Source organism: Nothobranchius furzeri, chromosome 1 (genome assembly GCF_043380555.1).
Source record: "Nothobranchius furzeri strain GRZ-AD chromosome 1, NfurGRZ-RIMD1, whole genome shotgun sequence".
NCBI lineage: Eukaryota > Metazoa > Chordata > Actinopteri > Cyprinodontiformes > Nothobranchiidae > Nothobranchius > Nothobranchius furzeri.
The window spans coordinates 107,982,690-108,054,778 of NC_091741.1; the positions used below are offsets into that span (position 1 = coordinate 107,982,690).

The window sequence follows — 72,089 nt, forward strand, 5'->3', positions numbered from 1 at the left end:
ATGTTTCTACCCCAACAATCAGGAACAGACTTCATGAAGATGGCCTGAGGGCCCGACCTCCTGTAGTGGGCCCTGTGCTCACTGCCCAGCACCGTAGAGCTCGACTGGCATTTGCTCAAGAACACCAGAATTGGCAAGTCCGCCACTGGCGCCCTGTACTTTTTATAGACGAGAGCAGGTTCACCCTGAGCACCTGCGACAGACGTGAAAGAGTCTGGAGAAGACAAGGAGAACGTTATGCTGCCTGCAACGTCGTTCTACATGACAGGTTTGGTGGTGGGTCAGTGATGGTCTGGGGAGGCATATCCATGGAGGGACGCACAGACCTCTATGGTGCTCTGACTGCCATAAGGTATCAAGATGAAATCCTTGAACCCTTTGTTAGACCCTACGCTGATGCAGTAGGTCCTGGTTTTCTCCTAATGCACGACAACGCCCGGCCTCATGTGGTAAAAGTATGCAGGCAGTACCTGGAGGATGAAGGAACTGAAACAACTGAATGGCCTTTACGATCCCCTGACTTAAACCCAATAGAACATCTGTGGGGCATTATGTTTCGGTCCATTAGGCGGCACCAGGTTGCTCCTCAGACTGTACAAGAGCTCAGGGATGCCCTCACACAGATCTGGGAGGAAATGCCACAAGACACCATCCGTTGCCCCGACATTGTTAAGCATGTACACAAGCTCGTGGGGGCCACACAAGATGCTGAAAAGCAATTTGAGTTGCAGAAATGAAGTGTTTGAAATAATGGACTAGCCTGCCACATCTTCATTTCACTCCGATTTTAGGGTGTCTACATAACTGAGCCCTCTGTAGGCTGATAACTTTTATTTCCAGTAAAAGACTTGGCATCCTTTTGTTCCTAAGACATTGCCCTGTCGTTATTTGTATAGATATCCAACTTCATATTGAGATCTGATGTGCCTAATATGTTTCTTTAAAGTGTTGCTTTAATTTTTGTGAGCAGTGTATGTTGTGTGTGTGTGTGTGTGTGTGTGTGTGTGTGTGTGTGTGTGTGTGTGTGTGTGTGTGTGTGTGTGTGTGTGTGTGTGTGTGTGTGCGTGCGTGTGGGTGTGTGTGGGCGGGTGTGTGTGTTTGTGTGTGGGTGTGTGTGGGCGGGTGTGTGTGTGTGTGTGTGTGTGTGTGCGTGCGTGTGGGTGTGTGTGTGTGTGTGTGTGTGTGTGTGTGTGTGTGTGTGTGTGTGTGTGTGTGTGTGTGTGTGCGTGCGTGTGTGCGTGTGTCTGCTCTGTCTTCTCAATCCCCAGTGAGTTGTGGTGGATAGCTGCTTACAGAGCTCCGGACCTCCACGTAACTCTCAGTTAGTAGACGCCATATTGGCAGGAAAAAAGGTAAACAAACACGGATCGTAAACATGAACATGAACGGGATCCGCTTGGATTTTACTTTGTTGGAGTTTACTTCACACTTTAAAACCAAAGAAATCGTTTTATATAGTCAGAAATTAAATAGACTAAACATCTCCGCCAGAAGCTGTCGGAGCGGACTTCTTACCGGACCTAGCCGGGGAACCCCTTGGGATTTCCCCGGAGGAGCTGACCCAAGTGGCTGGGGAGAGGGAAGTCTGGGCCTCTCGACGCTACTGCCCCCGTAACCCGACTCCGGATAAGCGGATGAAAATGGATGGATGGATGGACAAATAACAGATTTACACGTAAGTAGTTTAAATAGAGTGCTGTGCTGTTTGAATGTATAAACTGAACACCAAGAGAAATCACTAGTCTGTTTTTTTCCGTGAATAAAATAAATATGCCAGGCAGGATCTGTCTGAGATCTGTCTTGGTGAGACAGATAATAGCAATCCAAAGTGCTTTTTATGTGTGATCTGACAATTGATCAACCATTGCTTAAAAATTAAATACAGCTTAGCCGGTTAACTGCTGTGATCATAAAACACGTAAACGGCAGCACGCAGAACTCACGAGGCAACGTTTTACGTGATGTTTACTTGCTGCTGTGAGTAATAAGACAGAAAAAGCCACGCCAAAATAAGTTTAGGAAGCCCACTAAGAATCTTAATAAAAGCATTTAAAATAAATACCATACACAGTTGAGGAAACGTTGGTTTAAGTACCTGAAATGAAGTGGTCGCTGCATAAGTGAAAACCTTTACTCTCGGGATCCCACAGCTTCATTTTAGCCCGGTCACTAGCTCGTTTTATTACAATGATCCAACGTTTGCGGTGCTCCGGATCTTGGGGAATCCTGTAGATGGCTCATTCCTTATGTCGTCCGTGTCTGTTCTGCATCCTGGGGCACAACAGGAATCTACCATATTTCCTGTCTGATTGAGTTTTCTGACAATAACAAATAGCCCAGCTGCGGGCGATTTGAACTGTTGCATGCCGGGAGAAGTGACGTCAACTCCCGGAGCTCTATACTGAGTCAGGATCCTCTAGAGGTTTCTTCCTGCTAGAAGGGAGTTTTCCTCTCCACTGTCGCTGCATGCTTGATTAGTATGAGGATTGCTGTAAAGACTCTGACTCTAGTCGGTGACTCGATGCAACCTGGCGTAAGTACTTTATTTTTTTTTTGCTGAGCTCAAGTACGGTTTTAGTAAGGATTCTACTCAATGTTTGATAAATGAGACCCCTGCTGACTGAAGTCAGGTTTGTTGAAGCAGAGTTAAAATGTGCTGGATTATGGCCTTCCAGGCCCAGAATTGCATGACCTTGGTCTAGATGGTACCTTAGAGTCCTAGAAGCCCCTAAAGTGCTTTACAACACAAGTCAGTAAATTGACACTTGTTGCTTGTCTTATCCCTTCAGATGATGTGGGAACAGTCAGTTTTCAGAGAAAATGTGAAACTCAGTCAGACTTGACCAAAACACAAAGACAGAGTTCTCTGGATATCCAGGAAGTGTGAACACCACGCTGAATGTTCAAAGAGTTGTTTTTCACTTCTAAAACTTCTTCCTGCATTGATTCCCTTTAAGGACGTCAGTTTACTGGTAATAAACTCAATGAAGTGACCTTTAAAGGACAGACTCCCATGAATACACCCTAGCAGTAATGCTGCTTCTGCAGGATCCTCACAACAACACAGCTGCTGTTGGCTGCATCCACATGAATGATGTGCTTCACACTCTGTGTGTGTGTGTGTGTGTGTGTGTGTGTGTGTGTGTGTGTGTGTGTGTGTGTGTGTGTGTGTGTGTGTGTGTGTGTGTGTGTGTGTAACGCCTCACACTCCTTGCCAAGACTCCCCCTTTAGGAAGATGGAGTAAGTTGGCGCACTGAAGTGCTGCGCCGTGGTAGAACGTCTCCATGCAGAACTGCATCACCAGCATCTGATATAAATCACCGACACAAACATCTGCTTCTGCCGGAGAGTCCATGACTTCTGCTGATCAACAAATCCCAACACAGGCTTCACCAACGTGTGACACGTATGTTTGTTTTCCAGGGCGTGTGCGCACCCCCATCATGCAGTTGTATATTAAAGAGAGTAATTTGCATATTTTTCCCACCACTGTGTGTGTGTGTGTGTGTGTGTGTGTGTGTGTGTGTGTGTGTGTGTGTGTGTGTGTGTGTGTGTGTGTGTGTGTGTGTGTGTGTGTGTGTGTGTGTGTGTGTGTGTGTGTTAGTCTGCTCCCCACCACTTGGTGGAGCTGTTTCCTTGTCTTAGGCAGTTCTGCTCTGCTCCTTGTGGATGCAGCTGCCAGCTCCCTGATTAAAGCAGCAAATGGATCAGCAGCAGAATAACAAAAGGATGAATATGATCCCTCGATATCCCCTCTTTCTCCAACTCTGGCCGTCTTTCCAGCTGGCAGCGGCATGTGTCTCATATCTGGCGCTCTGGTTTAGCAGGATTACACTTACACCTGGTGTTAAAATGCATCTCGGATTTCTCTCCTACCAAAGCTTCAGCAGACGGTTGCACACATCTGTGTCATTTTGCCTCTTGACACTGATGACGATCCAGGAATAATAGGTAGTAAACGTGTGCGTCAGTTGAAATGTTTTGTGTGTTTCAGATGGAGTCGGGGCCCTGGGGGGCCCTGTGGGGGGGCGGGGCTGGTGGCTACTACAGAACAACTGTGTTGCTGTAATTATCCACATAATGTGTTCCAGTCCAGATACAGAACAAACCATCAATCTGGGGTTGGTTCACATAAGTGCCGTTGCTACATAACATTCAGTTTTAGAGCGACTCTCTGATTCTGACTGAGGGTCAGAAGCGGTTCGCTCTCATTAAAAACAGACATTTTCAAATGCATGTAAATTTTCTGTTGTTTTTTTTCTCAAACAGCAAATGTAAAGGTCAGAAAAAGAGGTTTATTAGAATATTTAGCCTGATAAAAGTAAATAATTAGTTTTGCGTGTTTATCAGCCAGCTCTACATTCCAAATCAGAGCCAGATGAGCACAGCTCTCGGGCTCAGCCGACCTTCACGTTTCATGTTTGTTTGGGTTTGCATTTGTTTTGCTGATCAGTATGCATCACATACACTTAAATAAAATAGAATAATGAAGGTCTTAAGGCCTCAGAACAAAGTCGTCATTTTAATTTAATCATTAAGGAAAACAATTGTTATAGTCAAGTTAAAGCAGCAGATGACATTTTGGCAGCAGAATATGAATTATTCTGTGCTGAAGTCTAAATAGGTCAAATTTGCAAAAATAAGAATCCATCACTGCCTTTAGTGGAACATGAGTCACATCAGGATCTTCATTTCTGGTGATGTAGGAGACACGGCTGTATGAGAACGAGCCTCAGTCAGGATGAAGCTGATCCAAACCGCCGCAAATACCTTCTTATCTAAATCACCTGGTTAAATGTTTCAGTGAGCTGTGAGACAGCAGTGAGCTGAGACAGTAGTGGGCTGTGAGACAGCAGTTAACTGTGAGACAGCTGTGAGGTGTGAGACAGCAGTGAGGAGTGAGACAGCAATGGGCTGTGAGACGGCAGTGGGGTGTGAGACAGCGGTGGGCTGTGAGACAGCAGTGAGGTGTGAGACAGCAGTGAGGTGTGAGACAGCAGTGAGCTGAGACAGTAGTGGGCTGTGAGACAGCAGTTAACTGTGAGACAGCTGTGAGGTGTGAGACAGCAATGGGCTGTGAGACAGCAGTTAACTGTGAGACAGCTGTGAGGTGTGAGACAGCAGTGAGGAGTGAGACAGCAATGGGCTGTGAGACGGCAGTGGGGTGTGAGACAGCGGTGGGCTGTGAGACAGCAGTGAGGTGTGAGACAGCAGTGGGCTGTGAGACAGCAGTGAGGTGTGAGACAGCAGTGGGCTTTAGTGGGCTTTGGGATAAATGAATGCCTTGTGAGTCAATCTGTGGAGAAAAAAAGTTCTGGCACTGCTGTTCTAGGAAGTAGAAGTTAGCTAGAATAGTTAGAAGCAGGAACCAGCCGGATTTGGAGTCTTCATCAGTATCAATGATGATATTCTAACATCTCAGCATCTCAACAATGCTGGTGGGTGGAGACTTGACAGGTGAGGGGGTTCTATGCTAACTCGGGCTTGTTTTAGGCAGATTTCTAAACGAAACACGGACAGAAAAGTGATGTTTGGGGTGCTTGTAGAGGCAGTAGAGACCCACATAGCTGCACAAAAAGATGCATAACAGCTCCACCTTTAAATTCCTTGTGTCCTTTCATATTAGACCTAATCCTAAATCCCTTTGGCCTCATTTTGGATGCATTATAAATAGCACGTACTGCAGGTTCACACACCACAGACACACGTAAACACCTGCAGCAACAGTTGTTGGTTGTTTGACTGACAGCAGCTGATTGGAGCATAAACCAAAATCTTACTTGTTGGAATCGTGTCCACTAAGACCACCCCTCCAGAGCCATAAAGAACCCATCAGTACAGAGGCACACCAAGGTGGAACGTAACTATCAGTGGCCCTGCCTCTAGTAACAGGTGAGTTCTCAGAGGCTTCCCCACCTTCGCCGTTTTAATGAGAAATCTGTCTGGTGAGGAGAACCTAAAACGTCTCATTCACTCATTCTGTTGTTCAGTAAATGTGCCGTGGTCTCTAGTAGGAACCCTCACCGCGTGACTCTGGGGAAGAAAGATCTCCTGTTTCAGGAGGTAGGAGATTTCAGGAGGAGGTGACGTGAATGTTAACTCATTTGCTGGCAGCGAAGGGCTTTACCGATCAGGAAACAGCTTGCACAGGTTTTATTGTTTTTTAAGAGTCACAGAACGTTGCGCGCTAGGATGATGTCGACACCAAAACAACCAAAACAAAGCGGAGACTCACCTCTTACATCAGGAAGAATCTGCGTGTTTCGGGCGTTATGCGTTCTTTCATAATCCGTTGTTGAATTGTGATCGGCTGAAGCTTTTACGGTTCACGTCTCACTTTTTTTTACAGCAGCGGCCCAAAATGATCTCCTAACACGTGGATTTTCTGCTTCCTGATCACGCGACGTGTGACGTGTGCGAATGAAGATTGGCTTTAGAGCTGAAATGTTTTTCCTCACGGTGCGGGGGCAGGGGCGGATTTAGCAATTTGGGGGCCCAAGGCAAGCAAAGACATGAGGCCCTCCACAGCTGTTGTTCTGATTATTATTTTTTTAATTCTTACTACAAAAAGGTTGTAAAACTTCTTCACTGGTCCAGTCTTGGATGGCACTGATGTCAAGAATCTCTGGAACTGCATCTGAATGGAAGAATGTATTTAACAAATATATTTAGCATGAAATCATTTGATTTGTACAAAAATAATGATATTCATGTTTGTATTGATTTATTGCCCACCCACTCATTTTTTCTGGTGAAACACCTCTATCTCGTGCCTTAGTTGGTCTGCTTTCACTAAAGGAAGCAATAAAACATAAGACAAAATGGTTAAATATGGAGATACAGAAAAGAAATTGCATAACCATGTCAAAGTTACCATTTTCTACCATTGCTTTTATTTTCCTTCTCTCTCTCTTCTAAGTCTTGCCCTTGAATGCTTTGTTTCTTTCTCTCCTCCACCTCTGCTCCTTTAATCATCTTGTTTCTCTCCTTTCCCTGTTTCTTGAGCTTTGTGAATTGTTTCTTCTCTTCTCCTCCTCCTCCTCCTCTGCTCCTCTCCTCCTGCATCACCGCAACTTGAGCTTCCAGCAACAGACTCCTCCACTTCGCTAAACGCGGTAGCATTGCTAGCTCTAATGTTAGCGGCAACTTCTTGTTCATTTGCCGCATTAAATTTGCGACTTTCATTGGTGTTACTCTGCTGTAGCACCGTAAAAAAATCTGTGACCTTTGGCAGGGTTGACACAAACTTTTTGCTTTCTTCCTGCTTCTTAAGTTTTTCAGACCCACTTGGATAACATTTTCTTCTCAGACAACAAACGTCCTCTTCGCTTCCGCAGCTCCGCTGATACGTAACACGTTGTGGATGGAATAGTCCATGGTAGCTGGGCAACGGGGGACATTGAAACACTTTCACAGAAAGCAGTCTCATGCCAATTCATTACAATGCTTTTTACAATGACAGGGTTCACTCGTTTTTTTTTTTTGGCCCAAGGCAATCGCCTACCTTTGCCTAATGGTAACGCCGCCTCTGTGCGGGGGCTCGTTCCGATGCCCACACAGTAAAAAATGCAAATGACGACTTTAGTCGCCAGTGGCAGTGAAATCTTGATCCTGATTGGCTAACAGCAACATCACCCTTCCTCTTATTTTGTTTGCTCCTCATCATTACAACATTGATGTTTTATTTGCACTGATAACACACCTCTGAACGTGTTCTGCCATGTTTTAGGGTTACTGTTTCTAATGGTTAGCTTCTACTATCCGAGACATGCAAAACCAATAGACTGGCTTATTCTGACCCACTCGGTTTCCAGTCCACCTCCTCTCTGCTTCTGATGCAGGTGACGGGGCTTGAAGAAAATGCTCCCATTCATCATGCCTATGAAACTCAGAGTGACCGAAAATGTTAAACGTTCCTTCGTGAACGAGACTTTTAAAATATTCCTGATGTGACGTTGAATCAGAATCCTTGTTCCTCAGTTTGGATGACTACAAACCTTCACCAGCACTCACACACTGTCACATAGAAGCCTCTTTCACAAGACAAACCACAGCAGCTTATTGGGGTAATAATGCTGTGTCCTCTTTAGGATGGCGAAGCGAGACTGTTGGGGTGTTCAAGTTGCCAAACATGATAGTAATATTACAGCACAGCAAGACTTTTGAATGAAGGTCACACAACAGATGGGGAAGTCATGATCACCGGTGAAATGTCCGCCGAGCACAGCCTGGCAACAATATTTAAACACGGGGATTCTCTTTCACATATAAATCAGGATAAAAAACAATCTATAAGCTAAAAGTATCTGTGACAGTGCAGAGACGGTCCCCACATCCCTCTTATCTCACCTACTCAGTGACCTAGTGGTAGAGTGTCCGCCCTTGGACTGGGACATCGGGGTTCAATTCCCGGTCGCATTATTCCAAAGACTTTAACAATGGAACCCAGTGCATCCCTGCTTAACACGCAGCTTTAAGGGGTTGATCATTGGGCGAGACACTTGCTAAAACACACATTTTCAGTTGTTGCACCTAGCTTTTACGGAACCATTTGTTCCCAGTTTATGCTGCTGTTGTGTCCTTGGGCAAGACACTTAACCCACCTTGCCTGCTGGAGGTGGCAGGGACTGATAGTGCATGTGCTCAGCAGCCTCGCCTCTGCGCCACAGGGCAGCTATGGCTACACTGTAGCTCATCCAAGGGCGTCTCCAGAAAATGTTGATGGGGTGGCCAGACGGGGCTAAAGAAATGTTTGGGGTGGCACACCAAATAGTTCCTTGTGGTAATTCTGGAAGAGTTTAGCCTGCGGCGATGTATTGCATTGCTTTTTTATTCATTTCTGTTAAAAACAAAAAACAGTACGCATTCAAAACATTTAACTTAAATTTTACAACCACAGACATTTCAGGAAAATACATGTCAGCTATTTAAAATGTTATTTCAAATTTTATTCAGAAACCTATTTTTTAGGTTCATTCACCTTTTGCTGTGTCCAAAAAAACATTTTTTTAAAACTTTTTTAAAATAGTGAGCAGCAAAAACATATATATTGTTTTTATTGTCATTACTTCTTTACTCCTTAACTGTATTATTTTTATTTTGTCTTACATTTATGTGCAGGTCATCATTTAAACCACCAAATAGTTCCCGAGCACAGCCACAGCTGCAGCTCGCCGCTCCCCACGGGGCAAATGCAGAGATGAAGTCCACCAGTGTGATGATGTCTTTATCACACCATTGCTTTATTCTTGTGAAAACTACATGATTACGCCACATTCCCGCCGCAGTCTGACTACTTTCTAATAACCAAAGGCTCCAGGATGCAAAGCGGCGTTGTGTTTATTGAAACAGGCCACAGATACACAGGGACCAGAAGCATTTAACTATATAACAAATGAGGCTCTAAACGGGTCAATAAGACTAAACCATGTTCCATTTTGCTCTTCTAGTCACTCATTAACAGTCACCAAGTAGAATGAGTGTGAATGAGTTTGGATCACTGCATCGACATGTTGACTGAAGACTCTAGGGATACGAGTATGAAATAGAGTGGAAAAAGAAATCGCTCATCCCTGTTGTCAAACTTTTATTGTTTTGGCCTGAGGCTGGTCTCAGTCAGGAAAAAGTGTAACACGGAGCTCTGCTCTACATCATACAGCTATGGAAAGTAATCTGGCCCAAATGGATGGTTTCACCAGCTCTTTAGCTTGCACACACACACACACACACACACACACACACACACACACACACACACACACACACACACACACACACACAGTAAAGTCAAGATTCTCGTTGAGCCTGGAGAACGGAACGGTGGCAACAGTCTCAAAATCCAAGATTTACCTACGCACTTTGAGTAAAAGCGCTCGAATATTCTACCCAGAAAGGACTCTTCTGTCCAAGAACTAATGAGGTGCTGCTGTGATTCCCCAGCAGGCTCAGGGGAGTAGAGCTAAATCTAGATGAAAAGCTTTTCTAGATTACAGTCATGAGCAGCTGCAGCTCTCTCACTCTAAAACAGACACATTTGTTCTCTCCATCCAGGCATGTACACTGTAAAAATGGTTTTTGATATCACAACAAATAAATTAAGACGTGTTTGGTTGTATCAAACTTCAGACAGTGAGAAAAAACGTCTCTTTGTCTCTTCATTTGGCGTCTGTGATTGTCTGGTTTCAACTGTACAGATAAAGTGCACCTACCATTATCACACATGAAACCATGCTCGCACAACAGATCCATCTACCGGTGATGGTTGTACCCCATGTGCAGCAGTACCAGGACCAGAGTGAATAAGGTGTGTATGGGGAGCATGAGTGGATGTCTGGCGTGCATTTTTGTGTCTTGGGTTGTATGTGCATGTGTGAGCATGAGGGAGGGAGCGTTTGACTGTGTTTGTGTATGACTGTATATGTCAGGTGGGGCCTTTGACTCCTCCCCTCTCCTGGGACTTCTTTTGATGATATAGATCTTTGTCCCCCCTCCCCCTGCCACACCTGGTGTGGGGGCTTGTGCCTTGGTCTGCCTGAGTGTTCGTGGCAACCGGGTCTGGGGGTTTAAGATTTTGGCATCTGCCTGATAGATCCCGGTGGCTGCCTGGTGGGGTCTGGGTCCCTGGGCTCTGCTGGGTCCCCGGCGGGGGTGGTCGCCCCTGGGTCCCGGGTCGCTGGGTCCCGGGCTCGGCCGGCTAGGGGGTGGGAGGCTGCGGGCGGGCCTGTGGGCTTGCCGCTGATGTCTCCCGGGACTCTGCCGGCTGCTGGTTGTGGCCTCCCGGGGTGATCCTCTGTGCCTCTCGAGGGGGGCGGGGGCCTTTCTGGTTGCAGTCTCCTTGGGGTTCCTGCATTCTGGGGCAGCTCCTGGATCTCTGGGACTTGGAGCTCCCCCCGTCTCCTGCGCATCTTTGGGGGGCAGATCTGTGGTCCCGCACAATCTCTGTTGGGCGCTCCTATAGAGAAACCTTACATAAACAAGCGCGTGTACACACACAGGTGCTCACATGGTACTCTCAAAAGTATGGGCTTGGGCACGTTAAACACAGGTCTTAAGACTATGGTGGGCACTTAATGCTCTGTGATTTATTATCGTGATTCTTCAGTTAAGCAATGTTGATTTTATATTTCTTCATCAAGTTGATGCAGTGATAGCTTGATCTTGTGGTATTGTTGTTGTGTCCCTTTTCTTTTTTTTGCCCTTTTGCTTTTTGTGTCTCTTTCTGCAGGTCTAGAAGCAGACTCTTGTTCATTATTGTTTATTTTTGTGGACCCCCCCACCCCCCACCCCCTCCTCTCTCCCCACCTTTTCTTTTCCTTTCTCTTTCACCTCTGTCTCCGTGTCTGGTCGGAATTACAAAGCATTCAAAAACAATAACAATAAAATTTTAAGTATCAGGCGTGACATTAAAAGCAGACGCTTTAATGATCCACCTGACAGTAAATCTGTAAGGCTTGTTACCAGCATTCAGACATCGATTCTGCTTGCTTCACAGCCAGACAGGACACGGTTAAAAAAAAAAACAGATCCATCTAATCCTGCCTTTAACAATCTACTCACATCTCTCATGTGCAACGAGGCATCTCAGAGTTACAAATCACCTCCTCGTGTCAGATCAGAACCCAGAGAATCAGTTCTAACTGTGGCCTGTGCTCATGCACCGAACTGCAGCTCAGACTACCCACCCTTTTTGGAGACCTGGAGGCGGTGCTGGAGAGCACTCCTTCCGGTGACTCCCTCGTTCTGCTGGGGGACTTTAACCATCATGTGGGCAACGACAGTGAGACCTGGAGAGGTGTGGCTGGGAGGAACAGCCCCCCTGATCTGAATCCGAGCAGTGTTTTGTTGATGGACTTTTGTGCTCGTCATGGATTGTTTATAATGAGCATTGTGTTCAGGCATAAAGGTGTCCATAATTGCTCTTGGCAAGGATCCACGTTCCTACCCTCGTATGGTCACGAGCTTTGGGTAGTGACTGAAAGAACAAGATCACAGATTAAAGCAGCTGAAATTAGTTTTTTCTTCAAGGAGGCCGGGCTCTCCCTTAGAGATAGGGTGAGAAGCTCAGTCAAGCCGGGAGGGGCTCAGAGTAGACCCGCTGCTCCTCCACATCGAGAGGAGCCAGTTGAGGTGGTTCGGGCATCTGGTCAGGATGCCTCCCTGATGATGTTTTCTAGGCATGTCCGCTTAATTTTTTTTTCTTACCAATTAAGCAACTGGAAATTTGCATGTGACTTTATTTTGAAATTAAGTTTCACGCTGCTTTTGTTTTTGAATTCCTGTCTGGCCCGACCTGAACTGACATGTTCTGGAAGCTTAGCATGTAAAAGTAGACTTGGCTTCTGGGACATGTCCAAAACGGGAAGCTTCATGGTCGGTGGAAACACACCCATCCACTATAACAGTGGCTTAAGCCTGATTTATGCTTCTCGGTCTGCGTCAGTGCGGAGACACGCAACGCCATTATCCGTCCTTGCGTAGGGCTCCGGTAGGCACGCAAGTACGTACCGAGTCGAGCCCCCTTTTTTAAACATCCGTCGAACGAGACAGATTGCGGAAGCTTGTGACTGGTCAGGACGCCGCTGTTTACAGCGCCGCCATTGCAAAGAGAGCCGACGATAACTAGCGGCAGACACGGAGAAGCTTGAATACCTCGTGAAAAAACTCTTAAAATATGAACGTTTAATCCTCCCGTGACTGGAGGAGTGAAAAGATGCGCAGCAAGCGTTTTATTTGTGGACGGAAATGACAGGAAACGTGGGTTTAGAGGTGGTGAGCGCATGAAGCGGTGGGAGAATGAGAGACAAATATGTCCGTGTTAAAAGTCTCTTATATACACAAAAAACACAATATAAACACACTATCTTGGACCGATACATGACAGGATACCACAGAACAGCGCTACGCCCTCTGTGGTCCTGCCGGGCAATTGCTTTGCAACACTCTCCAGGAGACGGAGAAGTATGAGAGCAAAACGCTTCCGTCAATCCGTGCGTGTCTGTCCCTTGCGGAGCTGACGGAGAAGCATAAACGAGGCTTTACTGCTGCATACTACGTTTCAAGACTATTCATGGGAGTTACGTAATGCCCATGCCTGATTTCTACTTCTCTGTCTGTGTCGGTACGGAGACGTGCAACGCCATAATGCATTGGCGTAAGGACTCTCTGACAGACTCGCAGTGGGTGACGGAGACATGCCCAACTTTTTTACTGTCAGTTGAAATTGACGGAGACCACAAGCTTGTGATTGGTCAAGATGCCGCTTCCTTTAAACTCATCAGCAGCCCCGCCACTGCCCCTTCAAAAAAGATCTTTAGCAGCGGACATGGCACAGATTGAAAAATGCCTTGCGTAAAAAGTCTGAAAATATGGACGTTTCTTCACCCGTGACTAAAGGAGTAAAAAGATATGCAGCAAGTGTTCTTTTTGTTGGTGTAAATGATCAGAAACACAGTGGCGGCTGGCCAGTAGAGGGCGATAGGGCGCCGCCCTCCCAGTTTCCCCAGTGTTTTTAATTTTTATTTAAAAAAATAAATTAATACAATTAACAATAATCACATATTCTAAGTTAATTGTGTGTTTTGTAACAAAAATAAATCATATATATATATATATATATATATATATATTGGTCTCTGCCGGTCTCTGCCGATCTCTGCCGAGCGGTGGAGGCTGTGTGCTGTTTTTCAATCGCCCAAACAAGACGGGACCAGGTGTCCAATTGCTGACAAGAAAATCAAAGGGTAGGAATGGGAATGTATCCAATCAGCGTCAACGTTGTTTCAGAAGCATGATTGGCGAAAGAGCTACCGCCAAGGCTTTCGTTGGTGTTCGGTAGAACTCGGAGAGTCTCGACTACTCCAGCACGTTTTTGGTCGTGATGCAGAGCCTACAACCAGGATACCGGATCTCAGCAGCCACTGAATTCAGTTCGGTCTCTTCTCCAGTATCCGTGCGAGAGGAGAACTATGGTGGAAAAACTTAATATCAAAGAGCTTGGACCAGATCAGCCCGACGTAAAGATAAGCCAGCAGGACAAGGAGAAGGGTAAACTGTACACACGACACTTCTCCCAAAATTGGTACACCAGGAAGCAGTGGCTAGCTGGATGCAATCACGCTAATGTGTTATTTTGCTTTCTGTGTTTGTTATTCAAAACGGCTGGGATCCACAGAAGGTGGATGTGGAACTTGTGTCTCATTGGGGACTCCATTCATTCTCTGACTGAGGAATGCAGCGCGTCAGTGCAGCAGCCAACAAAGAAACGGAGGACGTTTGGACAGGGAGAACAGCAGCTGGGTGCAGAGGTAAGCTGTACATTACATTTCTGTAAACAAGACAATCAGAATCAGAAATCCTTGGTTGTCCCACAAACCAGGACATTTGTTTAATAACATGTTTAATGTGCAATAACTGTAAAAACTAATTCCAACACACATACTTATTATACATATTTAATCATGTAAATGTGTATTTCAAGTAAATTTGTACATACATCAATCTGATTCCATTTTACTTGTTACACTTCTGCTGCAGCAAACACATTTCCCAGCTTTTGGGACAATAAAACATTTCTGATTCTCAATGAGATGTTTTTACATTTGAAGTAAAAACATCTCATTGAGAACCAGAAATGTTTTATTGTCCCAAAAAGTGGGAAATATGACATTTGTAAGAGGATACTGATGACATTGTTTCCTATGAAAGTGTTTCCACTTTCCATAAGTCCTAACAGTGTAAATTTCTGGCATTTTGTCTAAGTAGTGTTTACTACCATTACTGTAACAGTGACCTGCTCATAATTTTTCGTGTTCACTCAAATGTTGAAATTAAACAAAATGTTTTGTTACTTGCCTCTTGCATTGCCTATTTACCATTTATGGTCGTGTTATTTTATGTGCAATTTAATGCAGTATTTTTCAACCTTGGTCCGCAAGGCTGTGTGCCAATAGTCAGACACACCTGGATTAATCAGTTTGTCCAATGATGTAAGACAGGAAATATAAGAGCTGTGCTTAATTCAGGAAATAGTGAAGTTGTGCACAAAGCTCAGAAAGCACAAGTTTGTTTAAAAAAGAATAGCACAGCCCCACCAAAAATATTTTTCACCAGCCGCCACTGCGGAAACGTGATATTAGACGTGCCGATTGGCTGAAAGGTGGAGGATAACGAGGGACAAATTAGTTCCTGTTAAAGGGTCTCTGAGACACATTAAAACAACGTAAACGCAAACGTGGACTGGATGTTTGACTGTAACGATGGACGGATACCTCAGAACAGCGCTACGCCCTCTGTTGTCCTGGTGGAGAACTGCTTTGCATCAGTCCCCAGATGACAGAGATGTCTGAAAGTAAAACGTCCGTCAAACAGCGTGTGTCTCTCCCTCGCAGAGCTGAAGGTGACGTATAAATTAGGCTTTACGCTTCCAGTGGAAAGGCCCAGTTACACTTAAATGCTTTAGCTACAGGCCAGCTAGCAGCCTGATGAGTGCAGTGTGTTAAGACCATCGACATATAAATATTGGACAATGGGTTTCCACAGACCCCAATAACACTTTGAAGAAAAATGGGAGGTGGCCACCACCGCCATTTTGACCGTGTCACAGGTTCTGTCAAGCCCAGACAATTCCACAAAAGGGAAGAGAGGAGGAGTTGAGGGTGGGACTGTAAGGCTGGGATCAACTGACAACACCCGGTCGAACTAGCTACAAGCTAACCTGAAGCTAACCCAAAGCTAACGCAGAGGTGGGAGCTAAGCTAACGGAGGCCTATTTTTAAATTTAATTTGATTTCTTCTCACCATATTCTAATTTTGTTATTTTCTTTGGTTTTAGTACTGGCCTATTTTTAAATTTGAGTGGATTTCTTCACAACATATTCAATTTTATTATTTTCTTTGGGGTTGTTACTAGAATTCTACACAAAGAAGTACAATCCTGGTTTCTGTCAACAAGCAATTAACAGCCTCAACCATCATCTTGTTATTAGTTCTGCTTCGTGAAGTTTTGTTTTAGTACTGCTAAAGTAAGGGTGAACTGCCGTTTTCTTTTAACCTTTTGCTTGTTTTGAATAAGCCATGCAGCTAGGGTTAGATGCATGCTTTTAGGTTTCTATTACATAATGCTTTAGGGTTTAGTCAGTCTTCTGGGGTTGTAAGTAGCTAGATTTTTGTTTGTTATTTTTGGCCTTGGTTCACCCTGAAGCAAACGCAGTGGTTTCAGCCTGTTATAAATAGATTTCTTACCCTAATCAGGGTAAATTGTTAAATCTCTGTTCTTTTCTTTTGCTAAGACAGTCTTTTCCTATCTAATGGTTTTGTGGTGTGATTAGTTACTGTTGTTTGAGTTTATTCAGTTAGGTTTTCTAACTCCTGGGTTGAAAAATTACCTAACAGAAACCTAGCTACAACCGGAGTTAACTGTGCACAACACCAGAGCTTCTGAGTCAGAGATACGCCGGGCTGACCGCTGGGTAAAACCGGGTGGAACACAGAGGTCTCCCGAGAGCTCCACAAGCCGGAAGCCGCACAGCAGACAAGCGTCGCTGCGATCTGAGATGTGCAGAGCTGCCGGTGGGCGAGAACCGGGTGGAAAGGTTTCCATCTCAGAGCTCCACAAGCCGGCAGCCCGCACAGCAGTCAGAAGCCGCGATCAGACAGAGATGCGCCGAGCTGCGGGGAGGGGAGAACCGGGTGGAAAACATCGGTCTCCCGAGAGCTCCACAAGCCGATAGTCGGAATCGAGCTCCACCAACATGTTATATTTCAACCCATTTTCTATAGAGCAGCATTATGTTAAATGCACTAGGTTTTACCCTATTACATTTACATTTCATGGTTAAACAGAACATGTTAAAATCTAAGCTCAGCTCGGCAGTGACCTAAAATACATAAATATAATTTTACTTACAGAAAAAAATGAAGTGGAGACTCCTTGGACGCTCTATTAGTGCAATTAATGCTACAGCAAGTCATTTTGTCCAACAATTGCACAAAAAATATCCAAAAAAGAACGCACAAACGTTACAACTATGGTCTAAGTCGAGAGACTGAAAATCCTGGAGCAGTTTCCAGGCCAGACTGAGGCTCTACTGAGGCCTTTCCACGGAGCTAGCTCACGTGGGTCTGATGCTCATTAAGTATACAGAATTTTAGGCTTTTAATACACTTAAACAGAAGAGTGAGAAAAAAATTCACCCCCCTCAGAGTTGTCATGAGTGTAAACTAGATCATTTAAACCAAAAACATGTTTTGGTACCAGGCTGTAAACATGTTTATTTCTGCTGTGAAATTAGTATTTTTAACATGGGAGTCAATGAGGATTTGCTCGCTTCTGACACCAGCCCCCAGTGGATGAGGGTGGAACTGCAATTTATTTCATTTCCGTGTTGGCCTCATATTTTCACCCGCATTGTGGGGGCTTGGTTAAGACCGACTCATATTATCATGACCGAGTGGTGGAGGCGTCATGCTTGACAGATAACTAAATATCTCTAGTCCTGAATTAATTCCATCCTCTGCTATTCCGCTCTGATTTGTTACCACCATCGCTCCCCCTGAGTTATATTATTTACTCATCATTGTTTCAGTTTTCTTTAGGCCTCTCTTTTCATTTTCACCTCACACTTGATGAATGAACAATGTGAAAAAAATTCCTGAAGTAATAAAGAAACGCATCTATTAAAAAAACAAACTGCTTCTGTAGAACGTTCTGCACAGTTCTTGTCATTGTTTTAGTTTACTGTAATAACAAACATGCATTTGCATAGAGGAAGTATATTTGTCTGCTCCAATAAGCATGAATAATACCACAGTACTCTACGTTAATAATCTGCACTGAATTTGTAATCAGTCATGACTTAACTATGGAAGTTTGTGATTAATAGCAAATGAACTTTTTGGCTGAGGGACAGCCCTAGTTGAAAATTGAACATGGACTGCACCCCAGGAGCAGTAAATGATAAATGACCTGCACTTGTAGAGTGACTCCAAAGCACGTTACACTACAGTGAATCATCCGTTTATTCACACTATGGTGGTGATGAGCTACATTGAAGCCACAGCTACCCTAGGGCACTCTGACTGAGGTGAGGTCTGCTGTGGTTTCTGCCAGCAACACAACAGCACTGGACTGGGAGATGGGTGTGTACTGGAACTCTAACTTCCCTCTGGGATTAATAAAGTATCTTTGAATTGAATTGAATTGAATAAATACTGCATCAAGAGGAGCCAGTTGAGGTGGCTCGGGCATCTGGTCAGGATGCCTCCTGAACACCTCCCTGGTGAGGTTTTCCGGGCACGTCCAACCGGTAGGGGACCTAAAGGTAGACCCAGGACACGGTGGAGGGACTATGTCTCTCACCTGGCCAGTGAACACCTTGGGATTCCCCCGGAGGAGCTGGCCCAAGTGGCTGGGGAGAGGGAAGTCTGGGCCTCTCGACTTAGGCTACTGTCCCCACGACCCGACTCCGGATAAGCGGATGAAAATGGATGGATGGATGGATGGATGGATGGATGGATGGATGGATGGATGGATAGATAGATAGATAGATAGATAGATAGATAGATAGATAGATAGATAGATAGATAGATAGATAGATAGATAGATAGATAGATAGATAGATAGATAGATAGATAGATAGATAGATAGATAGATAGATAGATAGATAGATAGATAGATGGATAGATGGATGGATGGATGGATGGATGGATGGATGGATAGATAGATAGATAGATAGATAGATAGATAGATAGATAGATAGATAGATAGATAGATAGATAGATAGATAGATAGATAGATAGATAGATAGATAGATAGATAGATAGATAGATAGATAGATAGATAGATTTATATAAATACTGCAGTGACACTTGTGTATGATGCATTGAGTTTTGTAATTTTTCCATTCCTGTAGATTCTCAGTTTTAAGTTTTCTAGCAAAAGAAATCTTTCTGTGTGCGTGCAGAACCTGCAGTGTTGATAGGATGGGTTCTGTTGTCAGATCTGTTGTGTGTGTGTGTGTGATGTTAGGACAACTCATGTTGCTATAGCAAGCAACTTTCCGCCTCACAATGGGAAAACAGAATATTTCCAAACTTTTCCTTAAAGACCAGTCACAGGCAGCGACACATTGGCGATCTGGCCCACCGGTAATTTGATATACAGGCCAGCAAAAATCCAGACACTTGTTTTATTTATCATATCATGGCCCACGAAACCAGAAGATCACTGGTTTTAGCTCTTTGCTTCACCACCTTCACCTGAGACCTTTACTTCCAGGCTTCACTATGATGCCAAAAAAAAAGCAAACTTCTTGTGCTTTTAACCCTCTCAGGCTCAAAATAAAGTTTGATAAAAGGACGAACAACTAAGTCCTTCGGGGGTACTTCTGAGTTAAAAAATGCTCATGAAATATGTGTGTGGAGTAACCAGCTAGGTAGGTGTTAACAGTGAATTCAAACAGCTAACTGCTAGCCTTTGTATTAGTTACTAGTTAACCTTTGGACGTTTGTATGAATCTCTGTTATGGCTGTTGCCTCATTGCCCTGGGAGCAGCAGTACTGAACTCAGGTCAGCGCCCCTCCTCCCCTCTCCTTCCAGCACATGGGTGGACTGGGGCGATAATTCAGCCCTGGAGTTTATCCGTTTGTGCGGTTGTGTGCATTGGGGTAGGGGTGCTGTCGGAAAAGACAATCTACGATGGGGTGGGGGATGGGCGCTTGAAATAAAGAGGGGGTGCAGATCTGTGCTAATGTCCTGCTCTCTTTGTTATAGGCAGAGATATCTCTCTCTCTCTCTCTCTCTCTCTCTCTCTCTCTCTCTCTCTCTCTCTCTCTCTCTCTCTCTCTCTCTCTCTCTCTCTGTGTGTGTGTGTGTGTGTGTGTGTTTAGCTTTCATCTCAGTCCAACTTTGGAGCTTCGTTTCAGTTTGTAAGATCGTGCTCTCTTTAAAATAATCCTTTTATCATACAAACCTTGTTTGATTTCAACAACTTGCACACATCTCCTATGTGTAGGATTAACTACATACTAGAATCAACACCGTTTGCTATCAGTTAGATTCTGAGAATGACCGAGCATATTAGCTTATATCATGTATAAATATCCAAGATACTTATATAATCAATAGAAGCTCATACACCAATTCACTTGGTCTATTTTTAATCCAAAGATTAACGTTTAATTTAAGATAATTAAATTTAATAGCAAAAGTTTATTTTGAATCAGAAGTTAGGAATCTTTGCTTTTCAATAACCAGAAATAATTATACCTTTCTGTGTTTCATTTCAATAATGAGGCAAGTTTAAAAAATGAAGAATTTATTACTAACGATTTTTAAACTTTACGATTTGAACGACAATTATAATGACAATTCATGGATGACAATTTAATGACAATTTTCAACAGCTTTGATATTAAACTTGTTTTAAAAGGCAAACCTGTGGCTGGATGAAAGCTAAATGGAAAATACGAGTTTGGATGCGTGAATGGATTTCTCAGAAGGTTTCTTTCAGAGAGAGGAACGCGTTCTGGCTGGAAATGATGTTTTGCAGCTAACTGAGTTGTTTACTTAGAGAACAGCATCAAACACAATCAGTCAAAGTCTACCTCACCCAATCAGAAGACCCCCTTTTGGATCTGAAGTGTCCAGGTGGAGGTGTTTCCTCCAGGCACGAGGTTGGTAGAAAAACCTCTGGCATGACCAAATCAGTCCTGGGTTGTCTCCTTGGGTCACTCGACTGATGAAACTATTTGCGTCTCCAAGTCCGTACTCTGAAGGAGTTTTTGCATCTTAACTTAACTCAGAAATCAATAACTCTGGAAGGAGTTTTTCGTCAGCTGGTTACAGTTTACGTTTATTCTTAGCTATTCTTATTGGCGTGACAGAACAGCTTGGCAGAGGATCAGGGCGGCCGTCCCGTCTCCTCAGGATGGTGTTGGTTCAAGAACTGACGTGAAAGCTGCTGCAAGTTAGTTAGCTGCTGCAAGTCCTCAGAACACACCCACTCTCAGCAAGAAAGCTTTGGTCATGCTTCAAAAACATGTGTTGGCAGTTATTGTTTTCTCTGGATAAACTCTGTGTTAGATGGATAAGGTGGAAGCTGGCCTTCTGATTTGCTGAGCACACATTACTGATCATCAACCATAATCATAACTATACCCAAAGCAAAATAATTCATTTCATGTAATTTAAATACATTTATACTGAACCAAGTGATTATTTATGATGAATATAATAAACAGTAATAAAGTGAAAGAGTTTATTAATATTATTATTTAATTATTATTGTGAACTTGAAGTGTCCTTCTTCTGGGACGGAACAGCAGCAGATAAGACGGTTCTTTAGCAGACATCATGGCTCCTTGGTTAATCTGTGGACTTGAAAGTTACTGTTTGACCCAGCTTGACCCAGCTGGGTAAATGTGACCTTTGCCACAAATTAGAGGACCTTCCGTGATGCTACATATGTTACCTCTTTCTTCATCCCCTTCTTCATTCTTCTAAATTACAAAGGCTTTAAAACAGCAGACATCTCTTCTATGAAAACCCAATAGTGAGGTGGCACATCGCCCCCAATCATCTGGAGGATACTACCAACAGTCACGTACAGATAATTACTTCGTTTTTAATTTACCCTTTTACCTGTTTCCTCCTTCACATAACACACTCCATTTGTTGTTTTTGTTGTGAATGCTCTTTTGAGATCTTGAAATATTTTTGTGCACCACTTTTCTTCCCATTATATCCAGACATAATGCTGAAGGGCTCTTTGTAAAGGCAAATAAAAAATCAGTCAGCGACTGCGTTAAGCCTCACAGCACTTCAAAACCCAGAAACAAAGCCTGATAGTCGTGTTCTGTGTTGGAGAAAAACACTGAGAAACGGTTTACTGCGCAAGAAAAACCAAACATACATGTTTCATGAATATCTGCGTAGCTCCTGTCCACACACATCAGACTGAATTCTTCCTTTCTGATGACTTTTTTAATTAACAGATTTCTGCACAAAAAATAAAAAAAACTCAAAACACACTCAGTCATTTTCCTGTGATGAAAGAAGTTGGGCTCGAGGTTTACGGCAAGAAAGTGCTTAGAATAAAAGATTACAGAAGCATCAGGGTTTGATGGAGTTGGACATGCCACCATTAACGTCTTCTTCCTACAGCTGGACAAAGTAGGAAGCCTTGAGAGGATCCCTTTGGACCTTAGATGCTGTTCATCACTTTGTTCCTCAGACCCAGAGTTCTGTCGTCCACAAGCAGACTCATAGAGAAACGTAGAAACGATGCAACATAATGAAGATAATTACAAACACTCTACAGCTTACTGATGAGCCTTCACACTTTGGTCAGATACTTCGGTTCTACTGGGTCGTACAGTTATTGGTTACCGCCCACCAGTGCTGGGAGTAATGCGGTACAAAAGGAATTAATTTCTGTAATGCATTCCTTTTTGCTGTAATGTGGTAATGTAAGGCATTACAGGGAAAGAAAATGGTAATATTTACTCGGTACAATTGTCAGTAACGCGGTACTTACAATGTATTTTAAACCCAGAATCAAGAAGTGTTCCTTAAAAATTCAAATTGCGGGAAACCCGAAGAAAGATCCAGTATCTGCATATATTACGTCATTTATGGACTCAGCTTTGCGGGCAGAGAGGACGCCGTGGTAACGGCTCAAATACTCCAGCTGCGTCCTGCACGCAACCGCTGTAACATTCACTAAATCGCTCCACTAAAACAAAATAATCCACTTGAGATCATTCATATCAGCGCATATTCTCTGGTATTTTGTGCTTTTCGGACGTGCTTTGCCTCAGCTGAGTTCATAATCTGTGCCCCGGTGATTTCAACTCATTGCTGCTGGAGTGCCGCGCATGTGAAGATCCCTTTGGCTGATAGTTAGAAAGTAGGAAGTCTAGGAAACAGTCTTTTCTGGAAGACGGTGAAAACATGCAGCATGCAGGAAGGTTAGAGAGAGAAAGGGCAGGAAATTATTCAAATAAAATCAAGAAAAAAAGAAAAAAGTAGGTAGATTTATCCCCAATAGACATTTTTACCTGTGAAAAGCAATAATATATAAGCATTTAATATTTATACATGTGATACAGTGGTGGGCAGTCAGGGCCAGCAAAGCCTTCTCTGCTGGCCTAAACATACTCAAAAGCGTAAATGTATTTTCTTTCCTTTGGTAATTATTTTTAACTAAAAAATGTTTACTGGTCTATTTTCTTTATATCCTATTATACCCACTTGGCTGTGCTGCTTCCAGTGTTAAAATACCAAGGCTGGGTGTTATCCAATCAGATTTAAGCTAGCTTGTGTTTTCAGGCAGATTAAGTCTGCTCTAGGCCTTCAGAATCAATCGAGAAGCCCACTGTCCGCTGTAAGTGAACGGAGACGATCTAGTTGCAATAGCCAATCAGCTCACGAGTCAGCTTGGCCCAGGCCAGCTAGCTGGCCTCACGCAAAAGTTGACATGAACGCATCCTGTGATTGGATAAGCAGTAGTTAGAACTTTTCTAGCAGCATTTAGCAAAATATCAAAACTAAATACGGAGATTTGTATCTATAGGCAGCTTTCGGTGTATTTTTGAACACATGATGGCTGAAAGAGGAGAAGAGACAGACTTGGTTGCAGATTACTTTGCCACACCATTTTCAAGACGGACCTTTCAAGAAAAAATGGATCTTGTGAGAACAGGTCGTCCGACTCCAACGCTAGCTGGCTTGTCCCAGCAGGGGAAAGGATTTGTTCGTCATTTTCAGGCAAGCAACTATGAACGGTACCCACGGCTAACAGCTTCAGAGAACCGCTGCAGGTTATTCTGCTGGGAATGCCTGTTGCTCGCATCAGATGGATTTGGTAGCATTAAAGCGCGTTCAAGCATACGCCAGAAACATGACCGGACAGACACGTCTTTCAGCATTAGCCTCCATGTCCGTAGAAAAGGATCCACTCATGGACCTGAAGTGCACAGATAAACTGTACAGAGCCACTGAGGTTTTCCTGAGGAAAGAAAGAAGGATGGATTTTATTTTCTAATGAGCAGGAGAGGAGGAGATCCATGCTGGACATTTATGTTGGTGAGTAGAAACATTTTATTAGTATTTTTTAATGTTTTGTCATTTTATTTTGTTAATAATCAAAAAATGGTAATGAAATAAAATGGCAAAATGAAATTATTCTGTGTTCTGTTTCTATGCAATTTATATTGTGTATAACGTGGTGTGTGCAGCTGCGCCAACATGTTCAATTGTTTCGCGGTACAATTTTCTCCAAAACAAATGCAAATAATGTATTTGCTTTACTTATTTATTTTATTGTCTCATCTCTTAAACCCATCTTTCATTTCTGAGATTTGACGGTATCCGTGGTCAGCTTCCTACTCTCAACTGGGAATGCGAGTTTGATTTTAAAGACTCTGGAAATTATGTGTCTTGACCAGCCACTGGTGTGTGTGTGTGTGTGTGTGTGTGAGGTTTCTCCAGCTGTGATGTCCTATTGATGGTATTTTAAGGTGTATTAAATTAGATTGGACTGAATAGGAAATCACTGAAGGCCCAGGGGTGGAACGCACCGCCCGCCACTGATGTGATAGAATCAGATCACCCCAGAAGTCAGTCCCACATCCAGGGCCGTATCAAGGCATTTGGGGACCAAGGCAAATATAGGCCTGGAGCCCCCACCACCCCACTCCCTGCTCAGTTAATATAAGATGGCAGTGTGCTGAGAGTACAGTTTGTTGTTGCTTTTCTTTAATAAACAATCATTTTAAAGCACTGTTATGATATCTGACTGTTTTAACAGCAATCCTAGCTCAGACACCACATCACCTTCCACATATATGTCATGAGCTCACTGAGCGTCACATTACCAGATTCATATTGAAGTTGTATTGGTGAAAGTAACTTAAAGTAATGCAAAAGTAGTGTAATGCCTTACAATTTAAAATCAGTAATATTGTAATGTAATGAATTACTTTAAAATGAGGGTAACAAGTAATAAATAATGCATTACAGTTTTGAAGTAACTTGCCCAACACTGCCGCCCACCAATAACAAGAAGCCAGGTTCTACGAGGGATCGGGAGTGCTGTGTGAACCAGTTACTCATCTCCGTTTGTTCTTGTCCTCTTTTGTGTTTATTGCACCAACTTGCTTTCCCTCAGATTTTTTTGGTGGCCCCAAAAAAGTCACCACCACAAAAGGTCATACATGCTAATATTTTATTGTACCGCCTTTAGCTATGATTACCACACACATTTGCTGCGGCGTTGTTTTGATAAGCTTCTGCAACATCAGACTTATCTCCATCCAGGGTTGCATTATTGTTTCAGCAGGAACTTGCACTGATGATGGTAGAGTCTGACCTCTGCATAAAGCCTTCTCCAGCACATCCCAAACCTACGTTCCAACCCTCACATGGTCACAAGGTTTAGGACAAGTTTGCAGATACAAACGGCCAAAATAGGTTTTCTCTGCAGAGTGTATGGGCTCTTCCTTGGAAAAAGGGTGAGAAGCTCGGTTCTCCAGGATCCGCTGCTCCTCCACATGAAGAAGAGTCATTTGAGATGGCTTGAACATCTGTTTAGGATGCCTCCTGGATGCCTCCCTGGTGAAGTTTTCCTTACACGTCCAACTAGGAGGAGACCAACAAGCAAACCCAGGACACCCTGGAGGGACTATGTTTCCAGGGAATGCCTTAGGATTCCTCCAGAGAAGCTGGCCCACGTGGCTGGAGAGACGGAAGTCTGGGCTTCTCTGTCTAGGATACTGCCCCAGCAACCCGACCCCTGATAAGCGGAAGAAAATGGATGATGGAAGATCTGAGAGACTGATATGTATAAGCAATATCAACAATATTGACTTCTGCTCCCAATACACATACATTCAGAATGCAAGTCTGCACTGCATTTGTTCAGACACAATGTTCTGTTGCTAGGCAACACGGTGAGTGTTAACACTCTTGAAATTTTTTCTCACCTCTTTTACGTCATTCAGCAAGCCTCTTCAAAAAGTTATATAGAATCTACTCCAGCATCACCTGCTCTGTTCAAATGTGCACATGTACACATTTTCGTATTCGGGTATTTTAGTAGGGTACTGAGGCATACAGGAGTTCCCACACAGACATGGAACTATGTTGCTCTTTATCCAGCAATGTGGCTAAATTACAACACACCCCAGACATGCAGCTGTGTCCAAAATCAGTGGCCCACCCAGTCCACATAGGCTGCTGTAGGCAACACACACCCGGTCTTTCATTGACTGGGGAGAACAAAACTGAACGACAAATAAAATAAATTGAATTGAATTTGACAGTCTAGTCTTCAGATTTATTTGTACCCTTATCTTGCCGTATGTCCTGTCACCTAGCGACCATGACGGTGCTAAACAGAAGTTATTCAATTTTACAGGATTTGCTCCGTCATTCCCTAGGAACATGGGGTTTCCTATAGCTGGTGACATTGTGACTGCCAACTGACCCACCTTTCAGCAGACAGTCTAATATTTCTGAAAAAAAGAGAATGTTGAATGAACGTGAACTGTTAACGCTGCCCTTAAAGAGCAAGTAACGTCTAAATTAACTTTTTTTTGCTGATGAACTGTATAAATAAGTGTCTAATAGTGTTTTAAATGTGTGTATTCATTATTTTAGCATTTTGGTGCATTTTCTTTAAAAATTAAAAATTCTGCCTAAATACCACAGTATAGCGCCACCTTCAGCTTAAAACATAAAATTTGACTCATTTTGAATAAATTTTAGCCAATGGCTAAAGAGTAAGATACTACGTAAACCAGTAGAGTACTACGTAGCAGCTCTGTGTCAACGTTATAAAAGCATCGGGAGTCTCGGCCACGCCTTGTGGCGAGTTGGGAGTTGGATTTGCATGCGAGTGTAGGAGGTTAGCCGTAGTTCAGCATTAGCATATAGCATTAGCATATCCTAGTCTTTAGCGTAGCCTTTAATGTTATACATACTTATTTAGTGTTAGCTTGGCTGTTGGATAATGTAGTTTAGTTAGTGTTTGGCTGTTAGTGTTATTAGGAAAGTAGTTCAGATAGTGCTCCATATCGTGTTAGTATGCTGTGAGAAGGTGTAGTGTAGTATGGTTGCGGTGGCTCTGTGGGGTTGTACTCCTTTCCGCTGGACATAGAAATTAGGCGTCAGTGGTTGCGCGCAATCGGTGTCTGGAAAACATTCAGCTCCCGCCTGGTGCTGTAGTTTGCAACCAGCATTTTACCCGCGATTCTGCACTCCTCCGTTTGAAGAGGGAGGCTGTGCCCACCGTGGTTCTTCTGCGATTTAGATGCAGCCCACCGACTCTGCTCCCCCACAATGGCGGGCTCCAGTCTGAGGTGAGTAAGCTAAATAAAAGTTAACATATTCTAAAGACAATTTCCTACCTAAATGCAAAGTTTGTGAGACGTGGTTCACTCCATTTAGCTAATATCAGCCTGCACTGCCTTCGGGCAGATTTGTCAAGTTCACAAAATGTGGAACGGGATGTAAGGTTAGGATCAGCGGCGAACCGGAACATATCTCGAAGCCCTGGCCGACAAAACGGTCCACATGACTGTCAGGCTCAGAGAAAATTCGGGTTGCTTTTGTATCAGTCGGTAATTCTGCAACAGTGACTCTAACTAATGCAGCACTAGTTGACACACAGCATTACAGCGTGAAATCCAGCACAGCGTGACCCGGTTCCGTGAGAAATTCTGTTCAGGAGGTCGCATTTCAGGCTCTCCACATCATATGCGACTGACTTTTACGTTATAATAACATCACACACTAGGAATGTTATAAAGCGTCTATATAGGACAGTTTCTTTTGTACATTATCTGACTTTATAAACAACAATGTGCTTCTATTTTTTTTTTCAGGCTGAATCTACCCAAGACACTGGCTGTCAGACTGATTTAGTAGTCTGCAAGAATGCACTTGTCCAGGCTGACGTGAAGCGTTACCCGTATCGAAGGTGAATAATCTTCTATGTAAACATTTTATTACCTTCTAGTTTTAATTTGTTTAACAGATTGTTACACGTGATTTCATGCTCTTTTAAATGTTTATAAATGTGCTGCTTCTTTGTTTTTTTAGAGCTCACAGCCTCAGTGTGTCTTGTGACACAGGGACCATGACGGAAATTCATCTTCCAGAAAGTCAGAGCAGCGTCCACACCCCTGAAAAGACCAAGATGTGAGGTGTCTGCTGTTGATTCCAGCTTCCACCTCAGTTATAGTGCAAGCTCAGTGAACTGTTCAAGGTAAAAAAAATTAAAACATTTCAAAATTTTTAAGATATTAACAATTAAATAAACGTATGTGATTACATCATGGCATCATGACGGAGGCTACTGATTCTGGCCCTGTGACACTTGGTGGTGACGTGTGAGCTGATTCACCTGGTAAATAACTTTTACATTAAATATTTTGTTTTTGCTATCAAAAGAAAATTAACTAATAATAACCTGCATTATTGCAGGACACTCAGCAAAATATGGACTCTACACCATGAGGCAGGCACACGTTAATAACTCTATAAGAGCACATAAGGTGAGCAACACCACATATTATTATTATTACTGTACACTGTCCTGGATTTGTTTTCATTCTGCATGATTTTTCTTTCTGCATCTCATCATTAGCCTGGCTGATCACCTGATAACTCCTGTCATCTGGTTGTGACAGCATGAGGATGTCCTCACACACCTGTAACCTATCAGCTCATCTGGCAGAATAGAGAGAGAAGAGACAACACCACATCTGTTCCTGGAAAGCCTTCAGCCAGCCTTCGATGACTGAGAACCTACATCAGCTCTGTCTCCTGTCTGCTTACAATTATTATAATAAATATTGTGTTTGACAAGTTTTTTTGTGCTGCCAAATATCTCATTTAGATTCCAGTTTTGATATTTTAATGGATATTTATAAATTACATTAATTGAATTATCACATTGCATGTTTAGCTAGCTCTATTGTGATGATTTAAACTAGCACCTCAGTGTTAAAAGCTTGTTTTAATTTCAAGCATGTTTAAGTATTTATGGACATGAACAAAAACAGGAAATATATCAGTTGAGATTTATTTAATTAATATAACAAATAAGGGTGAAAGAGTCATTGAAAGACACATTCTTCTGGAAGCTCCTGATCCTGACGACACCAGAGACCACCTGCAGACACCAGAGGACCTAGAACCGAGAGAGCAGCTGTTATTAGTAAATAAATAAAGAAATCAGGGCAGTTTTAGTGGGCTGAACACATTACAGAATAATTTTCTCATGGGACATTTTCATAACTTTATGCAGCAGACTGTAGCTTGAGCCAAGAGCTCCTGGAGAGCTGCTATCCAGCACGTTTCAGTGGATTTTCCTGCTTTAACAGGTTAGATTAGCTGTTAAGCAGCTCAGCTATTTGTTGCTGATTAAAACCAGGTGTGTTGAAGCAGATAAACCTCTAAAACATGCTGAATACTAGCTCTAGGGCCGTGGAGCAAAACCCTGCAGCTAATCTGATGCTATGGCTAACGGCTACTTACCATTCAGAGCTGGTTCAATTGGGTCGGTTCCGGTAATTTCAGGCAACTCACAAGCTCAAAACAATAAGGCTCAGGTCCGCTTGTCTCCTCCAAATAGACTTGGTCCCTTTCTTCTCGAGTGTCTGGGTAAGGAGGGGGAGAAACGTCCTCCACTTCTAATGACTGCTCAGAGTGAAGGGAGCTAGCATCGTCCAGTTAGCCATCGTCTTCGTCACTGCCGCGGTTCCGCCCTCTCGGTCCTCCAGGCAACGCCTAATAATGTTGCATTTTTTAAAATTGATACGTGGGTGGAGTAAGACTCTGAGGGGGACATTACGACCTCTTTAAGGAAATACAGAAGGTTATTTTTCTAAAGATCAAACAGTTAGGAAAGCCTACGCATTGATGCTGCATTTTCCTAATATAAAAATGTACTTAAACAATTAGACTATCTATAAAAAAAAACATAGAGTGCTGTGATTGGCCAGAACTGTTTGGACCGATGTTAGACCTGCTGAAGCTACAATGGAGCGTGGCTAGATCGACCTGCAGAGCTACTTCTAGGGTTGGTCTAGATTTAGGTTAAATCACCCACTACCAGTCTTTTATTTATTTTTTTCTGTGTCCTGTCTGGCTGTGAAGAAAACAGAATTAATGTCTGAATGCTGGTGATAAGCCTTACAGATTTTACTCTCAGATGGAGCATCAAAGTAGAGCCCTGCGCAGGACTTTTTTCTTCATCCCGCTCCTGCCCGCTCCCGCTGAATTTCTGACCATTGCCGCCCGCCTAGTCTTGTTCTAGACTTGCAGATAAGGGACACACAACAATACAACAGGAGCAAGCTATCACTGCATCAACTTGATGAAGAAATGTAAAATCAACATTGTTTTACTGAACAATCACACAATAATAAATCACAGTGCATTTAGTGCCAACCACAGCCTTAAGACATTTGTTGAATGTGCCCAAGTCCATACTTATGAGAGCACCATGTGAGCGCCTGTGTGCGTACCCACACTTGTATATGTAAGGTTTCTCTATAGGAGCGTCCAATAGAGAGTGTGAGGGGCCACAGATCTGCCCCCAAAGATGCATAGGAGATGGAAGGAGCTCCAAAGTCCCAGAGATCAAGGAGCTTCCCCAGAGCACAGGGACCCCTAACCGCGACCAGAAAAGCCCCTGCCCCCCTCGATAGGTGCAGAGGATCAACTCTGGGGGCCACAACCAGCAGCTGGCAGAGTCCCGGGAGATATCAGCGCCCACAGGCCCACCCGCAGCCTCCCACCCCCCAGCCGGCCGAGCCCAGGACCCAGCAACCCAGGACCCAGGGACGACCACCCCCGCCAGGGACTCATCAGAGCCCAGGGACCCAGATCCCACCAGGCAGCCACCGGGATTGATCGGTCATATGCCAAAAATCTTAAACCCCTGACCCGGGAGCCACGAACACAGGCAGATCAAGGCACCACACTCCACACCAGGTGTGGTGGGGAGGGGAGACGAAGATGTTTAGCATCAAAAGAAGTCCCAGGGGAAGGGAGGAGTTAAAGGCCCCACTTGACATATACAGTCATACACAGACACAGTCACACACTCCCTCCCTCATGCTCACACATACACATACAACAAAAGACTTACAAACATGCATGCAAGACACCCATTCTTGCTCCCCATATACACCCTATTCACTCTGGTCCCGGTACTGCTGCACATGGGGTACAACCATCACTGGTTCCCAGAGTTCGACCCTTTCTGCTGGGGTGCTGATGAGCAGGCTCCCCCGCCCAAAGCTGAGCAAAGCAACCCACCACCCCAGACCCCAACCAGACGGCCAGATCTCCCTTCTAGCCTCCAGCCCCAGGAAGCCAAGTGACAACAGAAGTGTGCTAAGACCCCTAGTCTCCCTCTGCCTGCTCCAATATAGTGTTGTGCGTGTTTATGAGGCGTATTCCATGGCTGTGGTGAGCAGGCAGTGCGGGCATCGTCTGGCCTATGCCAGCTGATGTCACCACACCACCCTACTTGCACCCACAGCCCTCAGTGTCTAAGTGAACTTTGAAATTGGAAGTGGGCACCAGCACTCGGGATGAGACTGAAAAATCCCCCTTCCAAATGCCATTGAATGTGCTCACTCCCAAGGCCCTAAGTGTGTGTTTGTGTCAAATGTCACTGGTGGAAGTGTTTAAAGTGCAAATAAAATTGGGGGGCAGGTTGCCACAAGAATGTGGAAATGGGGTCCATACCCGCACCCCCTGACTTGTCTACCCCCCAAGGTCCTATGTGCATGATTGTGTGATGATGTGAGGGAGCAGGAGGAGAAAAAATGTGTGGGGATGGGGAGGAATGGCTGGTTGGACTAAAGCCCTCCAGGGAGCCAGCTCCCCCACTGGCCCCAATTGGCACCTCTGTTGCCAAAATGCCGCCCAGGGCATGGAGACCCCAGCCCATCCTGCCAGGGCCCAAAGCAGCAGCGTCACAGAGCCTCACGGAGTCAGAGGGCACCAACCCAGCCCCACCCCAGCAGAATATCTATGCCCATCCCTGCATTTGCACAACTTCCAGACTATATAAGACATGGGACATCCAGGTAAGGTTGAGTCCTCCCCCTCCTGGACATCCCTCTCCCCTGTTATGGAACAGCAGAGGAGCCAAGGTCAACCTGAGGCCCCTGAGCACAGGCCAGGCACTGCTGCATGTTCCTGCCTTCTTCCCGGCAGCATACATGTCAGGACCCGACCCCCAAGGCCCCGCCCAATTCCCCACACGGGACCAGCCACCCCCACATCCCGAGCCCCCAGACCCCCACCCAGACCCGATCAGGAGCAATGCAGCTGCCAGGCAGCGACTCATGGCCACCGCAAAGACCCCCAAAGGGCCCCACTCACAACCGCCAATAGTCCACCCCCCGAGGCAACCCAAGCACCTCCAGAGGGGAGCAGCAGCCCCCCAGTCCCAGACCCCCCCAGTGAACCCACCTCCAGGGAACGTCCGGATACTTCAAACCCAGACCCTCCACCCCATCACCCACATCATCCCGCAGTACAATATCAATGGTCCCCCGTCATCGCTATGTGATGGAACCGATCAAAGGAGCCCAGAGAGATTGATTTGAAGTGGAAGCAGAGGCTGTATCAAGTGTAATATGATCTAACAAATGATTTCTATACTGGTTGATGCAAAGAGTATCTCTATTTTTCCAATTCAAGAGGATAATTTTCTTAAGCCCCCTTCAGACAGGCCATGAAAAACGAAAATGTACCGGACTCTGTCCGTAAGACCTTTGTGTCTGAATATAAACATCCGGATAACGTGTTCCGGAATTTAACCGGACGAAGCCCCTAGTAACAGGTCCGGACATGTTACGGACAGGGTGGCTGCTTCAGACTGGTGAGGTAAAGTTCCGGACAAGGGGGAGGGGAGGAGGAGGGGACCGGGGGACGCTAGATAGCCTGCTGCTGTAGCATGCGGCGAACCATGGCAGCTCGCCTCCTACCGTACCGTCTAGACGCGCGACGGAGCGCTTCACACCGCTTCAGTGATTCCTTTAACCATTGAGCTTCATCAGCCAGGTCTCTTATGCGTCTTCGTGTGCGCAGAATTATGCTTAAGCGCCTCGTGATTTTTATCTTGAGAGGCGCTATAGAAATGATGTTTTCTTCTTCTTCTTCTTAACATGAGTCTGATTCTCTCTCCCCCCACCCACCACCCACCACCCCCCCCCCCCCCGCCGCTGTCAGACATCTGGAACTTTTCCCTGCTGTGTGAACGCAGCCGAAAGGACAAGTTCCGGTACAAAAGTAGTGTGTCTGAAAACACAGTTCCGGTTAAAAACCGGATTGAATTGTCCGCAAATGTTCCAGAATGTCTGTCTGAAAAGGGCTTTAGTGATGCATATGGCAGTCAGAACCACGTGAGCCAAAGATGTTTCAATCGGGACATTGTCCAGGTTTCCCAGTAAACAAAGAGAGGAGGAAGTTGGTGGTATTCTAAAAAGCTATTCTTATCCATTCCAAATTGGGAGACTATTCTATTAAATGAAATGAAGTCCAATCCTTCATATATGTGTTCCAGGTATAGGATTCCTTTATTTTTCCAGTCCGGAAGGTTCATCATTTTGTTATTTTGCAAAATATCAGGACCATTCCAGATAGGCGTGCGTCTGCATGGTACTAGTGAAGACTGTCATTTTTAGATACTCCCACCATGCTGCCAGAGAGGTGCTGATACTAATACTTTTGAAGCCTTCATGTTTTCTTATGCTTGAGCTAATAAATGGTAAGTCTGAAAGCTCTATCGTATTGCACTACCAGTCTTACCCCCACCCACGATTCCTGTTTGAATTTATGCACCAAAAGGAGGCGTACCCGGCGGACAGAGAGAGCAGCGCTGAGGCAGTTACTGACAGCCCCCCATGTCACACACACACACACACACACACACACACACACACACACACACACACACACACCCACCACTCAGCTGGAGCTGAAGCAGCAGCATGATGGATTATTTATCTCCACCTTCTCACCAGAAGAAACGGGGTAGGAAGTTTTTATGAAGGAGGCAGGAGGTTTTGAGCCAGATCATTTCTCATTGGACTTGTGAGTGGCCGAGCCAGCTGGGGGCGTGGTTGAGACTCGACCACAGTGCAAGGGAAGGGAGTTCTATGCAAATTTCCCCGATTGAGATGTCACAGTGAGGGACTTTTTGAAAATGCTCATTTTAGGAAAAAATGTCCTTATCCAAACACTGGCATGTTTGTTTAGAGGTAATAGAGACCCATATGGTAACACAAAAGCATACAAAACATCTGATTTGAGTCGCAAAGAGAATGAAGAAATGTGGTTTTGAAAGCTACAAAATGACAGATGAGTTGGAGTGGGGTGTATTTGTTGGGTGAATTATTTCACATCTTGGACATCAAAGGTAACGGCAGCCATCCAGAGCATAACATGCTGTAGGTCTTTTGTTAGGCTCCTATGACATCTCCAACATCTGCTCTTGGTAGAAAAACATCCTTTTCTTGATTTCTAGATGACACAATTCCTTTAGCTATTAAACCATCTCCGGTCTTGAACCAAATCACAAATGAAGCACATGTGGAAGGTCACACAGGTAACAGCAAACTGACCAAAGGACAGAATAGCACAGATTATTATACAACAGTCTGGGAATGTGTATCATCGCTCTGCTCTGATTTACCACCTCTCGTTCAGCCTTCACTCCATCTGGTGTTTATTCACTTCCTTCTCAGCTCTGTGTGATTGACTTGTGCAGAGCTGATTGCTTCTAATTACTCCAACATGGCGCTGATTAAACTCGACACAGTGGAGCACATGCACTGATGCACAGCTGCCAGCATACACTCCTCTTACCTTTTCATGTTGCTATGATGACTGCTCAAGTTTTAATCCATAGAATTCGCACATGGAAGAGCAAATCAGAAATGCTTTAAATGTATATATTGTTTTGCAGCTTTGAAAGAAAACTTGAGTAAAATGTATCAATGTAACAAATCTTCCTTCTCACTGTTATTTGTGTTAGCACCTACATGTTGAGCGGACCACATCTGTAAAACACTGCGTGTGTACAGCTACATGCATTTCCTGCTTTATAAATCACACTCTTCCTAGAAATGTGCTCAGGTGTTTTTGTTCATATCCCGCCTCCTACACACCCACTTTCTTCCATTCATGGTAAATCCACACATCCATATCCCAACATCCACTCCACACCATCCATCCTCACTCAGTCAGCCAATCCCCCCCAATCCCCAAAGTCACACAACTCCACAACATCTCCCCCCACCACCAACAGCCCACAGTCCACCCCCCCCCCCCCCCCCACCCCCCACCCCCCCCCGAATCTGACCAGGTGAGAAGATAACTGAGACGGCTTAAGAGCAGGAAAGCAGCAGGACCTGTCGGGATCAGCCCCAGGCTGCGCAGAAAATGAGCTGACCAGCTTTGTGAAGTGGTCATGCACATTTTCAACCTGAGCCTTCGGTTGGAGCAGGTCCCCATCCAGTAGAAGATCTCCTGTGTGCTTCCAGTTCCCAAAACGCCACATGCCAAGGAAACAGATCACTACAGACCAGTTGCTTTGACCTCCCACCTGATGAAAACTATGGAAAGACACATCCTCGCCCATCTACCTTCTGTTGTGAATGCATAGACCCACTGCAATTTGCATTTAAACCAAACATGGGGGTGGAGGATGCCCTCGTCTACCTGCAACATCGGGCTCTGACTCACCTTGAGATGCAAAAGAGCACTATGAGAATAAGGTTCTTTGACTTCTTAAGTGCCGTCATCACCACCCAGCTGGGTCTACTGCAGCAGAAGATAATAGGTGCAGGAGTGGACGAATAGCTGCACTACCTTACCTACAGCCCACAGTACATGAGGCTGCACAACTGTACATCTGAGGTGGTTGTGTGCTGTACTGGAGCTCCACAGGGTATGGTGCTCTCTCCCTTTCTCTTCACCTTCTATACCTCCGACTTCACCTACATCATCAGCAGCTGTCACCTCCAGAAGTTCTCTGATGACTCGGCCATTGTCGGCTGTGTGTCTAAGGGCAATGACCCGGAGTATAGGTCAGTCATCATGGACTTTGTGGACTGGTGTGAGCGTCACAACCTTCGCTTGAACACCAGTAAGACAAAAGAAATGGTGATTGACTTTCAGAGAGACACTCCTCCTCACTCACCAGTAAACATCCAGGGTGCAGACATTGAGCTGGTAGACTGTCCTAATGGGTGTGACCTCACGAGGAAAGTTGACCATTGAGCAGGGTTGATGGCTTATCCCTTGGGTCCATGTGGCAGGGGTGAGGAGTGAGCACCACCTCACCCCTGCCACGTGGACCTCGAGGGATAAACCATCAATCCTGCTCAATGGTCAACTTTCCTTGTGGGGTCACACATAAAGACAGTGGGGGGTTAAGTACCTGGGTGTTCACCTCAACAGTAAACTGAACTGGTCCAACAGCACAGATGTTCTGTATAAGAAGGGCCAAGGCAGCCTTCACCTCCTGAGGAGGCTGAGGTCCTTTGGATTTAATTCCCAGCTGCTAAAATCCTTTTATCACTCTGTGGTTGGCTCTGATATCCACTCTGCTGTGGACTGTTGGAGTGTAGGCAGCTCTGACCGTGACAGGAAGAGACTGAACAAGCTGGATCACAAAGCTAGCTTGGTTCTGAGCTGCCCACTGGATACAGTTGAGGAGATGTGTGAAAGGAGGATGCTGGGGAAGATGATCTCTATCTTAAAAAAAAAAACTCCCACCGCATTCCATGGACAGCTCCTTCAGAGCCAGACTGACATCCGAGAAAAACAGAACACTACCGTAGGTCATTCATCCCCTCTGCTGTAAGAATGTAGAACTCTTTGGTTTAACTGGTGCTGACATTATCTTGGTACACAATAGCATCAATGCAATACTCCGTACATGTGCACTTCCCATTTGCACCAGTGTTTCCCCCACATAGGCTCACACCTGAAACTCCAGCTTCCCAGCTACAAAATCTACCCACTCCGCTCTAACGGGAGACTCACCTGAAAAGTTTCTCTGGGAAACACTGTGCACGTTTGTATGCATGTGTCTATGCAGTTTTTTCATGGGAACATTTTTTTTTCTATTTCTTTTCATTATTTTTAATTGCTGAAGGTTACAGTTATATCCTACTGCCTTTGTGTATTTACCTGTATATTTTACATATAACCTTCTGAATATTCTGCATACACATAAGCCAGCTTATCCGTAGCACTTCACACGTAACCATGGTAACTGAGAGGTCAAGAAAACACAGTTTAACTGAGACTGAAACTGAGGTGCTTGTGAGTGCCGTAGAAGAATAGAAACCAGCTGTGTTGCCTTTGAGTGGAACAGCGGTGTTGCAGCGGTGAATGTGGTGGAGCTGCAGAGAGGTCACGGCAAAAACAAAAAGAACACAAAAAGGGGAGTGGTCCAGTGGAGGCAGAGAGGAAGAAGTTGGCAATAATCATTTGAAACATGCATCCAAAGCGGCTACATTTTAGTGCTCAAGATCGCTGAGTTATTCCAGATTTAAGGGTGATTTTTAATGAAAAGATCATCATCAACTCTCTAAACATTCAGTCACACAACCAACGCGTCGCTCAAGGCAACGATAACAGTACAACAGCAGTCGTGAACACGTTACTGTAACCTCTTAAATATCATTACAACATTTTGAATATTTTCAGATATTTAATTATTAAATTTTTTTTCTGATCAATTCTGTTTTTCATGACAATAATTATTTGAAAATCCCCCAAAATTGTGTGATAATTTCTGTTCAAGTATCTTGGTTTGTTATATTTTTCTGAGCAGAGTGATTGTCTAAACCCCATGGTAAAAAAAAAAGTGTAGTGAAAATTTGTTGCGCATCACATTGATGGTTAAAAAAAATCCAACAGGTTGTTGCAGCAATAAAATGATGTAAACGTCAGAGGTTTATATTAAATGCACATGAGGACATTGTGCTACGTGATAAAAAAGACCTTCCTGAGACACTTGTAAATCGGCCAGTTTTCATGAACACTTTATTTATTTATTTATTTATTTACTTACTTATTTATTTACTTATTTATGTATGTGTTTGTTTGTTTGTTTAAAAAGTATTTATCTATTTATTTATTTATTTATTTAACATATTTATTTGTTTATTCATCACACATTACTAAAGTTGTGGGATGGTAACTGAGGTAGAATCAAAATATAGAGAACATTACGATGCCGTGTGTGTTTGCTAACGGAAGGTTCTGAAAAACAAAACTAAAGATAAAAAATAAATCTAACCGTCATGATTGGAAAGATCTGCTGAAGCATCAGAACAAAAAAGTTATTTTTCAGCTTTGATGCTCAGAAAGAAAAGAGTCAAAGGGCACAAATTGCCTGGGCCTTTGGAGTGTAAACACATCAGCATGGTGTATCCGTCCTCCCCTGGGTCAGCATGTAACACAGACAGCTCCTTCATTCCACCAACGGGCTCGGCTGAAAGCATGGGCGGATTCAGTTACTGCAGAAACTCGCGTGTGACGAAGTTTCTCAATTAAGATCTGGTTTTCTATAAGCTGCACCAGTGCAGCAAACATTTGTTAAGTTTAGCTTTCTTTTCTGATCTGGTGGTCTGTTTTATCAGTGAAGCCATTGAAGATGCTTCCATCAGAAGGACCATGTGAAGAACTTTGTATGAACTGATGTGTTTTAGCTTCTGGTTTAAAAAGGTCCTTCACTCATCATCTGAATATATTTACAGTGGTCTGTAGTAGGAGTGAAAGCCTTATGAGTTGTACTGTTGGGAAAAACAAACGGATAATTCAGCCGGAGGAAAAAGTAGTGTACTTCCTGATATATGGACATCTCAACTCTGATTGGCTAACAACAACATGACCATCTCTGACTGTTTGCTCTGCAATGTTGATGTTTTATCTCCACAAATACTATAAGTCTGAAGAAGTTTTGCTGTGTGATGGAGTTGCTAATGCTAATGGTTAGCTTCTACTAGTCGAGACGTTCGCTGCTGTTTCATGGATGCTTCACCAGCAACAGCCTTCCCCATTGTTATGGCTGCCTGTCCATCCTGTAAGCCTGCTGTCTTAACTTCCAGCACCGTGGCTAGCGTTGCCCTGCTGCTTCCCATGATCAGCACCATGGACAGCAGCAGGCCTGGTTTGAGACTCCTCTCTTCTGAAGGTCAAAGTCCAGCAGTTGCAGCAAATTTACTAACAACACCTGAGGAGTAAAACGGCTGAGGCTGTCAAACTTTCGGTGGGACAGAGGGCTGTTCCACAAAGCAAGTTAAGAAAATCAAGGCTTTCATGAAAATTCATGGCTTGACACAGCGAACCAGTTCACTCCAGGATTTGCTGGTTCCATGAAGGATTCGTGGATTCAATACTAACTAATGCAAGTGAATGCATTTAGATAAATGTTGTCCTTTAAGTAATGTTTAATCATTAATGTGTTTCTTTATATGTGAACATTTTGAAATGTGTTTAGATGATTAGCAGCCATTTCTGTTTGTATAAATGTGGAATTCTTCTGTATACTTTGTTAATTCTTATGTACATAAGAACATGGGCTGCACGGTGGCGCAGTTGTTAGCACTGTTGCCTCGCAGCACGAAGGTTGCAGGTTCAAATCTCGGCTGCGCCCTTTCTGCGTGGAGTTGCGTGTTCTCCCCATGCATGTGTGGGTTTCCTCCGGGTACTCCGGTTTCCCCCACAGATCACAACATGCCCTATGGGTTATAAATTGTAAGTCGCTATGGCTAAAAGCGTCTGCCAAATAAATAAACATAAATATAAACATAAATCCGTTCATTCATTCTTTAATGGTGTTTGCTATTTGTTTAATTAAGTTATTCTATTTTAATTTTGCCCCATTCTGTTTGTCAGTTGATATTTTTGCTTTTATTTTACATTTCCTTAAGCAAAGCAAACAAAACTTCCTCCAAACGTTTACTGTGTGTTTGCGTTTTACTCTTCACGATCCCTAAAAATGCTGAATATCTAACCCGCTATCAAAATAAAAGCAGCATAGCTCTGTTCTGTTGAAAAATAAAGTTTTTTATTCATTAGAGTGTGAGAAATGCTAGTATTTTAGGAGTTTCAATCAAAGCGGACCAAATATAATACAAACAATATGTTTTCATTGTAATTTTGTTATCTAAGAAATAAACTAGACTTTTTTTAATGTCTGATCGTTTTTTTAACTGTAGCAAGAAGCAGCGCTGGTTGCCAGGACTCAACGGAGTATGGTTCTGTTCCAAATGTGGTCCTCATCCTACCATTTTTGGTAGAACAGACTTTAGTGGGCCACTCCCATCTGTACCGGGTCGGCCTGGGCCAGGTAGCCCCAGTCGGCCCCAGCCTGGCCCGGTTGATTCCACACATCCTTGTCTTAAGCCCATGTGGGCTGATTCTTCCCACCAATCAGAGGCTTGCTCTAATGGAAGGTGTGAATTTGCTGTCAGCAGTGGGTGTGTTGGCCCTGGTCGGCCTGAAGCAGACCCCCTCGAGAAGAGGGCTGAGAATGAACCTTGGTTGGCCCGGAAAAATACCAGGCCACCCAGATATGTAAACAACCTACGCTGCCCGGCCCGGGCCGACCCGGTACAGATGGGAATGGCCCATAAGTTGTCCTAGCCAAGAACATACTTGTCTAGTACAAGAGAACGTACTAGCATCCTTGAGTATTGAGAAACAGCCAATGTTTGCACTCTAGCATGTGTTACCATGGTGATTGGGAGGGGTTTCAGGTTAGCCACATATGTTGAATAAAAACTGGAATTTTCAGAGGGAGCCTGGCTTTTGGGATTAGCTCGCTATGTGGAACAGCCCTGAGATCTGTGTCTGCTTGTCCCCAAATCACAGCCATCTTGTGTTCATCGTTTTAGCCTTTGAGACTTCAAACTTAGAACTTCAAGATAAATGACTTCAGTTCTTTAAATCGATCGCTTAAGAAGTAACTTAAGTTTAAACATTGAGCATGTTACTATTTGTTAATTAATGTAATTTTGGACTCTATTAATGCTATATATATATATATATATATATATATATATATATATATATATATATATATATATATATACATATATATATATATGTATATATATATATATATATATATATATATATATATATATATATATATATGTATATAACCTTAAAAAGTGTGTGTTTGGACTTAATTTTCTTTCAGTCTTCTCAGACAGATGACAGCTTTGGTTTTCCTCATAATTATTGTAAATAAGAGTTTTTTTGTTCCCTATTTAAATGCAGTTTCTTTGTTTATTTATAGAAGAGAACTTTGGGTAATTTAAATCTTTTGCTGTATTTGGTATTGGACTAGCCTGGAGGTTGTCTTGCTCCAGCTGTTCCATCAATATGTTTTTGTTTAGTCACCTTCAGGATGTATCATCTGCGTTATTTTGCGCAGTGCTTCTTCCTTCCTAAAACACATTTCTTTTTTTTAATAAACACAGTTTATATATAATATATAATATCTTCCATGAGCCTTCATTCTTATGTTACCACATCCTTCACCTTTCCATCACATCAGGTTGTAACATAAATGGGGGCTCGTCTGGGATTATTACATGTATAATTCCCATAAAGGACTTTTATTTGTTTGGTGAGTGTTGAGTAAACTTATGTTTGTTTATTGGGATTTACGGAAAGTGAGGCAATGGCTCCATTTGATTTGCAGGCATTTCTGGTGACTGATCCTGGGGGTGGCTGGAGGGTTGTCGGACAGCCGATCTGCTACAGGTGGCCACCCACTTCAGATCTTAAAGGAAGATCTGGATGCCTTAGAAATAAACTACTTGGTAGATCAGGGTGTGCTTTCACGCCCTGCGGCACCTGACCCTGCCGCTGCTCCTCAGGACCCAGGTGGGATGTTTCTGAGCAATGAAATTAGCTTCCCATAAATGCTTCTGAAACAAGGACACATACTCGTTTACTTTCTTGTGGAGTAGGACAAAAGAAACCGCCCTGTGGGAGCCTTTAGTGGCCCTCGCGGGGTGTGTCCAAACACCAGCCGAGCAGGGCTTCACTTGAGGCTGTAACACCCGTCACAAGTCAAGATGGCTGACTTCATGAATGTTAATGGTATGGAACACTCATTTAATCAATACACTAGCAAGTGGTCTCTAGTGGGAATGAAACCCTTATAAGTCACTCTGGGGAAACAAAGCTCTGGTGCTTCAGGAAATAGAAGTGAGCCACGTCAGAGAGCTTCAGACAGCAGGATCTGGAGTATGATTTCCTGATTTTTGGACATCTCTCCTCTGATTGGCTAACAGCAACATGTGACAAAGAGTGACCTGCCTTGTAAACGTACAGAATTAGTGGCTTTAGTTACATTTATAGTTATTTACATCCTAAATCTTTATTAAGAACACTTAATTTATTAAAAAGATTTCAGTGGTTTTTACTGATAAATATCAGTGTTACTTTTGTTAAATAAGCATTTCTTTTTTCATGATGCAACAGTTTCATTGGTCACAGATAGACATGTTTTGTGGCTAAGCAGAGGAAGACCAGTTAACCTGCTCATAAATCCATTCTAGAAGGGATGGTTACCATCAGGACTGTGATTCAGCAAGGCATTAAATCATTACATTACTTTAAAATAATTGTTTTCTATTTCAACAGTCTCATCAGAGTTTTAAACCAAGATCACCTCCTTTTGAGAAATGATGGAATAAAATCTGAAAATAAAACAGCCACTTTGGGTTGGCTCCATTAGTTAATCATCTCCAGCTCTTTGTGGTTTTTACCTTTAGGAAGTCTCACATTTCAAGATCCTGGTTCTGGTTTATAGGGCCTTACATGGACAAGCACCATCACACATTGGTGATTTTCTCAGTCCCTACACCCCCAGCAGGTCCCTGAGGTCCAGTGACCAAAGCCTACTGGTTGTGCAGCACCAGGCTAAAGACCAAAGGTAACAGATCATCTGCTGCTGTGACCCCCAGACTGTGGACCTCTCTCCCCTGAGCCTGAGATCAGTGGTCTTCTTACCCCTAGGCCTATTTTGAAGCCTATTCCTTGAAAAATGATAAAAATGGTATTTAATGGAAACAATAGTTTAGATAGCGTTGTAGTGCTGGGTTTGCTGATTAATTTGATGGGAATTAGTACAATTTCTTCTTGGACACTTGGGCTTAAGAGGTTAGAATTTTGGTGTGACCTTCATCACCCTCTCCTTGTTCTGCTCTCCCCCCACCTATTTCACCCTCCTCAGGATCTGCTGGTTTCCCTCTTTCCTACTCAATCTCTTTCTTTCTTTACATCTTTTAATCACAATTGTCCATGTCTTGCTCATTTTAAATATATTTTTAATCATTTTTTAAATTATTTTTAAATATTACATTTTTTGTTTCTGTGAAGCGCCTCATGATTTTTATCTTGAGGCGCTATAGAAAGATATTTTCTTCTTCTTCTTCTTCTTCTTCTTCTTCTTCTTCTTCTTCTTCTTCTTCTTCTTCTTCTTCTTCTTCTTCCTCTTCTTCTTCTTCTTCTTCTTTAATCAGCCCAATAAAAAGTTAAGAGAGGTCCACAACTGAAGTTAGCCACTCATGAGGTGTCTATCACCTCTGCTATGTGAATCAACTGTAGGTTGTCTTAACTTTAGACTTCACAATAGCAGATTCACGTCTCAGATGTGTTCACAATCCCTAACCCATCACATAACCAGAAGGTTGTCGGTTCTCGCCCCGCTCAGTCTGTCACAGCTGGGTCCTACTGTGTGCCAAGCTCACCGATGAATTCCGTTCATACATCTACATTCATCATTGTCTCTTTATCATCAGACAACGAGGGGGTGTCAATGAAATTAATTCATCCTCCCCCTCAAAAAAGCACATTGGCCTCCATCATCCGCAAGGTGAAAAGGTTCAAAATCACAGGACTCTTTAGATGGATGCATCTGAATGATCAGGAGGTGAGGGAGGTGACCACCGCCATCTCTGTAGCAGTCCACCAGTCAGGCCTGTAGGGTAGAGTGAGACAACAGATATTGCTTAGTAAAACTGCACATGACAGCCCACCGGGGGTTTGCCAAAAAGCACGTGAAGTACTCTCAGACCAGGAAAGAAGAAATTATCACATAATGTTATAAATCCAGCGGGGTGAATTCCAGCAAAGTCTGCATCTTGTTTGCCTCTGTGAACAGCAGCAGGGAGAACGTAAGATAGACTTCGTAAGCTAGTTATTGCTTAACTTTATAAATACCGATAATGAGCCGCCCCCACCTCAGTGTGCTAAAATCCTCCCACAAGTGAACTGGGCTTGAACCAGTAGAAACCAGACTGAACTGGCCAAAAAACAAGCTCAGCCACTGCTTTTCTTCTCTGTTCACTGTTGCCCCTCCTAGGTGCGCCACTTATTCCGATAACTGAACTGGGGTTTACCCGATTAAAGCCATGCTAAACAGCAAAAAACAACAACAACAAACCCACATTTTAATACATTTGCATTCGTCTCGTAGGAATGAATGCCTTCAAAATTTTAAACGTAATGAAGTCAGAACAAAATGATTTAAAACACAGTTTCTGATTTCAAAAGAGCTGCACGTGTACACAAAACTACAGAACGAACATTTCCACCCTTAACTTCATTAGGCTACTTTCGTAAAGGAGCACTTGCTCTCTCAGCCAGCCGGCAGCATGACACATCCATGAGTCTGACTGTGCTGATGAGCCAGTGGAAGGAAGTTACTGAATAAACAGCAGCTGTGCTTGCGTCCTTACTATGAGCCATATGAATGAGACGAAAAGGGGAAAAGCGTACCACAAAACCAAGTCAAATGACTCACAGTCAGTCTAATGACGAGATCAGGAAGCATGCTTCAGAGTGCCGCTGCTGCTAATTAACCACCAGGTGATTAAGAGCAGACGGCGGTGGCGTGGTGAAGAAGTTCCACTCACATGAAGGCAGCATAAAAGATGGACCAAAAAGACACAATAAGCAGTGCAACAGATTTGCATAGCATAGCATAGTTTATTTATATAGCACGTTTAAAATGCAGCATGGGAGCTGCCCACAGTGCTGCACAGGCTAAAACAAAACACAGCCATTACAAGGAGCTAAAACAAAGGATAAAAATCTCAATCAAAAGCAGATAAAACATGATGAATATTAAGAACACATTAAAACAATGATACAATAAAACGCTAAAACGAGTCACTGTCTAAAAGCCAAAGTGTAAAAGTGGGTCTTTAAACGAGATTTAAAAACCGCCAGAGACGGAGCCTGCTGAACTCCAATGGGCAATGAGTTCCATAGCTTTGGGGCAGCATGGACAAATGCTCGATCCCCCCGCGATTTGAGTTTCATCCGCGGCGTGTACAGCAGCAAAAGGTCAGCCGACCTCAGCGTGCGGGTGGGCACATATGGAGTGAGAAGGGCAGAGAGGTAGGGAGGTGCCAGGTCGTTGAGTGCTTTAAAAACAAAAGTCAGTAACTTAAACTGCACTCTGAAAATGACAGGGAGCCAGTTTGCTCAGATAAAGTAAATGGAAATGTTTAACAAAAACACCGCGGTGACGAAATTGTGGACTTGTTATGAGCCTGGGGACGTGGAAGTGGCACAGAAAACAATCAGCTCGGATCGGCGATTCACCACGGACAAACACAAACGAGGGAGAAGGAAGAATCTCCCTTCATTTACATAATTTCCATCACAAGAGGAATAAAGTGTGACCCCGGGCTCCTTCTGACTGCCTTAAGCCAGCCTGCGTGGAGCCTTCCACCCTCGTGTTTTCACCACGAACGGCTCGCTCGGCGGCGTGGAATTCCTCCGGTCTCCTTTGGAGCACACAGACGTCAATAAAGCCTTTTAGTTTCCTCTAACCAGTTCTTATGCACAAGAACACATCTGGGAGCTCATCTGGTTGTGGCTGTCCCCAGCAGCAGGCGTTCAGACGTTCACCCCGCTGAGAGCAGGACACTTTTAAAATCCTGACAGCCAAATTGGAAGAAAAACACCTTTCTCATTCTTATGCACCTTTCTTTGTCTTTGTCTGAAGCAATAATAGCTGACAAGGGACACAAAATTATGAATCTGCTCCGAGGGGGAACTTTACCCGTGGGTTTTCATAATGATCCATTTTTCATCCACACACAAAAGCCTTCTTTTGCCAAAGCCTCATTTTGGAGCTCGGCGACTGTTAGACAGATGAAAGCACTTTTTCTGCTGTATAATTTGGATTTGTTATCACAGTCTATTACATGAACCCCTGCATGCCTGTGATGCATGCTAAGAGGCGAGCGGGGGTGAGAAGCTGAGAGTGAGACAGAGCGAGAGGGATGAAAAAGCAAAGCACACCAACCAGAATGAGCTTCGTGTCCTTAAGGCAAAGCTATTTAATATTTAAGTCACTATATAACCTTTCACAGCGAGGGTCTTTAGAGGGAAATGAATCTTGCATGAAGGGTGATTTCTGTGACGAATGATGAAGCTCCACAGAATGACCGCCGCTAACACTCGCTTCGTCTTTTCTAATCTATTAAAAGAATATTTAGGTAGGTCTGAGTTAGAAAGCCCCGGACCTCCCTGATCCTGGATCAGATCTGTTTGGTTTCTGCTTCATTGTCTAGTTACTTTTTACCACATAGTTACTGTAAATGACTTCAGCCACTGCTAGACAGGGATCTTGGTTTTCTTCAGTCCCGTTTATGTGAAACTATTCCATTTTTATTTAAAAAGCCTAAGTAACTTGGTGTCTCATACTCGAGGCTTGTTAGTGATCACAACCCAGTGACTTTGTCCTTCATTCATATCATATATTTACTTTCTTTTCTGAAATTATAACGTTTAGGCATGCTTCAAGTCAAGTCCCAAGTCTGCAACTTGAAGCATTGAGTACACGCATCTTGTTTTTCAGCATTTCAGCAGTTTTCGTTCACACAGGATGTGGGAAATGACTGAAATAATTGGTGTTGAAAACTAAATTTTGAATAAAAAACTGGTTCAAATCTAAGTCAAGTCCCAAGTCTATGAACGTTTTTTTCAAGTCAAGTCTAAATAACTCGAGTCAGACTCGTGTCCAAGTCATGCAACCCAAGTCCACACTTCTGCCATGGACTCTGGTGTTTGCAGATGACACAGTGATCTGCAGTGAGAGCAGGGTGGAGGTAGAGGAGATGCTGGAGAGGTGAAGATATGTTCTGGAGAGGAGAGGAATGGAGTGTAAATGAGGGGGACACAAGTGGGACGGTGATGTTACAGGAAGTACTTTAGGTACTTAGGCCCAAAGTATCTGAGTCTAATTTTATAAAACTCCACTGAACTTACAGCAATCTGCTGGCTAGAGTCCGGATATTATATAAGTAGATTTGTGACCAATTTTTGACCACCACCATTTTTGTGCTGAGGTGTGTTTTAGTGGCGCATACGGGTTACCTTACACTGTTTACTGATAACGTCATGCTATTTTTGTGTGGAGTAAAGATCGCGCAGAACTTTGTTCTCACCTTCAGCTCAAAGTCAAGCGGTTACCTGGTGAAAGTTGGATTCCATGGAACAGTGAAGCAGATTCCTCATTTCCTAATATATCAGATCCCAAATCCACCAAAGGGAAAAAAAAAAGATCAAATCATTTTAGTTAAAACAAGCAAAAGGACACGGGTAGATGTGGCGAAACAGCCTCCACTGAAAACAAAGTAAAAAGGTTGATGATGTCATTAGCTGCCTATTAAAACCCAATGAAGAGCACTTTGACTCGTCTTTGCTTATGACATGAGTAATGCCACTAAGCTAAGGCTCAGAGATACAACTCACAGTCACAGGTCATACGACCTTGTGCTACACTAAATAACTCAGGAAATTCATCACACTCAGTGTTTGGCTGCTTCTGCTTTACGCGCGCGCGTGTGTGTGTGTGTGTGTGTGTGTGTGTGTGTGTGTGTGTGTGTTTGTGTGAGAGAGAGAGAGAGAGAGAGAGAGAGAGAGAGAGAGAGAGAGAGAGAGAGAGAGAGAGAGAGAGAGAGAGAGAGAGAGAGAGAGAGAGAGAGAGAGAGAGAGAGAGAGAGAGAGAGAGAGAGAGAGAGAGACGGGGGTCTGATGAAAAAATTTAACATTACATTTAAATGTTAATGTCAGGAATATTTTCTAATGCGGGCAAATACACTCAACAAAAAAATAAACGCAACACCTTTGTTTCTGCTCCGATTTTACATGAGATGGACTTAAAGATCTAAACTTCATTCCAGATACACAATATTACCATTTCTCTCAAACATTGTTCACAAATCAGTCTAAATGTGTGATAGTGAGCACCTGTGCTTTGCTGAGATAATCCATCCCACCTCACCGGTGTGCCACATCAAGATGCTGATCCGACATCATGAGTAGTGCACAGGTGTACCTTATACTGCCTACAATAAAAGGCCACCCTGGAATATGCAGTTTTTTGCTTTACTGGGGTCTGAGGACTCAGTATCTGGTATCACAGACTTAATTAACAAGCTTGTTTCACAAAACTCAGAGCTGCTCTTGTCCTCTGAATAGATTCAATTATTATATATATCTATAAAATAAATGCTTTTAATATTATTAATGTTACTTTGTGCACTTTTTGGGGGTGATCAGTGACATCACTCACTGCCAAAGCAGTCGTGATACGCTGACGTCTGTGCACGTTCTGAAAGGGCTGCATGGAGACACAACCGCTGAGTGGACTGGGACATCCTATCTCCTGGTCAAGTTCCCCATCAGGAACTACCCTGGAGTTCTGCTAATGGAAACATGCCTATTGTAGCTCATCTTCACCAGCGTGACAATGTATGTGTGAATGAGTGAATGACTGATTGTGTTGTGAAGTGCCTTGGTGGGGTTGTAGAACCCTAAGAAGGTGCTATACCGGGGGTCGGCAACCCGCGGCTCTAGAGCCACATGCGGCTCTTTAGCGCTCTCTAGTGGCCCCCTGGAGCTTTTTCCAAAAATGTTTGAAAATGGAAAAAGATGGCGGAAGGAAATACATTTTTTGTTTTAATATAGTTTCTGTAGGAGGGCAAACATGACACAAACATTCTTAACGTTTTTCAGTGCTGTAAAAATGTGTAGAAAAATATGTTTAATTATATAGATGTTGAGAAAGCAACTTTTTGGAGATTTGGTGTGGGCTTCTCTAATTCCTCTACAAAACTTTGCTCACCTTCACGTCCCCCCTGTTCCTGTTTCACCACGTCTTCTGCTTTCTTTTTTCACTGTGAGGTTATTGAAACGCCAAGCAAGCACCTTGGTCCTGAACTTGTGTCTTGACGTGAGAGAATTTAAACTTCTTAATTCTCCATTCCACGTAAGCCAGTCTCTGAATGCTTAATGCATAAATATAGCTCAAAAGAAACAAGCTGAGATGCTGCAAAAGTGGATAATGGCAGAAAGACGATCAAAAAGAGAAAGCACCTTGCTTTGTTTTTGACTGTGAATTTGAAAGTGAGGAGAAAAAGATTGGTAGACTGTGAAAAGCGTCTACACAGAAAGGAAGTAAATTGATGCACTCTGCATGTCTGGGTGGAACATGTGCTGGTGGTGGAGTATACATTCGAGGTATTGTGGGTGTGGCACAGTTCTGGATTAGAGAGGGAAAGAAGAAATCATCCAGATTAATGTGAGGATGTGAGTTCTTTAACCACTAAAGTTATGGGTGAGACTGTGGTTATGCATACAGCTGCTGGGCTACAAACTTACCTCACAATGTTGCTTGAAAGGGAATTGCAGACCTGTCTCCCACAAAATACTCTAATTCTTTCCCTGACTGGCCTGGCTGAATTTCATCCAGATATTAGCCAACGTACATCTGCAAGCAATGTTCCCTTGAACTCATGCACGTGCCGTGTCCTGGGTCTCCCTTGGGTCTCCTCCCTATTGGATGGGTATAGAAAACCTCACCAGGGAGGTGTCCAGAAGGCATCCTAACCAGATGCCCAAGCCACCTCAACTGGCTCCTCTCGATGTGGAGGAGCAGCAACTCAACCCTCCCGGTTGACTGAGCATCTTGCCCTTTCTCTAACAGAGAATCCAGACACCCTGTCAGGGGCCGTGCAGTAAGACTCCAGGACAAAGGTCTAAAAAATATGTTCTCCATTTATTTCCATAAATAATTAGCAAAGATCGAGGAAAATAGGGCTCAAAGAAAAATGGCCACTAAAATAACCTTAACTAAAAGTAACAAACAAGACTGGTACCAAGGCTGAGACACCAACAATGGACACACAGGGGAATTTATAAACAAAGGCTAGGCTACAGACAAGGAGGAGGGGAGAGACAAGGGAAACACTAAAACAGTAAATAAACCTAGGAAACTAAGTCAACAAAGTATAACTACAACAAAAAAGTTAAACTAATACATCCTAACAAAATCTGGTAAACTGAATTAGAGCTTCAGAACTTCTGGTTTCTTCATGAGCAAGTCCCCCGCTTCCAGCAGCCAGATGGAATGTTCCACTTCCTGCCTGGAGTTACACTGGAAGTGCCCTCTCCCTCTCGGCCAGTTCTTCCATCCATCCATCCATCCATCCATCCATCCATCCATCCATTGTCTGAACCCGCATTGTCCACTTAGGGTCGCAGGCAGGGCAGGACAATCAGGCGGGGTACACCCTGGACAAAGAGCCAGTCCAGCAGGGCAACACAGAGACACACAGGACAAACAATCACACACTCACACCTAAGGATAGTTAAGACAGGCCAATCAACCTAATAGTCATGTTTTTGGACTGTGGGAGGAAGCTATACCCGGAGAGAACCCACACATGCACAGGGAGAACATGCTACCTCCATGCAGAAAGATCCCAGACTGAGAAGCGAACCCAGGACCTTCTTGCTGCAAGGCAACAGCTCTAACCCTAGTTCATTCAATCTCAGCAAAATACAAATAAAAATAGTGAATGATTAAATAAGCTATGCATAAGATAAATTACTAAATGTGTTCACCCATCAGTAACATCCTAAAATATTGCAACAAAATTAAATGATAAACAAGCAAGCATAGAAAAATATTTAAATAGCAAGTCACCCCCTACCAGAGTCTTACTCCACTCACACTCCCTGTTTGAAAAATGCAACAAATGCTGTTGCCTAGCAGACCGAGAGGGCAAAACTGCTAACACACACACACACACACACACACACGCACGCACGCACGCACGCACGCACACACACACACACACACACACACACACACACACACACGCACACACAGGCTCACAAAGACATTGTGACAACATAATGTACCAGCTAACATCATAGTGTGCCTCTTGGCCAATAGCGATGGCAGATTGAATTTAAATGCAGTGCTCAGTTTTTACCTGACAACGGCACAACACTTACAGTTTTAGGCACAAATTAAAAATTTTAACTAAGATGCACATAAGTGCTAAATTATTGTCTACACTTGTTTACAGCATGATTAGACACTCATTTGTATAGTTTATCAGCAAAAAAAATGTTGATTGGGGGGGTGACTTGCTCTTTAAATAATACTAACACTGAGGAATGGCTGGAGGAACCTCCACACACTCCCCCTCCTCTGGAAACTCCATGGGTCAGCGGGACAGGTAGTCAGCAGTGGAGTTTTGCTTCCCAGGTATATGATGAATCTCAAACTGGAAGGGTTGCATCGCCAGGTACCAGCGAGTTATTCTGCTGTTCGAGTCCTTCATCCTCTCAAGCCACTTTAGAGCCTTATGGTCCATTTCTAGGACGAATCTTCTCCCCAACAGGTAATATTTGAATGAATCCAAGGCCCACTTAACAGCCAGACACTCCTTTCCTAATGTTGAGTAGCGGGTTTCTCGTGGGAAAAGCTTTCTGCTTATGAAAGCAATCGGATGCCGTCTGTTTGGAGGCCCTTGAAGCAACACAGCTCCTAGGCCACAATCAGATGTGTCCGTTTGCAAAACAAATGGTTGTTCGAAGTCTGGACAATGTAACACTGGAAGTCCACTTAAGGCATGTTGGATGTCCTCAAATGCCGTCTTTACTTCGTCTGACCACTGGAGCTGGCTAATTTCTTTGAGGCTGTTCAGATCTGTAAGCAGAGCAGCTCTGGCAGAGAAATTAGGAATGAATTTATGGTACCAACCCGACATGCCCAGAAATGATCTCAGTTGCTTTCTGGTTTGTGGCAAAGGGCATGACTGAATGGCTTGAACCTTTTCAATCTGAGGCTTAATGACTCCATTGCCAATAATGTGTCCTAGGTGTACTTCCTTCTTGGCCAGGGTGCATTTAGCTGCATTAACAGTCAGACCTGCAGTATGAAGACACTCAAACACAACCGTGAGGTGTTCAAGATGTTCCACGCAGCTGTTACTGTAGATGACAATATCATCCAAGTAGGCAGATGCTAAATGAGATTTCCCTTCCAATAAGTCTCTGGAATGTTGCAGGTGCTCCATGCAGCCCAAACGGCATGACGGTAAACTGGTAAAGGGCCCAGGGTGTTCTGAAGGCAGTCAGCTCACGGGATCTAGTGGCAAGAGGAACCTGCCAATAACCCTTGGACAGATCAATGGTGGTAAGATATTTAGCTCTGCCAAGACAACCAATTAGATCATCAATACAAGGAGTTGGGTAAGAATCAAATTTAGAAACAGAGTTCAGGTATCGGAAGTCTATACAGAACCTCATGGTGCCATCTTTTTTCTGTACCAGAACAACAGGATTGCACCATTCACTCTGGGAGCTCTCAATAATTCCCAGAGAAAGCATCAACTCAATTTCCTCCTTTAAAGGACCTAAGAGGCGCTCAGGAATCCTGTAGCTTCTTTGTTTTACCACAGCATCTTCTTTCAAAAGAATATCATGTTTGATATAATCTATACATCCAGGATTATCTTGAAAAATATTGGCATTACAGATGGCCCTCACCTGTGACCACTGCTCAGGGGACAGATGGCTCCGGTCAAGCCCAGAAGTCACCTGTAGAGGGTGGTATTGTTCTTCCACCTCCTCTTCTGTCACACTGAGAAAAACATATTGTTTCTCCTTCTCAGGCCTTGAAACCCACTCTTTCAAAAGGTTAATGTGGAGGACTCTGGTACTACGCTCCTCACCTGGACTACAGATTTTATAGGTCATGGGATCAAGTTTTTGAATGACTTTTTACTTGGAGTTAAACTGAACTCAACATGGGTTTTTTTTTTCAGCTATTTATTTTACTTCTTTAAATCATACATCTTAGTTATTATGAGAAACAGTGAGTCATTATATACCTGAAACTAGAATTTCAGAGTTATCTGCTTTAGCCAAAAATGTAATGTATGGAAAATATTTTCAATAAAGACATAATTTTGATAAACTTTAATTTTGTTCCTTATAAAATAACAAAGCTTTATGTTTGTTGATCACTTGAATTAAATAGAAAATGCAATTTCTGAAAATGAGTTCTGTTTTTCCAAATAATCCCTTCACTTGTTCTAACATCTCTTCTCGATTTTCACAGCAAAAAGCATTCTTAGGTGCGTTTGCTTTTAGGATTTATTTGTGCCTCCCTTCAAAGCTTTTCTCTGATTTGATGATTTAGTTCAATGTTTAGTTAACTTCCTCAAAGCAACCACAAACATTGTTTCAGCTTCTCCTGCTTCACCATAACAAATCAAGTGATCTGCAATTACAACGAACTCAGGAGACAAATGGAATAGAATAAACTAGAATAGACTAGAATAGACTAGACTAGAATAGACTAGAATAGAATAAACTAGAATAGACTAGAATAGAATAGAACAGAACAGAACAGAACAGACCAGAATAGAATAGAATAGAATAGAATAGAATAGAATAGAATAGAACAGAACAGAACAGAACAGAACAGACCAGACCAGACCAGACCAGACCAGAATAGAATAGAATAGAATAGAATAGAATAGAATAGAATAGAATAGAATAGAATAGAATAGAACAGAACAGACCAGAATAGAATAGAATAGAATAGAATAGAACAAACTTGGCTGATCCCACAGTGGGGATATTCACTCGTCAAGGCAGCACAAAGAGAATAGAAAAAAATACAGGTAAACACACAAAGGCAGTAGGCTACTATTGTTATCAGCAATTAAAAATGAGCGACAATAGAACATTGGGTTTCCAAAAAGAAACAGCAACAAGAACAAAGATATACTAATGTGCATCTGAGTAGTCCACAGGTACTGAATTAGGCACTCATATTATTATTATGTACCAGGACAATGCCAGTAGTTACACCGTGGATGTCATGAGCCGGGATGAGTACTCCTCTCAATAATACATCTTTGAGTGTGTGTTTTCAGGAGAGGGAGAAGGCGAGTCTCCAGCTGTGCTGGATCACCAATCAACGGGTCTGGTACATAAGGTGGATGGAGAACACAGCTTGACGCTGGATGATTGCTACTGTTTGGTAGTTTCCAGCCCTTTGACTCGACCTTAGGTTTTTTGGTATCCGTGTGTTTTTTGAATCTTGTCTGATTGTGTGCATTTGCTCACCTGCCCCCAGGTGTCTGCACTTCTGGATACACCACAACAACTCTATAGGAGTCTGGATCTCTCTGCCACGTTCCTCCATGCCTCCAGACCGACCCACTCTCGCCGCTCTCCCTCTCCTTTCCTGGACCCCTGGATCCACCCCGGCTCATTACCTCCCTCTCTGCCTATCCCCATCAACTCTGTAAGTCTCTGCAACCAACAACATCCGACAGTGACTTACTTCCCAGGACTCCTCTGACTCTGCTCTCTCCCCTCCAGACACTGTGATCCCAGCACCTGACCACTGGAATTCCCAGTGCGCTTTCAGTAATCGTTTGTCCAAAATAAATCTTATTTTTTCTATAATTCTGTGTTTGTGGTTGATTCTGCATGTCCTGGGTTAGACACACCCCTCAAAACATGACAGAGGAGTTCTACAGTCTTACTGCAGGGAATGAATGACCTACAGTAGCGTTCTGTTTTACATCTGGATGTCTCAAGCTGTCAGTCAAGGAGCTGTCCATGTCCTCCACAGTGGAATAGAATGGGTAGGAGGGGTTTTCCATGATGGAGGTGACCTTCATTAACAGCCTCCTTTCACACACATCCTCAACCAAATCCAGTTGGCAGCCCAGAACCCAGTTGGCTCTCTTAACTAGCTTGTTTATTCTCTTCCTAACTTGGTCAGAGCTGCCTGCACCCCAACAACCACAGCAGAGTGAATAACAGAGCCAACAATAGAGTGATGAAAGGATTTTAGCTGATTGGAATTAACTCTGAATAACCTCAGCCTCCTCAGGAGGTGGAGGCAGCTTTGGCCCTTCTTATGCAGACTATCTGTGGTGTTGGACCAGTTCAGTTTACTGTTGAGGCAAACACCCATGTTACTAAAATGTAACCTCAATCCAGGTGACAGCTGCTGGTGTTGTACGTGAAGTCCGAGGTGTAGAAAATGAACAGCACCGTGTCTTGCGACGCTCAGTACTGCACACAACCGTCAGCTAGAAGCTAACCAGTAGCATTAGCAACTCCACAGCATGGCAGAACTCCTTCAGGCTTGTGTTACTTGTGAAGATAAAACATCAACGTTGCATTTTTTACCCAAGAAAAAACTAACATCGGAACTGGAAGAGTTGTGTTGCTGTCAGCCAATCAGAGGAGAGAAATTTTGCACATCATCAATATAAATGAGTAAAACTCCAAATCCTGCTGTTTTCTGCCAGCCTTTCTGAAAGACTTCTACTAAATAGAATATAGAAGAAGAAAAAGAAGAAGAAGAAGAAGAAGAAGAAGAAGAAGAAAATATCTTTTCTATAGCACCTCTCAAGATAAGAATCACGAGGCGCTTCACAAAAACAAAAAATAAATGTACAAACAAAAAAATAATTTAGAAAATGGTTAAAATATTTTTAAATGAGCAAAAAATAGAAAATTGTGATTAAAAATGTTAAGAAAGAGAGAGAGTGAATAGGAAAGAGGGAAATCAGTGGATCCTAAGGAAGGTGGAATAGGTGGGGAGAGCAGAATAAAGAGAGAGTGGTGAAGAAGGTCATACAAAAACCAGCCTGAACAAGTGAGTCTTCAGCTGCTTTTTAAAGGAGACCACTGAGTCCACAGATCTCAGGCTCAGGGGGAGAGAGTTCCAGAGTCTGGGGGCTACAGCAGCAAGTGATCTGTCACCTTTGGTCTTTAGCCTGGTGCGCTGCACAGCCAGTAGGCTTTGATCACTGGACCTCAGGGACCTGCTGGGGGTGTAGGGACAGAGAAGATCACCAATGTAAGATGGTGCTTGTCCATGTAAGGACCTATAGACCAGAACCAGGATCTTGAAATGAACCCTGAAGTTGACTGGCAGCCAGTGAAGCTGGAGCAGAAGCGGGGTGATGTGGGTGTATTTGGATGACTTGGTAAGAAGCTGAGCAAAGGCATTCTGAACCACCTGTAGACGGTTCAGGGAGGTTCTGCTCAGACACGTGAAAAGAGAGTTACAGTAGTCTAAGCGTGAGGAGATGAAGGTGTGGATAACTGTCTCAAGTTCAGAGCGGGACAGAATGGGACTCAGCTTAGCAATGTTCCTGAGATGGAAGAAGGAAGAGCGAACAAGAGAACTGACATGAGAATCCAGGGTGAGAGCTGGGTCAAAGGTCACACCAAGATTCCTGATGGAAGGTTTGGTGTGAGAAGCAAGCTGACCAAGAGAGTCTCTGACTTTGGGAACCAGCTTGTCTGGGGCACAGATGAGGATCTCAGTCTTATCTTCATTCAGCTGAAGAAATCTCCCAGCCATCCAGGTTTTGATAGAGTCTAAGCAGGTGTGTAACAGCTGCCGCTTAGACATCTCATGAGGCTTAAAGGAGATGTGCAGTCAGATGTAATCTGCATAAAGATGGTAGGAGATTCCTTTGAAGGAGCTCAGGATGTGCTGAAGAGGAAGCAGATAGAGGAGGAAGAGCAGAGGCCCCAGCAAGGAACCTTGTGGGACACCATGGGTAAGAGAGGTGGTGGAGGACCTTAACTTGGAGACGGCCACAGAAAAGGAGCGCTCAGAAAGATAAGAGGAGAACCACTCCAGAGCAGTTCCTGATAGGCCTATCCAGTCTCTCAGCCTCTCCAGTAGCAGGTGATGGTCAACAGTGTCAAAGGCTGCAGTCAGGTCCAGCAGGACCAGAACAGAACAGTCCCCTGCATCACTGTGAATCAGAAGGTCATTAGAGACCCTAAGAAGAGCTGTTTCAGCAGAATGAGCTCTACAAAAACCTGGTTGTAAGCAATCATATATGTTATGTTCATCAAGAGCAGCTGTGAGCTGTTTAGCCACAACCTTTTCCAAGATCTTGGAGATGAACGGAAGTTTAGAGATGGGTCTGAAGCTGCTATGGAAAGAGGGGTCAAGACTTGGTTTTTTAAGAAGCGGGTGGATTACAGCGTTCTTAAAGTAAGCAGGGGCCTGACCAGAAACCAGAGAAGCATTAATTATAGAGAGCACGCTGGGACCGATGGACTGAAAAGCACTTTTAAACAAAGATGAGGGTAAGAGGTCGAGGGGGCATGCAGAGGTCTTCATAGAGTTAACTAGTTTGGTTAACTCGGGCAAAGAAACAGGAGCAATGCTATCTAGGATGATGGGCCTGGTTGGAGTCGGGAGAGGGGGTGATAAGGCTGAAGGAGAGATGCTAGATCTAACCTTATTGACTTTGTCCACAAAGAAAGACAGAAAGTTCTCACAGTCTGCAACAGAGTGGATGGAGGCTGTAGAAGAGGCAGGAGAGACGATGCTGCTGATGGTGTTAAACAGCACCTTGGGGTTCCCTTTGCTCTGGGACACCAGGTTAGAAAAATAGGCAACCCTCGTGTCTCTGACTGCGGAGTTAAAGGATGTCAGAAGATCCATTAGGTGCAGCAGATGGACGTGGAGATGGGTTTTCTTCCACAAGCGCTCAATTGTTCTGCATTGGCGCTTCAGGCTGTGAAGGCTGTCATAAAACCATGGAGTAAGGTTCACTGCAGTAGCTGATCTGGTTCTGGACAGATATTGTCCAGAATGGAGAGGCAGTGCTCGTTAAACTGAGAAGTTAAGGAGTCTGGGTCGTTATCAGAATAACAGGGTGGATCAAAAGCAGCAGAAAAATTGCTAGCTGTGCTCTCATTAACAACATGAGAACTAACCAGAAGGCGAGCAGCAGGTGATGATGCAGAAACTGACAAGTTACAGAAAATTCAATGGTGATCTGAATATAAACCTCCTCAGGACAAACACTGTCAGCATTTAGACCCAGGGTAAAAAACAAGGTCAAGAAAGTGCCCCCTGGTGTGTGTGGGGCCAGAAACATGCTGGGTAAAGCTGAAGGAGTCCATAAGGCTGGAGAAATTTGTGGCAAAGTGGTCCGAGGGATCATCAACGTAGATGTTAAAGTCACCAACAATCACCAGTCTGGAGAGCTTCACAGTGGAGGATAGAAAGTCACTAAACTCCTGAAGGAAAGAACTGTTTGGACCAGGTGGACGATAGACCACAGCACAGTAGAACGGGTCTTTATGCCCGACTTTAATCAGTTGCAGTTCAAAGGAAGCAAAGTGACCAGAGGTTGTAGAGCTACATGGAGGATAGTCTCTGAAAACAACAGCTAGGCCTCCACCACGACCAGTACCCCAAGGCTGGTTAAGAAAAGAATAACCACTCTGTCATGTTCCTAGGCAGAGGTGAGTCACACCATCTCCTCTCACCAGACTCTGAGCTAATTCTCCACAGGTGAGGAGCAGGGGGAGCGGCAGCTGCAGGAGATTTTCCAATCAGGGACGCAGGTTCAAAAGGAGGATGGAGACACATCACTTTGCCGGATGATTGCACCAGTTTAGGTAGCACCAGCCTTTGACCTTGATCTAGTTCGTTCGTGTTTTGACTCGTGTTTGACCAATGGATTTATGACCTCGGATTGTGTTTTGGATTACGATTTGGATTATCCCTCACGCCTGGTTTTTGTTCCACTCAGGATCCTCTCCTCATCTACTCACCTTCGCTGTCTGCGTTCCCTGGATAATACTCATCACATCCCATCCACCTCCGCTGCTCCTATTTGGCTTCCCTCTGCTACCTCGCCTCCCCTGGACCTCTCACCCTCTGTCCAGCGTCCTTCCCGGCTTCCTCTCATCTCCTCATTAACCTGAGCACTTCAGAGACTCGAGCCGTATTGCTCATCCCACAGGACTTCCCTGTGCGGTTTCAGTTCCCGTTTTTTATAATAAAGACATTTTACTTTACTGCTTTGGACTACGTATGATGATTCTGCATGTCTTGGGTTAGGCACTTACCTCGAGTCATGACAGAATCATCCGGTCACACATCTAACCCAGCAGAATCAGCACTCGTGGATCTGGCTACCCGGATGTCCCAACAAGAGCAGACACTTCCCGTCCTCTTGGAGCAGCTAAATATCACAACCAACGTTATCAATGTTTGGAGACCGTCCTGCAGCAGCTTCAGGAGCAGCTCTCCTCTACAGCCTCGGGTTCCGTCCCTGCTCCAGCGACAGCCGCCGCTCCGGCGTTCGGAAAAGAACCACACGCACACGCCTCGGGAGGAATGGTTTCACCTGGACCGGAGGCGCTCAGCTCTCCAGAAATCACGCACTTCTGTTCGGCTCCTCCTCGGCAATGTCCGACTTTCTCCGGTGAATTCGAGGATTGCTTAGGGTTTCTGTTACAGTGCCGCCTAGCGTTTGAAGACTCCCTGAGGTCTTTTCCTACTGACTCAATGAATATCTCGTTTATTGTTGGACTTCTTAGAGGCAAGGCACTTCGGTGGGCGGAGGCTAAGAGTAGAAATCCCAATTTCCTATCTGGTTCTTACCCAGACTTTCTGGAGGATTTTTAACTAACTTTTTGCAGTTCCGAGACCACCACTGACATCAGAAAGAGACTGTTGCACCTCTCGCAGGGAAGAAGGTCAGTGGCTTACATGTCTCTGGAGTTTAGGACCTTGGCTGCGATGACATCATGGGGAGACGATGCCCTTAAAGCGGCATTCATCGAAGCTCTGAACGATCGGGTAAAGAACCAGCTGGCTCTGTGCCCCTAGCCATCAACCCTGGACTGACTGATCTCATTATGCATCTCTATCGACAAGAGACATAGGGAGCTTCAGAAGACATTGTTCAGGGATCTGTCACCAACAGCAGCACATCATCCATCCCATAGGTCTCCTCCTCTGGACTCACCCGAGGAGCCCATGCAGGTGGGACGTACCCATCTTACTCCGGAGGAGCACCAACATCGTTGCAGTAAAGGTTTGTGCCTTTACTGTGGAAAACCATGACACATGGTGCACACCTACCCTGCGGCGTCAAAAGGGCGTGCCCACCAGTAGCTCCGGGAGTTCTGGTGGGCAGTCATTCAGGTAAAGAAACCTCTCGTTTTCTTATTGACTGTGCTTTCACTGTTAACAGTCGTCGCCACCAGACGACTGCTCTAGTAATTTGTAATGACTAGACGCTGTAATCCACCCGCTTCTTAATCAGTGGACTCAGTGGTCTCCTTCAAAAAGCAGCTGAAGACTCACTTGTTCAAACTGGCTTTTGTATGACCTTCTTCAACCAATCTTTTATTCTGCTCTCCCCACCTATTCCACCTTCCTCAGGATCCACTGATTTCCCTCTTTCCTATTCACTCTCTCTCTTTCTCAACATTTTTTTCTTTTAAATCGCAATTGCTTATTCTTGCTCATTTTAAATATATTTTTAAACATTTTCTAAATGCTTTTTTATAGTTTTACAATTTTTTATATTTTTTGTTTTTGTGAAGCGCCTCGTGATTTTAATCTTGAGAGGTGCTATAGAAATGATATCTTCTTCTTCTTCTTCTTCTTCTTCTTCTTCTTCTTCTTCTTCTTCTTCTTCTTCTTCTTCTTCTTCTTCTTCTTCTTCTTCTTCTTCTTCTTCTTCTTCTTCTTCTTCTTCTTCTTCTTCTTCTTCTTCTTCTTCTTCTTCTTCTTCTTCTTCTTCTAGTAGACTCAGGATGTGAACAGTCATTGGTGGACCCACAACTGGTGCGGGATTGGGGACTATCTACTGTTCCACTGCCGGAACCCTTAACGGTGTCCTCCCTGGATGGGAGGCCCCTGGCCACAATCATCCACCGGACCCAACCACTCCAGCTCCAGGTCTCAGGTAACCACACGGAGATGATGTCATTATTTGTGTTTCCCTCCCCGCAGAACCAAGTAGTTCTAGGCCATTCCTGGCTTAGGGTACACAACCCGTGTTTGGACTGGAGATCAAGCCATGTGGAGACCTGGAGTCCGGAGTGTCATCTAACCTGCATGACCTCTGCTTCCTCTGGATCTAAGGACTCTGAAAAGACTCTTGTGGAGCCGCCCAATCTCACCCAGGTACCAAGTGAGTACCATGACTTACTTACAGCAAGTGTTCAGTAGAGATCAAGCAGCCACGTTGCCACCTCACCATCCATTTGACATTGGAATTCACCTGTTGCCAGGAGCTCTGCTCCCAACCAGCCACCTCTACAGTCTGTCCAAGCCTGAACAGGACAATATGAGGATGCACATTACCGAGGCCTTGGCCAATGGCATAATCAGGCCATCCACCTCGCCTCTGGGAGCTGGCTTTTTCTTCGTGGCCAAAAAGGATGGGTTGCTTCGCCCTTGTATTGATTACAGGGGTTTAAATCAAATAACGGTGAAGGACAAGTACCCACTCCCTCTACTTTTGTCTACCTTTGAACCTGTGCAAGATGCCACAGTTTTTACGCGGTTGGATCTCCGCAATGCATATCACCTGGTCAGAGTCTGCCAAGGTGACGAAAGGAAGACAGCTTTTAAGACACCCCTGGGGCACTTTGGATATTTGGTGATGCACGTTGGCCTCACTAATGCTCCAGCAGTGTTTCAGAGACTCGTGAATTCAGTGTTGGGGGACTACATTAATTACTTTGAATCTGTATATCTTGATGATATCTTGATTTTTTTCTAGGTCCATTGATCAACACCAGAAACATGTTAGAATGGTACTCCAACGGCTGTTGGAGAACAGACTATTTGTAAAAGCAGAGAAATGTGAATTTCATGTTTCATTAGTTAAGTTTCTTGGGTTTGTTTTAGAAAGTGGATGGCTGAGGGCGGACCCAGACAAGGTCCAAGCAGTGACGGAGTGGCCTACCCCTGCCACCAGGAAACAACTGCAGTGGTTCCTTGGCTTTGCAAACTTTTACAGACGGTTTATCCGCAATTATAGCCAGACCGCAGCCCCTCTGACAGCTCTAACCTCTGTCGTTAAGCCCTTTTCCTGGTCTCCAGAAGCCGAAGCCGCATTTAGGACTCTGAAGAGGAAGTTCACCAAGGCCCCAGTCCTCTCCAGACCAGACCCCAAGCAGCAGTTCACTGTGGAGGTGGACACCTCTGACACCGGGGTTGGTGCAGTCCTCTCTCAGGTATCCCCAAAAGACCACAAACTTCATCCGTGTGCCTTCTTCTCATGGCGCTTGACACCCACCGAGAGCAGGTATGACGTGGGGGACAGGGAGTCACTGGCAGTAAAACTGGCTTTGGAGGAGTGGAGACATTGGCTGTAGGGGGCTGAACTACCATTTATCATTTGGACTGATCATAAAAACCTGATCTATCTCAAGGAGGCAAAGAGTCCGAACCCTCGACAGTATAGGTGGTCTTTGTTCTTCTCCCACTTTAACTTTGTTTTGTCCTATAGACCGGGATCGAAGAACACAAAGCCTGACGCTCTCTCTCGCCAGTACTCCTCTGAAGACGAGACGGCTCCTAGCACCATCTTGCCTGCCTCCTGCATTGTTGCTGGAGTAACCTGGCCTATAAGAGACCAGGTCCTGGAGGCCCTTAAGGTGGATCCTGGCCCAGGTACCGGACCCTCCAACAGACTGTTATTCCCCAGGCGCTACGAGGAAAGGTTATTCACTGGGCTCACACCGGGAGGTTTTCAATCCACCCTGGAGTGGGACGTACTGTGGCTCTGATCAGGCGATCTTTCTGGTGGCCCTCCCTCTACAGAGACGTGAAGGAGTATGTGTTGGCCTGCCACATCTGTGCCCAGCAAAAAGGTACCAATCAGTCTCCAGCAGGCCTACTCTGTTCCCTACCAGTGCCGCCCCGTCCTTGGTCCCATGTCGCCTTGGACTTGCCACCTTCGCATGGTTTTAGTGTCATTTTAACTGTTGTGGACAGGTTCCCCAAGGCCTGTCATCTGGTGCCGTTAAAGGCCCTCCCTACTTCTGCTGTCACGGCCCAGCTTTTAATTAAACATGTCTTTCGTCTGCACGGGATCCTAACAGAGATCCTCTCTGACTGAGGCCCCCAGTTCGTGTCTCGTGTCTGGAGGGAGTTAGTCACCGCCTCGGGAGCCCAGGTGGCTCTGACCTCGGGGTTTTGTCGGCAGACCAACGGACAATGCGAGCGGATGAATCGAGAGCTGGGCACCATGCTTTGCTGTGTCTGCGCCACCAACCCGTCCACCTGGAGTGAGCATTTGGCTTGGGTCGAGTATGCCCATAATAGCCATGTCTCCTCCGCCACAGGTCAGTCTCCCTTCGAGTCCTCCCTCGGATATCAGCCCTCTCTGTTCCCCCTTCATACAGATGCCACCATCACCACTCCTCAGTTCCTTTGTCGGGCCCGCCGCACCTGGATCACCACGAGGTCGGCTCTTCAGCGGACCGCGGAGAGGAATCAGCGACTGGCTGACCGACACCGTCATCCTTCTCCCACCTACTCTCCCGGTCAAATGGTCTGGCTGTCATCCAAAGATGTCCCGCTGAAGGCGACCACCAGGAAGTTCTCTCCTAGGTTCCTTGGTCCCTTCAAGGTGGCGGCGGTCCCTAGCCCGACGCCCGTGCGGTTGGAACTCCCGTTGTCTCTTCGGATCCATCCCGTGTTCCATGTCTCCCTGGTTAAACCCGCCGTTTCCAGCCCTCTGTGCCCGGTTCCGGGTCCGCCTCCTCCTGCTCAGCTCTACAAAGGGGGGCTGTATACAAGGTTCGGCGCATCCTCGACTCCCGCCCCCGTGGTCAGGGTCTTCAATATTTGGTGGACTGGGAGGGGTACGGCCCGGTGGAACGCTCCTGGATTCCCCGGTCCAACATCGAGGACCCCTCTCTCATCTCAGACTTCGAGGCCTCCAGATCCGGTGCTAGGGCACCAGGGGGTGTCCGTTGGGGGGGCACTCTCATGTTCCTGGGCAGAGGTGAGTCACACCATCTCCTCTCACCAGACTCTGAGCTAATTCTCCACAGGTGAGGAGCAGGGGGAGCGGCAGCTGCAGGAGATTTTCCAATCAGGGACGCAGGTTCAAAAGGAGGATGGGGACACATCACTTTGCCGGATGATTGCACCAGTTTAGGTAGCACCAGCCTTTGACCTTGATCTAGTTCGTTCGTGTTTTGACTCGTGTTTGACCATTGGATTTATGACCTCGGCTTGTGTTTTGAATTACGATTTGGATTATCCCTCACGCCTGGTTTTTGTTCCACTCAGGATCCTCTCCTCATCTACTCACCTTCGCTGTTTATGTTCCCTGGATAATACTCATCACGTCCCATCCACCTTCGCTGCTCCTATTTGGCTTCCCTCTGCTACCTCGCCTCTCCTGGATCTCTCACCCTCTGCCCAGCGTCCTTCCCGGCTTCCTCTCATCTCCTCATTAACCTGAGCACTTCAGAGACTCGAGCCATACTGCTCATCCCACAGGACTTCCCTGTGCGGTTTCAGTTCCCGTTTTTATAATAAAGACATTTTACTTTACTGCTTTGGACTACGTGTGATGATTCTGCATGTCTTGGGTTAGGCACTTACCTCGAGTCAAGACACACTCGGGCAGAGAATAGATAATCAGTGTATGTGATTTGACAAGTTCACACACTTGTACACACGTGCATATCACAAGGCTAAAGTTAACGTCGCTGCACATAAAGTTTTCTTATCCACAAATCAAAGCATCTTTTATCTGAAGGAGGAGTGTTCTGAGGTTTGTTTGGTAAACCCCTCCTAACATGGCAGGTTGTGATTTGCCCTAAAATCATAACATAAGCATAATAAAACACGATCACTTCCCAAGTTATTCAGTTCGTTGAAGTTCATCGAGCCGAGTGGAGTTTGTTTCCAGCTGAGATTCTGGAGTGGCCAATCTGGAACCAGCCTCTTTGAAACATCTCTGACGTACAGTCAAAACCTTTTTGCACGCTGCAAAGCTGACAGCTTCGACTCCATAAGAGTCCAAACATTTGAGACGCAAAACGAGTCCAACTGTTTGTTGTGACCTGTAGACACTCTGGACTGACCTGGTCATACTGCGTTTTTCCTACAAACTTCGGTACTTTGGGGTCACCCGACCCCCGACATCTCGGATCCAAAAGAGAGTCTCCTCAGGGGTAGGCAGACACAGCAAGATTGCGTCTGATGTTGTTCTATAAATGACCAACTCTCTAACTATAGCAGACCAAACTCTTTACACCCAGAACTCACAGTTTCTTTCAGATACATAGGTTCTGATCACCCATAATCACATTCCATCACACATCAGAATTCAAAGCTTGTCATGTGTTACTTCCCCGACATGAGATGGTAAAATGTGAAGGATGGGATAACATAAAAACTGGCGGAGGAGTTTAAAATGGGTTTATTTGTACAAAAAGGTATTAAAAACATAAGCAAACAGATGGCGAGCATTATTAAGATAATGCTAAACAAAAATACTCTCAAAAAGGTTAACATTAAAAGAGCAGTTACCAACATTAAAAACACCTGGTTAAAACTTATTAAAAGTTTCACAAAAAACAGAAGGCGTTTCTAAATCCACAAAGTTGATAAAAGTTCTAAAACAATTCATTGACATAAAACACCTGGTTAAAACTTACGTTAAAAGTTTTACCGGAACCAAAGAGAGGAGGAGGAGGGGCGGTGTCCAGTCAATCACCAGAGCTGGGTGATCCTGGCTGCTTTTTCCCCTCTTCAGGCTGGCAGCCGTGACATCATGTTTATAATTAGTCTAGAAAATAAAGTTTATTTTAATTATATACTTGACTCTGTCTGAATTAATACGAAGTGTACTTACGATCCCTGAATAAACAAAGACAGTGTGTACTTTTTACTGTTAGTCTCTGGAAATATCCATTGAAATGTTGTTGTAAATGAATTAAAGCCCAGTTTTTGATAAATATTGACAGCTTCGTAACATATAACAATAAAAATCTATTCTAAATTACATGGGTGGGTCTAAGTCTCTGGCGACGCCATATTGGATGCCATGTTTCCATCTACGGAAGCCCGTGAGGACAAAACATATTTACTGATCTATAACAAATGGCTACAAAACTTTCACCGTTAATGAACATTGTTGTTTTAAACATTTACCTCGTCACTCTTTGCCAGTGATGAAAGGGAATCTGATGTTCTTGTTTTTTTGATGGAGGCTGTGCTCCCAGGGATTTTTTACCCTAATGGCCATCCGTTGGTAAGTTCCTACTTGAACACAAAAGTAATGCAATCATTTAGGTATGTGCTGCCCCATCGCCCCGGAAAATACACACCATCATTTTAATGAAAAGGTATTCAATGCTTCATTCATCAGTAGCACAGAATACTTCAAACCCAAAGACAGGAGTGGTAAGTACCTTTTTACTTTAAGTGTTGTGCAAAATCATTTCAGGTTAAAATCAAATAAAAATGAAAAAAAAAAAACATTTTTTTTACGTTGAAGGTGAGGGTGTCCCAGAAGCAGCAGGATAAGGTGCTTCTTGTTTTCATTATATGTGTATCTCTAATAAAGGTAAAATACACTGTCAAATATGGTAATTATGGAAAACAAAAGACTCATTTGCATTTGGTAAAATGTCCTCATGATGAAAACACAAGACTGTTACTATCGGTGTTCTTGTATGAACATGCCAAAAGAGCAGAAGAGAAACGCAGAGGCCAGGTGGCGATGACCTTAGAGATCAGGAAAGCTGTCACTGATTTTCTAAACAGCATGTGCTACCGAAGTCTTTAGATTAACTGCAGTACGACCAGGTCAGTCCAGTCATCACCAGGTAACGATAGTTGGAACTAGTTTGCATCTCAGGAATAACTCTTAAGGAGTTGAACAAATCAGCTTGTTCTGCAGTGTGGCGCCGAGGGCAATTGTCAGGATGACCCTCATACGCTCCGGAGAAAAGGTAATACTGAGGAGGCCATTGTCCAGTGCAGACCCAAGTGTATTTTATTTACTTCGTACAAAATTAAAATCTAGGCAGCACAAATCCATGCCTGCCGCTTCATCCAACACTCAACTCTCCACTCCACTCCACTCCAACAAACACAGAGCTGTATTTATAACAGGTGTGACTAATTGGATTAATCCTAAAACTCAGACACAGGTAAATACAAAAAATACAATCTTTCAATACTCTTAAATTATACTTAAATCATCATCTCTAAGATCTCCTTAAAAATTACAATACAAAAATAGAAACACCCTTAATCAATCCTAAAAACATTCTATGAAACTAATCTGCATTCCTAGAGCAATTTCACAGGTCACCCCTCCCATTCCTCCTGAATGGAATGCTCCAGAACCTTCTTTAGGTGCTCCAGCTTCCTGGGGACTCTTTTAGCTGGAACACTTCCAGAAGCACAAGGGAGACAGGTAAGTCCAAACATTCAATCATTTACCACTTTAAATCCTCAATGTTCATACCAACTCTTCTTCTTACAGGTCCAAACGCTTCACCCCTTCCAAATAAACATTAAAACAATCATTAAGCCTGGTTTCATTTATCCTTCAATCACAGAAAAAGCCTGTGTAATGGACTTGCTACATTACATGCAGGAACTGTTTTGTTGTATCAGCTTTGTAGGTGCAAATAGGTTTTGACGATGTGTCAAAAGCGTTGGGGGCTAAAGAGGTGTTTCTTCAGGTGGTCGATCTGGAGCTTTCTCTAGAACTGAGGGAAAACCAGAGTAATCTGGTTTTGATGTTATCATGTTATGATTGTGTAGCCAACCAGAGGTTGACAAGTTTGAGGAATATTACCAAGAATCTCAGAAACACACCTTCCTTGATACTGGATGCTCTGATCTGGGTAAAGGACTATTTATGTGTCATGGGTTTAACCTTACCTTACTTTGTTCTTGTGTGGGTGCAAGTGGTGATGACCTTGTCAAGTAATCATGCAATCAATCAATGTAATCACAACATAACATTCATTTCAACCTTCAATCATTGGGCCCAGATTAATGAAAGTATTTCTTTATATTAAGTTTTAGAAGTTCATATTTCATTTTAAATCTTTCTTCTGTGCAGCAAGGAGTCTTAGATAAAAGGGTGCTCTGTGAGGGACCTTGGAAAGAACAGGATGTCAATGTTATGATTCCAGGATGTCAACAAGCAATGCAGGATCGTGTGGCTTGTTGGCAGATAGAATATAAAATCCACCTCATGTGATGGAATTAGGTCTGTAGAAGACCAATGACGTATAGGTCAATCTGTAGGTGAAAACTGACCATTTGTGGACATTACATATCCCCCTTTTCAAGGGCACAGGTTCCTGGCGGAGACCACGGGTCGTTGAATAACCCCGAGGCTCTAGGGACTCAGTCAAGGAAGCAAAGGTTATGGACAAAGCGGGTTCAGAACATGGATGGATGGATAATCAAACAAAGTGTTAGTCAATAATAAAATAGTGAACCAATTTGTGACATGAAAATATTAATAACTTTATTATAATCCTATATAATATAATAAGTAATATAACTTTAAATGTTTCCACTAGAGACTGATTACACGTAGCGTTAATACATGACACATTGCTTTTACTGATCCAATCAGAACCATCACGACCCCGTTTTGGGTCTCGCCAGATGCCAACAAAACTGTCGTGACCCGGAAGTATCTCAAAGACTGGTCTGGTCGGCAACCGCTGCTTTTCTTACCGGCTTCGGTTCCAGAGAGGGTCAAGCTGGACCTCGACATTTCTGATCTAAAGGGGACTTCCAAAAGGGTAGGTATGCCGACAGGATGGCGTCTTATGTGTTCATGAATATCCAAATCAAAGCTTAGCGTGAAGACATCACCTTCACTCCCATCAGAACTAATCGATTCTTCGGATTTGCTGGTTCTGAACAACATTCCACACTACACCATTCTCCATCTCACTTCACCTTAGTTACATCATACATTTAGTGTCTAAAGTTAGTCTAGTTTTAATTTGTTTAGTAATAAATCTTTAAACTGTTAAAACTTGACGCTCTCTTCTGTTGTCTCTCAGTCAATACGAAGTGTTACATAATCCCTGCAATAAAAAGGTCCAAGGTCCAACCAGGTTCTGGTTAAAAGTACCCAAATATCCATAAGATTGATTCCATATTTTCTATGGAATCTCATGTCTCATGGTTCATTAAATAACATGCAAATTAACCTTTTACAGTTAGATCCCAGGCAGAGGCATAAGGAGTGAGGAAGAACAAGCCCCACACTGGATAACACTCAATTGTAATTCCACTGGAAGTAATCATGCCAAAAAGCAACAGTAATCCCACTTAGCGTAAACCTTAGGAAGGAAGCAGATGAGCAGGGACTGGACCAGGCCCCAGGCAAACCGTTGAACACCAACAAAAACTGCAGGAACCACAAGACGGCCAGAGCCAAGCGAACCGGACCCTCAGGCAGCCGAATCAGGCGATGGAGTAGAGAAGTCCTCCCAGGAAGCGACGACCACAGGCGAAACCCAGGAGAGGACAAGAGCAGAAACAAGGCACTTCAATGTAGACACACATAGATTGCGTCTGATGCAAAATAACAAAACAAATTAAACCTAGCACTATATGTGCCTATGTGTGCTATGTGAAGCAAATTATGTGAACGGAGTTCAGGTGAAAGAAATGAAATGCAAGAAGCCACGTGTACTGGAAAAGTGTTGCAAAAAGAACAAAAGCAACATAACCCTATGATATATGTAAGGGAAAATCAACGCACTGGAGTAAAAATGTTATCAAAACAGAAGGGAAAAATAATCTGCAGCCCATAACTGGTAAAAATCAAAATAAAAGAAATCATAATAGACATGACAAAAGGGAATCATTTGTAATGAAACAATGCAGAAATGTATATCTGTGAATACCTTTAAAGGGACTTTACGGAGTTTTGAATTTTCATGCTTGCGATTGCCCCCTCAGGCCAAAAGCGTAATGGCAGCTTCAATAGTAGGCTTGTGCACGAGGCACACATGCTGTACGTGCACACTCCTTAACGAAAATAACAGCTGAGACAGTCCCTTGTGTGTGTGTGTGTGTGTGTGTGTGTGTGTGTGTGTGTGTGTGTGTGTGTGTGTGTGTGTGTGTGTGTGTGTGTGTGTGTCCCGGAGGACAGAGGACAGGAGAATGCGCAGCTAATTAATTAAATAATTTGGTTCTGTGCCTTTCTCTTCAGCACAGCTGACAAAGGTTTATGATGGGTCAGTCCTCCTGCATGCTCAGATCATTCCCTTCCCTTGCTTGAAAAATTGTTCCAAAATGAAAGTTGAACCCACATCTTTTTTATCTGTGAATTCAATGCCGTTCGGCGAGTCTCAAATAAAAATTTGGGCGTCTTACTGTAAAAAAATATACCATTAATGTAAAAAAGAAACTCTAAATGAACTATGTTCACACCCAGAATCAATCCCAAGTCTTCTGCACAAAAGCCCAATGTTTTACCAGGTGAGCTAAAGCGCCTGTGACATATTTGGTATCTGTAACATTTATATCCTGATGACAGCCGAAACAACGTTCAAAGAACGGTTCGGAGGGCTATGCCTGAGCGTGAACGGGCATGAAGCAGCCTGCTCGACCCGAGCAGCTCTCTTTTTCTGTGATTTTACAGAAAAATATGCAATCACAGTAAAAATGCCAGGGCTCATTCTACAGGACCAGGGCATTGCAGGAGAATGTATGAAGAAGAAATTTATTATTTCTATACATGTTTTGGCTGTCAAACTTCCATAATGCCCCTTTAAAAAAAGTAACAATATAAATACCAGTAATATAAAGAAGAAGAACACTAAAATGTAAATCAGTGAAGTTAGTCATCAAACCTATATGTGAATAAACCCCATAAGGAATTAGAGATTAGTATATAAAAATAAAACATCAGAATAAAATTTAGATCAAACATAACAGTTTGTGGAATATTCCCTTCAACCATTGAGACTCAACCATTACAGAACTCCAGGAACCCACAGCATGACCATCTCAAGTCACCCCAAGTCTGCACATCATGCATAGACAGGAAGGACAACCATGCACACACAAACACAAACAAACTTGTGTAACATGAAACAGAGGACTATGGGACAGGCGATGGAAAATTCACCCCCCTTTTGGTTTGATGCGGGTTGGGTTATCAGAGTCATGGGTTGTCTAATGAGCTTTGAAAGAAAAGCGTCTGGACTTCTTTGAGTTGCTTGAAGACATTTCACCTCACATCTGAGAGGCTTCTTCAGTTCTAAGGTCAAATGGTGGAGAGTCCCAGATTTAAACCCAGTGGAAGTTCCCCCCAAAGAGGGAACAAAAGACCCCCTGATGATCTTCTACATAAACGCATGAGCCAATGTGTGAGGGTGGGTGTGGGTCCTATTCAGCCAGAGTTTCGGTTGAGCTCATTGTGAAGCCTGGCCCCACCCTATCATGTGAATTCCTGAGGTCAGATGGCCCAGGATATGCGTGGGCATTGAGGCATCTGGGAAGGGATCTCAAAACTGGATTATAGATGACAGACAGTTGGTGTCGTAAACCACTGCCTCTGTTCAAAGATGGTTGCTCACAGTGGACATAAATGGCTTCCTTTACCCCTCTTTCAAACCATCTGTCCTCTCTGTCCAAAATGTGAATGTTGGCATCCTCAAAAGAGTGACCTTTGTCCTTTAGATGCAAATGAACTGCTGAGTCCTGTCCCGTGGAGGTGGCTCTTCTATGTTGTGCCATGCGCTTGTGAAGTGGCGCATCACTGTGAGTCAGAAGGTCATTAGAGACCCTAAGAAGAGCTGTTTCAGCAGAATGAGCTCTACAAAAACCTGACTGTTAGCAATCATATATGTTAT

The 72,089-nt window shown here is 44.0% G+C and overlaps 1 long non-coding RNA gene across 2 annotated transcripts; it reads left to right on the forward strand.

Moving 5' to 3' along the window:
* The first annotated feature begins 28,338 nt into the window (after nucleotides 1-28,338).
* On the forward strand, nucleotides 28,339-28,767 carry LOC129159442 (uncharacterized). 2 transcript variants are annotated; one of them, XR_011521311.1, is made up of 3 exons: nucleotides 28,339-28,407; nucleotides 28,485-28,555; nucleotides 28,691-28,767. It is a non-coding gene; the product is annotated as an uncharacterized lncRNA (long non-coding RNA). The 2 variants fall into 2 exon arrangements; XR_011521310.1 differs by having other exon boundaries at nucleotides 28,648-28,760.
* Nucleotides 28,768-72,089: the final 43,322 nt, after the last annotated feature.